A 72089-nucleotide genomic window follows, 5' to 3' on the forward strand; every position below is an offset into this window, starting at 1 on the left:
GTCGACAGAAACCCAAAATGAAGACATAAATATTCCCTTACCATGGCTGTTCTTGCTTCAGAAGACCTGGAAGGGTTAATACTCACCAAGTTAGCGTTCAGTTTTCAAGTCTGTGTCTTTCCGTTCTCAAACTAGACACTTTTCGGTCGAAATGTATGCAAATTTCAAGTGGATGCGCACCAAAACGTCGAAAGTATACATTATATTTCGAGTAAACTTGTCAAACTATGTTTATAATTAAGCCTTAACATGTTATAAAGGTCTACAGCAATCGTGAGGGCGAACAGAGAAGCACACATTGTTCAGTCCACCCTGAGGGAAAGAGAGAGAAATTTCCCAGCTCCCATTGGTGAAACTTTTTTTTTGCGTCACCGGGACGTTTGGGCACGCTGAACGTCTCGTGAGCGCGCGATTCTCACAGTTACACGCCTCATCGAAAGCAGGCTTCACGCTGAAGACGTAGAAACTGTTTCCATGGTTATAACTGCTTGGGAAGTGTGTATACGATGACGTCAAAGTGGTGGCAACTTTTCCCATTACAAGAGAGACTTTGGGAGAATGCATGCCCTGAGACTTCTGCTTTACATAGAGACAAAATTTAAACGGTTTTATAAGCTTTAGAGTGTTTCCTATTCGATAATAATTTTTATATGCATATATTAGCAACTTTTGACAAAAATTTATCATGGTTTATATGGGTGCCGAATTCCTCCAGAAGGGGCAGTATTCAGGGCTAGCCCCAACAGGATTTATAACAGAAATACTCATCATAAACTTTGACTAAAGATACATGTTCTACATATAATTAAAGATACACTGGTTCTTAATGCAACCGCTGTGTCCGATTTTTTTTAAACGTTACGGAAAAAGCCTAACATTGCAATAATCTGAGACAGCGCTCAGACGTAAAAGTATTTCTCCGCCATGTTGGAGTCAACAGAAATACGAAATTACAACATAAATATTCCCTTACCTTTGATGATCTTTCATCAGAATGTAATGCAAGGAGTCCTAGTTCCACAATAAATCGTTGTTTTGTTCCATAATGTCCAATACTAGTGTCCAATTAGCTGCATTTGCTATCACTTTCAGCTCACGTGCCCAAAAACTGACTGCTGGTCCAGGACAACTCGCATGAAAACTTCGAAAAGATATATTCCAGGTCGAATAAACTGGTCAAACTAAGTAGAGAATCAATCTTTAGGATGTTATTATCATATATATCCAATAACATTCAAACTGGATCATACGTTTTCAGCTGCAGCCAAATGGAACGGTGGTAGCACCGACAGAGAAATGAGCCACAGGAAAATGGCATTCTGTCGGGACACTTGACTATTTCCCCTCCCATTGGGTCAAAGTTCACAGCAAATGCTCCATTCCACTTTCTACTGAATGAGGACATCTAGTGGAAGGCGTAGGAAGTGCTACCAGATCCATATCTTGTTGGGAAAGGAGGGGGCGATGACGTCAATGTTGCCCCACATTCAGAATTTCACTTCTTGTTTGGAAGATTGCCTGCCCTATGAGTTCTGTTATACTCACATACATAATTCAAACAGTTTTAGAAACTTCAAAGTGTTTTCTATCCAATAGTAATAATAATATGCATATATTAGCAATCTAGGACAGAGTAGGATGCAGTTCACTATGGGCACGCAATTCATCCAAAGTGAAAATACTGCCCCCTATCCTCAACAAGTTTAAGCATATCCCAGTTTAGGTCACCTAACAGTATAAACTCTGAAGATAGATGGGGGACCAATTAATTCACATATGATGTCCAGGGCACAGCTGGGGGCTGAGATTGGTCTATAACAAGCGGCAACAGTGAGATACTTTTTTTCTGGAAAGGTGGATTTTTAAAAGTAGAAGCTCGAACTGTTTGGGCACGGACCTGGATAGCATGACAGAACTCTGCAGGCTATCTCTGCAGTAGATTGCAACTTCACCCACTTTGGCTGTTCTATCTTGTCTGAAAATGTTGGTGGAAATTTGGATGGAAATTTCAGAATTTTTGGTGGCCTTCCTAAGCCAGGATTCAGACATGGCTAGGACTTCAGGGTTGGTGGAGTGTGCTAAAGCAGTGAATAAAACAAACTTAGGGAGGAGGCTTCTGATGTTAACATGCATGAAACCAAGGCTTTTACGGATACAGAAATCAACAAATGATAACGCCTGCAGAAAAGGAGTGGAACTGGGGGCTACAGGGCCTGGGTTAACCTCTACATCACCAGAGGAACAGAGGAGGAGTAGGATAAGGGTACGGCTAAAGGCTATAAGAACTGGTCGTCTAGTGCGTTGGGGACAGAGAATAATGTGAAAGGTTATAGCTATGTGAACGGTTATAGACCTGCAGGTTCAATATTTCAGTTCCTATTCCATTTAACCCATCTGAACAGTACAGTTCCCTTTATGTGCCATATTTAAAGTCCCCATCTTGTGACTGTCAAATGTGTGTCTCACAATCATCACACATAACATACTGCTATCATCCTCTTTTAACACTTCACCAAATCTTTCCCAAAAATGAGTTAGACTACTGTTCTGGCCCTCCCTTCTATTTATTTTCAACTCTCCATTTCACAGCTTTTCTCTTATTTAATTAAACTCCCACATTGTCCTTTTTCCCTCAATGGATCGACTTGAACTTTTTCTGCCCAAGTTCCCAAAAGCATTTAGGGATTGGCATGTATTTGGCAAGCATACAGTTAGGCCCTAAAGCTTAGTCTTACACACTAATGCCAGATACAAATAATTAAAGTAAAACCTCAGTGTCACCTATAGATAGGAATTGCACAGGAATTATAGGCTACATTTATGGATTTTTTTATACATTGTTTTATCACGCCTACTCATGTTCCCTCCCTCCAGCGCTCAACATCTTCAGTCTACTAACCCCCGTTCCTGGCAACCCACATTGTGCACACCTGGCAACCATCATTGGTCAACACAATCAGGTCATAGCCAGTCCCAACTTCAGCACCATCGCCTCTCCTCTCACCTCTCGCCTCAAAGGTGGTGTGGAGTCCTGCAGCCGATGAGGCCTTCTGCCTACTGAAGGAGCGTTTCACCTCCGCCCCATTGCTGAAACACCCAGATCCTACGCTGCCCTTCGTGGTGGAAGTGAACGCCTCAGAAGTGGGTGTGGGGGCCGTTCTGTCACAACATCAAGGTAATCCACAACATTTTTATCCATGTTTTTACTACTCTGAAAACTGTCTCCTGCAGAAAGGAACTATGATGTCGGAAACTGGGAGCTACTAGCGGTGAATTTGGCACTAGAAGAGTGGCGACACACACTGGTTGGAGGGCACCAAGGACCCGTTTCTCATCCTCACCGACCATTAGAACCTGGAGTACATACGGACAGCGAGACGACTGAAGATTCAACTTCACCCTGTTATAACGCCCAGAGGTTCCTGTCCTGAGTGCGCCCATCATACTGCCCTCCCGAATCGTTGTCCCCATGCTTTGGGACGTAGACGTTGAAATCCGCCAGGCTTTGGAGAGGGAACCGATTGTATCCCTCTCTCTGGTCTCACTACCACTCTCCAGGTCGCTGAGGCACTGCTCTAGTAGGTCTTCCGGGCACTGTGCCTTTCGGAGGACATGGTCTCCGACCGTGGCCCCTAATTCACATCATGGGTATGGAGAGCCCTAATGGAGAAGCTGACGGTCAGCCTCACTTCTGGGTACCGGCCTCAGTCCAACAGGCAGGTGGAAAGAATGAACCAAGACCTGGGGAGGTTCCTTAGGAGTCACTGCCAGGACCGTCAGGGGGAATGGGCCCGGTTCCTTCCCTAGGCAGGGTACACCCAGAATTCACTGCATCACTCCTCCACCGGGCTGACCCGGTTTGTGGGGCCCTTCAAAGTCCTCCGGAGGGTCAATGAGGTAACCTAAAGATTACAACTCCCCACTAACTACTGAATCTAACCCCCATTTCAAGTTTCCCTCAGGTTGGTGGTTCCTGGTCCCCTGGATGATGCCGTCCCCCGCGACACCCCTTCGCCTCCCCTGGACATTGAGGATACCCCCACCTATGCTGTTAGGTCCCTCTTGGAATCCCAATGTTGTGTGGGTTGGCTCCAGTACCTGGTGGACTGGGAAGGGTACGGTCCTGAGGAGCGCACTTGGGTCCTGGTGGCGGATATCCTGGACCCTAACATCATCCGAGATTTCCATTTCCGCCATCCGGACCAGTCCGCTCCTCGCCCTCGAGGCTGTTCTCTTGGTTATCGTCGTCCTGCGGCTGGAGCCCTGCATCGGGGGGTACTGTCACGCCTAATCCTGTTCCCTCCCTCCAGCGCTCATCGTCTCCGGTCCACTAACCACCGGTCCTGGAAACCGACATTGCGCACACCTGCTCCCCTGAACTTCATCACCACCCTGATTACTCTCCTTTCATATAGCCCTCAGTAGCCTCAGTCATCAGGCAGTATTAGTTTTGGTCACATTTAGTAAGCTTCTCCTGTTTTGTGTTATCTTCATGTTTATTATTATTAAACTCACCTTCTGCACCTACTTCCTGGCTCGCTGCATATACGTTACATGCTTTCTCTTTATTTAATCAGGGGAATAAGGGGATGATGTTGATTCTCAGGCCCTAATGCTCTGGTTTGCTACTAGCTACCACCAGACCACTATGGCAGAAGCATGGTCCGCTACTAGCTATCACCGCACCACTATGGCAGATGGCCATTGTGGCTCCTTCCACCATAACACATTTATGTTCCTCTCCTCCTCTCTACCACTCTCTCTTTCTCTCTCTCTCCTGGTTACCAGTGAAAGAATAAAAACTACACTCCTGGTCATGGCTGGCACAATCTCATTATAATCTCTGTTTTTTATTCATGGGGCCCCTTGGGACGCTGTCTGCCCGCGACGTGGCTCCCAACCTCCGCAGAGATCATCTTTTGAAACAGCCAGGAGACCTAATGAAGTCGCAGAGTGGCACAATTATTTCCCCGAGAAGGAGCATTAATGTACTTGAGAATCCCCTCCGGAGGAACATGATGACAATTGGTTTGTACAGCTTTGATCGTCCAGGATAAACTGCAGGGTTGGCCCCCTGTGCCATGGGTTGGGTTTCTAGCAGATGTGTGTGCATCCCAAATGGCCTGCTATTCCATATATAATGCAATACTTTTGACCAGGGCTCTACGAAGAACCCAGAAATTGTTATGATAAAACAGCAGTCACACCAACCAAACATTCTAATCACAAAAGCTAAAAACAAAAGGTGAATGGCAGGTTATATAAAATCAGTGTATATTTCTTCTGTAGAGCCACAACTGTATAGACGAAGTCAGCAGGATTTGTTAGGGAGTGAGGGACCAATCATTAAAAAAAACACAAAACAAAAATTGGGGGAAAAATGTACTTGATGTACTTCAACAAGTTAAAATATATGAAGCAAATTAACAAGTAAAAAGGCCAATTCAAGTATTTTATTTCAGTATCTTATTTCAGCAAGTTTTTGCTATATTTACTACAGAAAGCTGAATGAATACATGGTATATAGAGCCTTCTTTCTTAATACATCCAACATGAGGTATGGATGTTAAACCAACCAGACCTTATTACAGTACATTCACATCTCTCAGACATCATCTAGTGCTGTCCAGATGAATAAAACATTAAGCTTATGTATTTTACTTAGCATAATATAATATATATCTGGAAGTTTAAGCGCCATGAAAATGTGATTTACATTGTAACTTGACTTAGATTAAAATGCTCCTAGTCCTTTTATTGGGCTGTAAAATCAATTTCGGAAGGGAAAGTTAAGTTCTCCATAATATTAGAAAGTAGTGCTTGGTGTTGTTGAATCATCAAAGAACGGTACAGAAGAATGTGCTTCATTAACTAGACCTAATAAATGCCTTAAAGCAATATTTCACCACTATCTCAGCCTTGCTTAATCTTTTGTCTTACATCTTAATGTTTTTTTGGAAGAGAGACTACCCACTGGGCACAAACTGGTTGAATCAATGTAATTCGTATTGTGACGTGGAATCAACGTTGAAAATTCATTTGAAGAATGTCATCATCCAGTACTGTTTTCATCTAATTTCAACCAGCGTCTTAACTTAAACATTGAAATTAGGGTAAAACTTCAACTTAAATACATTGACTTAACCTGACTAACAGGTTGTTACATCAATCTAATTTCAACATAATCATCAGAACTATGTAAATGTAAAAATTACGTTGAAAACATAAAACATATTTTGTTGAATTTCATATTTGATTAGACATTTTATTTGAACTGAATGGTAAAATGGTATGTTGGAATCAACGTCATTGTTTCAACGTCATGCTATCGACATAAATAAAGAGGTATATTGAAATAAAATGTGAAGCTACCGTCCAACAAGTCCTGCCTGAACATTGACTCCTACTGTTATATAAAGGGTAATGCAATTCAGTGAGAACAAAATACCTAACACTATGTACTCTGCTTAGCTTCCGAAACAAGATGTGTTCGATTCAGCTGAGCTATTATGTCAAGACAGTTACACATTGATTCCATACTAATTTGAGTAGACAACCTAGGCCCAAATAACTAAATAACTCCTCTAACTTTTCTCACACAAGCTGATTGTGAAAGTAAATTTGGAGTGAGGTAGGGTTTACGTAGGCTACATTAACATTTGATTTGCCCAAAGGACACCATAATTTCAACTTGAAGCTAGGTATACTATCATTCGTCCAAGGTTGATTGCATCTTTGGAAGTTTAGAAGTAGTTACCATTAGCCCTATAAATAGCATGCCAAATTCATGAAATTCCCGAGTGGTGCAGTGGTCTAAGGCACTGCATCTCAGTGTAAGAGGTGTCACTACAGTCCCTGGCTCAAATCCAGGCTGTATCACATCTGGTCGGGATTGGGAGTCCCATAGGGCGGTGCACAGTTGGCTGGGGTAGGCTGTCATTGTAAATAAGAATTTAACTGACTTGCCTAGTTAAATAAATAAATAAAAATATATTAATAATACATTTTTACCTTTGGATATTGTGTTTTATATACGTTATTCATAACATTACATTTGAGTAATTTAGCAGATGCTCTTATCCAGAGCAATTAGTGCATTCATTTTAAGATAGCTAAGTGGGACAACCACATACAGTATCACAGGAATAGTAAGTACACTTTTCCTCAATAAAGTAGCTATCAGCAAAATCAGATATAGAAAGGGGGAGGGGGGAGAGTCAAGTGCCAGTGTTGGTTCAGGGTGTGCAAGTGCTCCTTCAAATGTTGATAATTGATATTTGGTTGTGTTCACAATTCAATATCCAGTTTATCTTCAAATGACTTATTAATATGTTGGATTCACATCTCCATGTAAACCAAAAATCGGGGTAAAATGATAGCACTAAATCAAATCAAACTTTAAATGCACTTCAAATAAAGTTGAGTATTTTTCAACTTAGATTGGTTGACATGGAGACGTGAATCAATCATATTAATAACTTCTAGATTACATTTTAAATCAACCAATCATCCTTCATATACAAAACAATATCCAAAACAATATCCATAATACACTAAAAGTGTATTATTAATATCATAAATTTGGCATTCTATTTATAGGGCTAATGGTAACTACTTCTAAACTTCCAAAGATCCAATCAACCATGGATGAATGATAGTATACCTAGCTTCACATTGAAATTATGGTGTCCTTTGGGCAAATCAGATGGAGCCTACATAAACCCACCTCACTGTGAACTTACTTTCACATACTGCTTGTGAAGAGGAGTTACTTTCAAATATTCAATGTTATTTAGGTAGTCTACGCAAATGAGTTTGGAAGCTGATCAATGTCTAAATGTTTTGACATGGTAGCTCAGCTGAAACAAACACAGATTGTTTCCAAAACTAAGCGGGGTCCAAAGAGGTATGCATCTGGCAATGTAGATTATTTCTCACTGAAATGCATTACTCCTCATATACCAGTAGGCTACGATCCCTTATTGATGTCACTTGTTAAATGCACTTCAATCTGTGTAGATGAAGGGGAGGATATAGGTTAAAGAAGGATTTCTACGCCTTGAGACAATTGAGACATGGATTGTGCATGCGTGCCATTCAGAGGGTGAATGGGCAAGACAAAATATTTAAGTGCCTTTGAAGGTGCCAGGAGCACCAGTTTGTGTCAAGAACTGCAACACTTCTGCGTTTTTCACACTCAACAGTTTCCTGTGTGTATCAAGAATGGTCCACCACCCAAAGAACATCCAGCCAACTTGACACAACTGTGGGATGCATTGGAATCAACATGGGCCAGCATCCATGTGGAACGTTTTCGACACCTTGTTGAGTCCACCCCCCGACGAATTGAGGCTGTTCTGAGGGTAAATGGGGGAGTGCAAGTCAATATTAGGAAGGTGTTCCTAATGTTTGGTATACTCAGTGCATATTGAATATATGATGACATTTTTAAAAATACATTTCTATTACATTTTCAACACAATTTCAACGTATACATAGCTTTTATGATTATGTAGAAATGTCATTGGTGTAACAACCTGTTAATCAGGTTAAGTGAATGTATTTAGGTTGAAGTTTTACCCTAATTTCAATGTTTACAACACTGGTTGAAGTTAGATGAAAACACTACTGGTTTGTGACTTCTTTCAAATCCAAAGTATTTTCCACGTTGAGTCCACGTCACAATACGTTGACGAATTACATTTGAAACAACGTTGATTCAACCAGTGTGCGGCAGTAGGTAGCTTCAATCCACTGCTTCTGTATGCTTATTTGACGTTAGCAAATTAGCAAAGGTTCCTAGTTAAACTAATGAAGCAGTGGTTTGAAGCAAGTCCATTCCCATGAAACACTTCAGAGGTAAGATTGCATTGCATGATATTGATGGGCTACTCAGTTTACACTCTACACAAATCCAGTAACCCAACATTCAAACTTGTTTAGAATATTTCAGTAAATAAAATCTAATATTGATATTTGAGATCTTTGCTTGAATAACATAACATTAGAACATATCGTAATTACAGTTAGCCTACTGTTTAAGTCAGAACAAGCCAAATAGTAAATAATCAGCATAAACGTTGGAGAGAAAGCAGATATTGTGTCCATACATACAATAAGGACAGATTTAGCAATGCATATCATTTGTGATATGAATGATTGACCCTGTATTCTGATTGTGACTCCTATGGCTACAGTTAAAGGGTATATTCTCATTGATGAGAATTAAAGGGATAATTCGTGATTTTATCTACTTCCCCAGAGTTTGTGGATACCATTTGTATGTAGTATGAAGGAAGTTGCTAACTTACGCTAGAGCAATTGCTACAGTACATAGAGTTAACGCAATGGCTGGAAGTCTATGGGTAGATACCCATAAACTACAGTCATTGCTAGAAGATACCCATAGACTTCCAGCCATTGCGCTAATGCTAGTTAGCATTGAATTGCGAAACTACCTCTAACTTCATCTGACTGGGGAAATAGATAAGGGGCCATTGCCAAAATCCCGAAATATCCCTTTAAGGATCATATATATGTATCGATTCTTGAGACATAACTGTAATGTAAACTTGCTTATTTCTCACATCTCGAATGCTACCTCCGGAGCTCGCACATGACACTCGCCCGACAGTTTCCTCTGTCGGCTCTGAGCAGGGCAGTGTAAACAGAATTTTCTCGCTGAGCCCAACATTAAAAATACTAATAGCAGAACAATGTTTTTGAAACAGCTGAAATGTAAAGACATTTTCATTATATTTTAGACTTGTTTGATTGAGCTTTGACCTGAATTTGCAGTAACAGCCGGTTACGTTCTGAAATTGTCACCGTAGCTTTAAGAAAGGGAAGCTCAACTGCGTTTTCCTGCTTTGGCTGCTCAGTCACAATCCAGTCAAGAAACATGCAGCAAGAAGCTGATCAACTCACCAGGAAAAACGTTTTCATTCGCAATTTTGCATTTACCTCATATAATGACTTCCATGATACTGATAAGATGAAGCCTGGTTTGTTCTAAGGTAACTTTAATGTGCTGAAACTGTACTTTTATTTTCGAATGAGAGGGGGAATTGTTCATGTTTGATATGCTAACATGCTATCTGTGTCATTGTCTTTCAAGCTACATTTAATGCGTGTACGAACATAAATAAACCCCTTAATTGTCTATATACTTGTGAATCGTTGCATTATTCAAGTGTAACTAATATGTTTTAGAGGAAAAGTTGTTTGCATTGTCGAACAGTACGCAAGGTTACAAGGTCAGTGATAACTGTTACTGATTTTTACGGTGAAATAGGAGCTGCAGAGCCAGAAAGTGTATATACAGTACCAGTCAAAGGTTTGGACATACCTACTCATTCAAAGGTTTAATTTGTTTGTTTTTAAATACTATTTTCTACATTGTAGAATAATAGTGAAGATGTCAAAATTATGAAATACCACATATGGAATCAAAATATAATATTTGAGATTCTTCAAAGTAGCCACCCTTCGCCTTGATGTCACCTTTGCAGGTTCATGGCATTCTCTCAACCAGCTTCATGATGTAGTCACGTGGAATGCATTTCAATTAACAGGTGTGCCTTATTTAAAGTACATTTGTGGAATATCTTTCCTTCTTAATGTGTTTGAGCCAATCAGTTGTGTTGTGACAAGTTAGGGCATTTTTCTGTATACCACCCCTATTTGGTAAAAGACCAAGTCCATATTATGGCAAGAACAGCTCAAATAAGCAAAGAGAAATGACAGTCCATTGTTACTTTAAGACATGGTCAGTCAATGTGGAAAATTTCAAGAGCTTCAAAGGTTTTTTTCAAATGCAGTCGTAAAACCCATCAAGCGCTATGCTGAAACTGGCTCTCATGAGGACTGCCACAGGAAAGGAAGACCCAGAGGTACCTCTGCTGCAGAGGATAAGTTCATTAGAGTTAACTGCACCTCAGATAGCAGCCCAAATAAATGATTCACAGAGTTCAAGTAACAGTCACATCTCAACACTCACTGTTCAGACTGTGTGAATCAGGCCTTAATGGTTGAATTGCTGCAAAGAAACCACTACTAAAGGACACCAATAATAAGAAGAGACTTGCTTGGGCTGAGAAACATGAGCAGTGGACATTATAGACTGGTGGAAATCTGGCCTTTGGTCTGATGAGTCCAAATTTCAGATTTTTGGTTCCAACCATTGTGTCGTTGTGAGACGCAAAGTAGGTGAACGGATGATCTCCACACGGGTGCAAACTACCCACCCTCCAGGACACCTATGTCACAGGAAGGTCAAAAAGATAATCAAGGACATCAACCACCCAAGCCACTGCCTGTTCACCCCGCTATCATCCAGAAGGCAAGGTCAGTACAGGTGTTTCAAAGCTAGGACAGAGAGACTGAAAAACAGCTTTTATCTCAAGGCCATCAGACTGTTAAACAGCTATCACTAGAGCATTAGAGGCTGCTGCCTATAGGCATAGACTGGATCACTGGCCACTTTAAGGAATGGAACACCAGTCACTTTAATAATGTTTACATATCTGGAATTACTCATCTCATATGTACAGTTGAAGTCAGAAGTTTACATACACTTAGGTTGGAGTCATTAAAACTTGTTTTTCACCCACTCCACAAATGTCTTGTTAACAAACTATAGTTTTGGCAAGTCGGTTAGGACATCTACTTTGTGCATGACACAAGTAATTTTTCCAACAATTGTTGACAGATATTTTCACTTATAATTCACTGTATCACAATTCCAGTGGGTCAGAAGTTTACATACACTAAGTTGACTGTGCCTTTAAACATCTTGGAAAATTCCCGAAAATTATGTCATGGCTTTAGAAGCTTCTGATAAGCTAATTGACATAATTTGAGTCAATTGGAGGTGTACATGTGGATGTATTTCAAGGCCTACCTTCAAATTCAGTGCCTCATTGATTGACATCATGGGAAAATCAAAAGTCAGCCAAGACCTAAACATTTTTTTGTCGACCTCCACAAGTCTTGTTCATCTTTGGGAGCAATTTCCAAACAACTGAAGCTACCACGTTCATCTGTACAAACAATAGTACGCAAGCATAAACACCATGAGACCACGCATCCATCATACCACTCAGGAAGAAGAAGCGTTCTGTCTCCTAGAGATGAACGTACTTTGGTGCAATAAGTGCAAATCAATCCCAGAACAACAGCAAAGGACCTTGTGAAGATGCTGGAGGAAACAGTTACAAAATGATCTATATCCACAGTAAAACGAGTCCTATATCGACATAACCTAAAAGGCTGCTCAGCAAGGAAGAAGCCACTGCTCCAAAACCGCCATAAAAAAGCCAGACTACGGTTTGCAACTGCACATGGGGACAAAGATGGTACTTTTTGGAGAAATGTTCTCTGGTCTAATGAAACACAAATAGAACTGTTTGGCCATAATGACTATCGTTATGTTTGGAGCAAAAAGGGGGAGGCTTGCAAGCCAAAGAACACCAACCCAACCATGACGCACGGGGGTGGCAGCATCATGTTGTGGGGGTGCTTTGCTACAGGAGGGACTGGTGCACTTCACAAAATAGATGGCATCATGAGGGGAAATTATGTGGATATATTGAAGCAACATCTCAGACATCAGTCAGAAAGTTAAAGCTTGGTCGCAAATGGGTGTTCCAAATGGACAATGACCCCAAGCATACTTCCTAAGTTGTGGCAAAATGGCTTAAGGACAACAAAGTCAAGGTATTGGAGTGGCCATCATGAAGCCCTGACCTCAATCCTATCTTAATTCATTCCTACTTAGAAAATGTGTGGGCAGAACTTAAAAAGCGTGTGTGAGGAAGGAGGCCTACAAACCTGACTCAGTTACACCAGCTCTGTCAGGAGGAATGGGCCAAAATTCACCCAACTTATTGTGGGAAGCTTGTGGAAGGCTACTGAAATGTTTGACCCAAGTTAAACCATTTAAAGGAAATGCTACCAAATACTAATTGACTGTATGTAAACTTCTGAACCACTGGGAATGTGATGAAATAAATAAAAGCTGAAATAAATCACTCTCTACTATTATTCTGAAATTTCACATTCTTAAAATAAGGTGTATGTAAACATCCGACTTCAACCCGGAGTGATTGAAAAACAAGTTTTTACGACTCCAACCTTAGTGTATGTAAACTTCCAACTTCAACTGTATGTACTGTTTTCTATACTATTCTACGGTATCTCATTCAAACAAGTAATGTTTACATATCTTGCATTACTCATCTCATGTATATACTGTTTTCTATACTATTCTACTGTATCTTAGTCCATTCCACTCTGACATCGCTAGTCCATATGTATATACCGTAATTTCCGGACTATAAGCCGCTACTTTATTCCCACGCTTTGAACCTCGCGGTTTATACAATGACGCGGCTAATTTATGGATTTTTCCCGCTTTCACAAGATTCATGCCGCCAAAAAACTGAGCACCGTCACATAATGTGACGTAAATCGAGTGCGCTCAAGCTTCCCATCATTCTGATTACGGTAGTAATTTTGTCACCCTCATCATGGCAAAGACACGGAGAAATGCATATGATGCAGCTTTCAAGTTGAAGGCGATCGATCTGGCTGTTGGAAAAGGAAATAGAGCTGCTGCACGGGAGCTTGGCCTTAATGAGTCGATGATAAGACGTTGGAAAGCAGCGTGAGGAACTGACTCAGTGCAAAAAGACAACAACAGCTTTCAGAGGGAAGAAAAGCAGACATCAGTGTAAATCGTGCATTTAAGGTGGCGCTCCTTGTTCAGTGGGAGGCTTGGATGACAAGTGGGGAGAAATCCTTCACTAAAACGAGCCGCATGCGAAGAGCAACTTATGGTCAAGTCTGCCAGTGGGTCCTGACAGCGTGGAGCATTGTCAAAAAATCCACTATCATCAACGGGTTTCGAAAGGCTGGACTGCTGCGTGTTGAAGGGGCAGCATGAGCTCAGCGGGGTATTTGCCTCCGGATGAAAGTGACGAGAGCGACAATGAAAACGATCCAACATCGGATGAAACAATTCTGAGGCTATTCAACTCCGACACCGAAGGAGATGGCTTCAGTGGTTTCAGTGCACAGGAGGAGGAAGATAGTGACCAATGACTTTCTTGGTAGGCCACTGTTTAATTTGTTACAAGCCGTGTTTCGTTTAAAGGCTGTGTAAAGTTCATTTGTTTCAATGTACCGGTAGGTACCTGCGGCTTATAGACATGTGCGTCTTATTTATGTACAAAATACATATTTTTTAATAATTCAGTGGGTGCGGTTTATATTCAGGTGCGCTTAATAGTCCAGCAATTACGGTAGTCTTAATTCATTCCTACTTAGATTTGTGTGTATTGGGTATATGTTGTGTAATTTGTTAGATATTACTTGTTAGATAATACTGCACTGTTGGAGCTAGAAGCACAAGCATTTCGCTACACCCGCACCTGTATGTGCCCAATAAAATTTGATTTGAGTGGTTCCCACTGTGAAGCATGGAGGAGGTTTGATGGTGTGGGGGTGCTTTGCTGGTCACACTGTCAGTGATTAATTTAGAATTCAAGGCACACTTAACCAGCATGGCTACCACAGCATTCTGCAGCGATACGCCATCCCATCTGGTTTGCGCTTAGTGGGACTATCATTTGTTTTTCAACAGGACAATGACCCAACACACCTCCAGGCTGTGTAATGGCTATTTGACCAAGAAGGAGAGTGGTGGAGTGCTGCATCATATGACCTGGCCTCCACAATCACCCGACCTAAACCCAATTGAGATGGTTTAGGATAAGTTGGAATGAAGTGAAGGAAAATCAGCCAACGAGTGCTCAGCATATGTGGGAACTCCTTCAAGACTGTTGGAAAATAATTCCTGGTGAAAATGGTCGAGAGAATGCCAAGAGGGTGTAAGCTGTCATCAAGGCAAAGGGTGGCTACTTTGAAGAATCTCAAATATAAAATATATTTTGATTTGTTTAACACTCTTTTGGTTACTATGTGATTCCATTTGTGTTATTTCATAGTTTTGATGTCTTCACTATTATTCTACAATGTAGAAAATAGTACAAATAAAGAAAAACCCTTGAAGGAGTAGGTGTGTCCAAACTTTTGACTGGTACTGTACATATTGTGTAAATTTAAATCTTATCACGCTGTCTCCTTAAATGTTTGTCAATGAGAAAAGCCTCAAAGTAATGGGCAAAGCATTTACTATTATCAGAATGTTGAGGTGTGAGTTGTCTCTTTTGGTTTATTTTTATTTAACTAGGCAAGTCAGTTAAGAACAAATTCTTATTTACAATGACTGACTAGGAACATTGGGTTAACTGCCTTGTTCAGGGGCAGAACGACAGATTTTTACCTTGTCAGCTCAGGGATTCAATCTAGCAACCTTTCGGTTACTGGCCCAACGGTCCAACCACTAGGCTACCTGCCGCCCCATTGGTATTGGGTTCAAAGTTCTGACTGACTGCTAAACAGTGTAAAGAAGGAAACAAGAAGACACATTTAACATGCGTCCATGTTGCAATATGGCAAGATTATCTGTAAGTATAACTTCACTTAAATGTAGAAGAGGTAACTGCACTGCATACATTAGGTTTAAAAAAATGAGATACAAGGTTCTGAACTGACAGCTGTTCTAGCTTCAGCGAATGTTGTTGGCCTTTTTGCATCTCAAGTAGAGTTCTCTGTAACTGTACATTCTGTAACTTTTCTGTACGTCTAAGTAACAAGATTTATCATCTACAGTATAGTATAGATACCAGTCTTAAAAAATAGAGAGAAGGGCTAGTAGGTCCATGTGCATATTAAGAAAAACATATGTATAGCTTTAGAATATTTGTATTTATCTCTATATATTTCTATGTATCTATCCATATTTACATGTGCAGGATAAAGATCTAAAGTGAAAATGTTGTAAACAACCCTTTAGCTCAGGAAGCCACTGGAAGAAGCTCTGGAGGGGGCGTGGCCGTGTGCTGCTCCAGGCTGGGGTGCTCATTGGATGAGGGATATGCATAATGCAAGGGGTGCTCATCATGTGGCTCAGGGAGCTCGTGGGTTTCGGGGTGTTCCAAGCAGGGGTGCCCATGGTGCTCCAGTGGCTCGTGGGCTGTGGGGTGCAATTTGGACATTGGGTGCTCCAGACAGGGGTGTTGCTGGGGGGGGAAGGAGGACATCTCTTTGTGTAGTCCCAGGACCTCTACCATGCCAGCCCCTGTATGAGGGACACTGGTGTGCATGAGGTGTCTTTGTAAGTGCTTGATCCAATCCTCCTGGACGGACAGAGGACCCTGGAAGACCAGGTCACAGAATCTGCATGGGAGAGAGTGCTAGGTTAGGTTTGGTTAAGGAAGGATAGGCTAGGCTAGGCTAGGTTAGGTTTGGTTTGCAGACATGGATAGTATTTAGTAGGGGTGTAACAGTTCACCAAACCCACGGTTCGGTGCATATTGCGGTTTGGTTTTGGTACAGTGGTAAAATGAAATGGTATTCACATTGTTCAGCATTCACAATGTTACTTGCATTGTCTGTTGTGACCGGATTGTTATGTTGGGCCTCTCAAGTTCCACTCTGATGCTGCATTTGTAATCATGTAGGAAGTGGGAATCTACGAGTTGTGAAGTCATAAATACCAGTTGAATGCATTCAGAAATGCTGATTGGCTAATGGCCAACAAGCTGTGTCAACCATAAACTAAAATTACAGATATCATGCTTGTAAACAAATGATAGAGTTCAAAAACCACATTAATAGATTGCTTTTTATAAATGTTTTGTCGTTGCATATAACTGCTGAAAATGTTGTTATAGAAGCCATTTCCTTAGTAGGTGACATCAGAGGATACCATGTGGGAGAAGTGGGTGCTCGGGATGATAGACGAGTTTTCCACTAGTATATACCAGTTGGAGGGGCGTTAGAGTAAATTCTTTCCCCCAGTCGTATGTGGTAAATTCCCACTTCCCACTTGGTTCGAACGCACCATGCAACTGCCTCCTTCAGTACCAGATATGCACTTGTGAATCTTATAATGAGGCTGTGTCTGTAGCACGGTACATCTACCAATCCAGGGTAATGTGATAGGTGGTCAATGCGTGTAATTCATTGTACACTTAGGCTTTGGTTTGCTTATATAGAGCGGGTACTACATGTTTTCTGAAATGGGTGCAATGCAAGAGGGAAGTTCATAACGTGGTTCGAGCACTTTCACAAGGTACTGAAACGCTCTATTCTCAACCTCCGTGCATATGCGCAACTATAAATCAATGGCTGTAAAAAAATATAAACATAGCCTACCTATCACTCTTGTAATTTCTTTAGCCCGGTCAGAATCAGCTTTGGTCTGGTCAGAATCAGAATCAGCTTGAATGCAGAGGGGAGACGATGTTGAGTTATTGTTTATTTGCGTTTCCGTCTTGCTTCGGTAAACTGGGGTAATATCGGTGTAAATGTGTCAACATATATAAGGTGTTGGCAGCTGCATAGGCTATTCTCGTTGAGTGTGGAAACATACTGTTAACGTTGCATCCACAACTCTCTGTCCATTGCCATTGTAATCTACTGGGAAGCCAAAATGTTCCCAAACTGGAGATTTAAACGATATTGGAGGATACTCCAATTCGTACATAACTAATTCCTCACAAAAGGACAGTATGAAATGCGCAAATTAAGATTCAAATTTTTATTACAACATGTGCATAGGCTCTAGTTGTTTTAACGGAATAGCCTGAAATGTTTTTTGATTTACTCAAGAGGCAGAGGCCTATAGGCCTAGTGTTTTTATTGCGTAAATACAGTTTTTTAATGTTTTCATTATGGTTCACAGGGCAGACCGAACCGAGGTCCTGGTAGCGAACGGTTTGGTATGTACAGTTACACCCCTACAACTTAGTATCTGAGAAGGCAACACTATTCATACAACACAATATGTGGTCACAAGCTCATTAAACATCTCAATCCAGAATCATGGACATTTTAATATGGAGTTTTGGGGCCTCCCAAGTGGCACAGCGGACTAAGGCACTGCAGTGCTTGAGGCGTCACTACAGATCCGGGTTCGATCCCGGGTTGTGTCGCAGTCGGCTGCGACTGGGAGACCCATGAGGCGTCGCACAATTGGCCCAGCGTCGTCCAGGTTAGGGGAGGGTTTGGCCGGCCGGGATGTCCTTGTCCCTTCACGCTCTAGCGACTCCTGTGGTGGGCCAGGCGCATGCACATTGACACATTGGTGCCGTTGGCTTCTGTGCAGGCCAGTCAATTTCTTCCACACTGATCTCGACAAACCATTTATGTATGGACATCGCTTTCTGCATGGGGTATTGTCATGCTGAAACAGTTGCCCAAAATGTTGCCACAAAGTTGGAAGTACAGAATCTTCAAGAATGTCAATGTATGCTGTAGTGTTACGATTTCCCTTCACTGGAACTTAGGGGCCTAGCCCAAACCATGAATAACAGCCCCAGACCATTAATCCTCCTTCACCAAACAGGTAGCGTTATCCTGGCCAAACCCAGATTCTTCCTCGGACTGCCAGATGGTGAAGCATGATTCATCCCTCAAGAGTGGCGAGCTTTACACCACACCAGCCGTCGCTTGGCATTGCGCATGGTGATCTTAGGCTTGTGTGCGGCTGCTCGGCCTTGGAAACCGAATTCATGAAGCTCCCAAGCGAAGAGTTATTGTGCTGACGTTGCTTCCAGAGGCAGTTTGGAATTCGGTAGTGAGTGTTGCAACCGTGGACAGATGATTTGTACGTGCTACGTGCTTCAGCACTTGGGGGGTCACATTCTGTGAGCTTGTGTGGCCTACCACTACGCGGCTGAGCCATTGTTGATCCTAGACGTTTCCACTTGACAATAACAGCACTTACAGGTGACTGAGGAAGCTCTAGCAGGACAGACATTTGACAAACTGACTGACAAACTGACAGAAACTTTCTGTCCAAAAATTATGCAGAAAAATTAATCCATGCTTCTGTCACTTCTAGGTTAGACTACTGCAATGCTCTACTTTCCGGCTACCCGGATAAAGCACTAAATAAACTTCAGTTAGTACTAAACACGGCTGCTAGAATCTTGACTAGAACCCAAAAATGTGATCATATTACTCCAGTGCTAACCTCTCTACACTGGCTTCCTGTTAAGGCAAGGGCTGATTTCAAGGTTTTACTGCTAACCTACAAAGCATTACATGGGCTTGCTCCTACCTATCTTTCCAATTTGGTCCTGCCGTACATACCTACGCGTCCGTTATGGTCACAAGACGCAGGCCTCCTAACTGTCCCTAGAATTTCTAAGCAAACAGCTGGAGGCAGGGCTTTCTCCTATAGAGCTCCATTTTTATGGAATGGTCTGCCTAACCATGTGAGAGAGGCAGACTCGGCCTCAACCTTTAAGTCTTTATTGAAGAGTCATCTCTTCAGTAGGTCCTATGATTGAGTGTAGTCTGGCCCAGGAGTGTGAAGGTGAACGGAAAGCAACGAACTGCCCTTGCTGCCTCTGCCTGGCTGGTTCCCCTCTCCACTGGGATTCTCTGCCTCTAACCCTATTAAAGGGGCTGAGTCACTGGCTAACTGCCGTCCCTACGAGGGGTGCGTCACCTGAGTGGGTTGAGTCACTGACGTGATCTTCCTGTCTGGGTTGGCGCCCACCCTTGGGTTGTGCCGTGGCAGTAATCTTTGTGGGCTATACTCGGCCTTGTCTCAAAATGGTAAGTTGGTGGTTGAAGATATCCCTCTAGTGGTGTGGGGGCTGTGCTTTGGCAAGTGGGTGGGGTTATATCCTGCCTGTTTGGCCCTGTCCGGGGGTATCGTTGGATGGGGCCACAGTGTCTCCCAACCCCTCCTGTCTCAGCCTCCAGTATTTATGCCTTAGTTTATGTGTCCGGGGGCTTGGGCCTGTTATACCTGGAGTATTTCTCCTGTCTTATCCGGTGTCCTGTGTGAATTTAAGTATGCTCTCTCTAATTCTCTCTCTCTTTCTCGCTTTCTTTCTTTCTTTCCCTCTCTCGGAGGACCTGAGCCCTAGGACCATGCCTCAGGACTACCTGGCCTGATGACTCCTTGCTGTCCCCAGTCCACCTGGCCGTGCTGCTACTCCAGTTTCAACTGTTCTGCCTGCGGCAATGGAACCCTGACCTGTTCACCGGACGTGCTACCTGTCCCAGACCTGCTGTTTTCAACTCTCTAGAGACAGCAGGAACGGTCGAGATACTCTGATTGATCGGCTATGAAAAGCCAACTGACATTTACTCCTGAGGTGCTGATCTGTTGCACCCTCGACAACCACTGTGATTATTAATATTTGACCTTGCTGGTCATCTATGAACGTTTGAACATCTTGGCCATGTTCTGTTATAATCTCCACCCGGCACAGCCAGAAGTGGACTGGCCACCCCTCATAGCCTTGATCCTCTCTAGGTTTCATCCTATGTTCTGACCTTTCTAGGGAGTTTTTCCTAGCCACCGTGCTTCTACACCTGCATTGCTTGCTGTTTGGGGTTTTAGGTTGGGTTTCTGTACAGCACTTTGAGATATCAGCTGATGTAAGAAGGGCTTTATAAATATATTTGATTTGATTTGTTGGAAAGGTGGCATCCTATGACAGTGCCACTGAGCTCTCCAGTAAGGCCATTCTACTGCTACTGTTTGTAGATTGCATGGCTGTCAGCAACGGGTGTGGCTGAAATAGCTGAATCCACTCATTTGAAGGGGTGTCCACATACCTTTGGCCATGTAGTGTATATTTTAGAACCAATACATGACCATTTCACAGTATTAAAAGGGTAATCCAGGATATATTTGTGCCTTGTGGCCACAGGATGATACGCACAACAGATCAAGACGCCAACAAAACCCACAAGTGACAGAAGCTTGTTGTGGTCCTACATACCTGCAGGTGAGTCTGTACATCTCCTCAACAGCAGGTGGGAGAGCTGAGAATAGTTTCTTCTTTGGTCCAGCTCTCAACCTAGGCTTCTTCTGTATACAGGAATAGGCTGGAAAACACAGACCATCTCAGTACAGACCAACTTACTACAGACTTACTCCGTACAACTGATTGACACCAGGACAGAGAGTCACAGGTTGTGTTCCAAATGGCACCCTATTTCCTATATAGTGGACGACTTCTGACCAGAGCCCTACCTATATAGTGGACTACTTCTGACCAGAGCCCTACCTACATAATGGACTACTTTTGACCACTACAGTTGAAGTCGGAAGTTTACATACACTTTGCCAAAAACATTTAAACTCAGTTTTTCCACAATTACTGACATTTAATCCTAGTAAAAAGTCCCTGTCTTAGGTCAGTTACGATCACCACTTTATTTTTAAGAATGTGAAATGTCAGAATAATAATAGAGAGAATTATTTATTTCAGCTTTTATTTCTTTCATCACATTCCCAGTGGGTCAAAAGTTTACATACACTCAATTAGTAGTTGGTAGCATTGCCTTTAAATTGTTTTTAACTTGGGTCAAATGTTTCAGGAAGCCTTCCACAAGCTTCCCACAATAAGTTGGGTGAATTTTGGCCCATTCCTCCTGACAGATCTGGTGAAACTGAGTCAGGTTTGTAGGCCTCCTTGCTTGCACATGCTTTTACAGTACTGCCCACACATTTTCTATAGGATTGAGGTCAGGGCTTTGTGATGGCCACTCCAATACCTTGACTTTGTTGCCCTTAAACCATTTTGCCACAACGTAGGAAGTATGCTTGGGGTCATTTTCCATTTGGTAGACCCATTTGCGACCAAGCTTTAACGTCCTACTGAGATGTTGCTTCAATATATTCACATCATTTCCACCTCCTCATGATGCCATCTATTTTGTGAAGTGCACCAGTCCCTCCTGCAGGAAAGCACCCCCACAACATGATGCTGCCACCCCCGTGCGTCATGGTTGGGATGGTGTTCTTTGGCTTGCAAGCCTCCCCCTTTTTCCTCCAAACATAACAATGGTCATTATGGCCAAACAGTTCTATTTTTGTTTCATTAGACCAGAGGACATTTCTCCAAAAAGTACCATCTTTTTCCCCATGTGCAGTTGCAAACCGTAGTCTGGCTTTTTTTATGGTGGTTTCGGAGCAGTGTCTTCTTTCTTACTGAGCGGCCTTTCAGGTTATGTCGAACTGATTTTTATTTTTTATTTTCCCATGATGTAAAACAAAGAGGCACTGAGTTTGAAGGTAGGCCTTGAAATACATCCACAGGTACACCTCCAATTGACTCAAATTATGTCAATTAGCCTATCAGAAGCTTCTAAAGCCATGACATCATTTTCTGGAATTGTTCAAGCTCATTAAAGGCACAATCAACTTAGTGTATGTAAACTTCTGAGCCACTGGAATTATGATGCAGTGAATTATAAGTGAAACAATTGTTGGAAACATTACTTATGTCATGCACAAAGTAGATGTCCTAACAGACTTGCCAAAACTATAGTTTGTTAACAAGAAATTTGTGGAGTGGTTGAAAAACAAGTTTTAATGACGCCATCCTAAGTGTATGTAAACTTACGACTTCAACTGCATATAGTGGACTACCTCTGACCAGAGCCCTACCTACATAATGGACTATTTTTGACCAGAACACTACCTATGTATTGGACTACTTCTGACCAGAGCCCTACCTACATAATGGACTACTTTTGACCAGAGCACTACCTATATAGTGGACTACTTCTGACCAGAGCCCTACCTACATAATGGACTACTTTTGACCAGAACACTACCTATATAGTGGACTAATTTTGACCAGAGCACTATGGGGCTCTGGTCAAAAGTAGTCCACTATATAGAAAATAGGGCGCCATTTGGGACGCAATGTTGTGTACATTTTCTACAAGGAACATTCAATACTGTAATTTCAGAAATGTGCTTTTATTTTCTTGATTTCTCTGACCAGGCTCAGAGAACTTACTTGTTCCTTCCATCATGGCAATCCTCTTCCTGCGTGCGTAAGCGCGAAGATGATTGGACAAGCTAACAGCACTGGGGAAGGTTGTGTTACAGTGAATGCACATCTTCTTATTAGATTCATTTCTCTCTGGAAAAGTGAGACATGTGAAAGGGAAAGAGACATTTCAAAAGAAAGCAAAGCACACACAAGTTCAGTTCAAAATGTAAAATATGTTCAAAACACTCCTTAACAACACTTTTCTTGCAAGAGAATGCCTTTGAAATAGTGTCAAGAGTATAGCATTTTATTCAAATGCCACTAAGCCTCCGGATTACCTCGCTCCATTCGTTTTTTACTTCATTAACAGTTATCTTCCATTAGAGACATTTTGTTTGTTCAACTTCTACACACATTACATCTAAATAAATTGTTTGGTTTCAGGGTCTTTGATGAGCGTCTTTGACAAATATAATCTGGAGGTGAGTTGAGGTGACTGTAAGGAAAAATCTGAAGAAATATGGCTAAAAGTGACTACAGAGCACATAGAGATGAACATGAAGTAAACTGCTATTCCCTGAGTGCCATCACCTCTTCCTCCATCTGTTTTCATATTGGAAAGATCTGTTTTGCACTCTGCAGTTGGAGATGTATTGTTGAGAGTAATGTTTATCACAATCTAAGAACTCCAGGGTGCCTATTTTCACCTGGGTTTAGAATTGGATTTAGGCTATGATAAGAAATTCATACTGTGCTGATTGTGTCAATATTGCACATGAATTACAATAGTTTGGCATGTCACTACAGGCTACATCTAGAGCATGTTAAAATCATAAAAGCGTTTGATTAGGAAAGGTCTCTCAGTACACCCTTTAGAGCAGATTTGATTGGATGACAAGCCCACACCAAGTTTCTATGCAGGCTGTCCTGAAGCTACTGGCAGTGGTGTGAAAATTATAGAGACAGCTTCCCATTCATTTCACACCTAATAGGGGGGAAAACATCTGCTACGGAGGTGTTTTTTAACCATGACAAGCCACTAAAGGTTATTTAAATGACCTGCAAATCGTTTGCAACAATTGCATGTGCAAAATGAATCTCTTCTTGATTAATTAACTAATGCCCATAAAAAAGCTTAAGTATATATTATACAGTATTCTCCCCAGTGTATGTGTTAAATCTCCATTTAACATAACACTGATTACACCAAAATGGTGTAAAAGCCTTAGTTAGGTGATTAAATCTGAATGTCAGAGTCAGTCTATTCTCCCTTTTAAGGTTTCAGCTTTCAGCTATAATGTAAAAAGTTACTATGACATTCAACAATGTCAGCCACAGAACGGCTAATCATTAGAATTGAGATGGACATCTAAAAAAATTGATATATTTTTTTGTATTTTTTGTTGTTGTATTTTACCCCCTTTTCCCTCTCAATTTCAATTACGATCTAGTCTCATTGCTGCAACTCCCCAACAGGCTTGGGAGACACGAAGGTCGAGTTATGCGTCCTCCGAAACATGACCACCCAACCGCGCTCCTTAACACCCGCAACACCGTTCAACTGACGACCAAAGTCAGCCTGCAGGTGCCCGGCCCGCCACAAGGAGTTGATAGAGTGCAATAAGCCAACTACAGAGCCGCCCCCCCCGGCCAAACCCTCCACTAGCCCGGATGACGCTGGGCCAATTGTGCTGCGCACTATGGGACTCCCGGTTATAGCCAGTTGTGACACAGCCTGGGATCGAACCCGGGTCTGTAGTGATGCCTTAGACCGCTGTGCCACTCGGGAGGCTCCGATATCTGATTTAGACATCTTTATTAATCTTTCTGCAAAACGGACGGAAACTGTTATTTGGACAGAGATTAAACAAAGGTGTGTAAACACAGCTGATGTGCTCCCAGAACCACATCAAAAGGACGTGACAGGTTTTAATTTCAATTTCAAAGCCAATTTATTATTTTTGTGTGCGTTACAATAATAATGTTTCCTGGTGACTTCAAGGTTGCTGACAGAAGAGCAGACAGAGTACTGGGGTATTATGATGATGCTCACATACATATTTAATGAAGCTCAATTTGAATGACATTTTGTGATTTAACATGAGCGCCTGTCAATAATAAAACACACAAACAGCTGCGGAACAAGACAAGTTTGTGTTTCATTATGGCAAGCTGATCTACTGTAATTGGAGGGTAAACTACTATCTTAACTCTGTATCATTGCACTCAATAAAACTGTTCTAAAGATCACCTAAAATAATCATACCTATCTGCAAAGGACTAAACTGATCAAGCCTATGAATAATGATAGAACACTGTGAAAAGAACAGACTGGCGACCCAATTAAGCTAATAAAGCTGTCTGTCACTTCTATCCATCATCTATCTGGCTTAACTGGCTTTCTTGTCTTCTTTGATTCTACATCACTTGAAACAGACTGATCATATGTCATATATGTTTTGCTGTCACAGAGGGGCCTTGTTGCACTACAATAATCAGTACCATTAATAAAATATATTTGGCAGATAAAGTAACTCTGTAGTTTTTAACTGTATAGTGTTTCACTCTGTTACTTCGCAGAAAACAAATTATATTTTGGCTATGTAGGTCCTTTTATCCACTGTTCAAAATCGAATCACAAAAAAAAAAAAAAAAATTCTGGTTGCTAAAAAGACATGATATTCTGATTTGTATAGAAATTAGCTGTGAATCTGCTTACCTTGGGCCCAGTGTGGTTCCAGATTGCTGGCCTGTTGGTTCTGTCTCTCCTCAAACCTCTCTTTGGTCACAGTAAAGTGATTCCTATCTGCATCATACGATCTGCTGTTATCCCTCAGCTGCCCCTGCTCCTTGTCCAACTTCTTCTTCCTCAGCAGCTCTACTAAAGTGCCCTGGGAAGGTTCCCTGACCCCTCGTATCTGTAATAATAATAATAATACTATTAATAACAATAATACATTTTACTTGCGCCTTTCAAGATACCCAAGGACACTTACAGAATAAAAAAATATGTAATTATAAGCAACATAACTAAGAGTAAAAGTACAACACACAAAAGAACATAGCACCAAAAAACAACACAACAACTGTACCTCTATACTCTTCCTTTCAGAAAATAACTCCTCTCCCTTAACTTCCTCCTGCCTGGGTGTAGTTGCACTGGGCCCCCATGAAGTGGAATTGCCATCCTGGCCTGGCAGGCAGCCATGTTGGATCTTCACTGGGAACCCTGTGGGTGTCAGGAAGAGCCCATCACTCCCGATGAACTTCTGGGAGATGATTGGTCGAGAGAGGAACTGCTTCCTGTTCAGATTTCAAATGAAACACAACAATGATATACATGATATACACTAGTCACAACATATAGCCAGGGAGGTACATGAAAAAGTACAATGACATAAAAGTAGAAAAAATGAAAAATACATTAAAATGAAGACAAATTCAAAATAAATATATAGCTGATATAAGATAGAATATTCTATTACATCCCTAAAAGGTGTAAACAGTAACTTGTGGAGGAATTGTTTATAGTACCTGTTGAGGGTCTGGAGGATGTTCTGGTGTTCCTGCTCATCCTGTAGCAGCTCGTTAAGGATACACACTGGACTCTTACTGGTGCTGGTGGTGCTGGTCTTCCCTATCCGCTTTAGATGTCCCCTCACATGATTGGAGAGGCCTGTGTTGGTGTCGAACCAGCCACAGCACAAGGGACAGGTGTGCTCCGCCTGAGACTCCGGCTTCTCAGCTGTAACATGAAGATTTAAAAAAGGTTTTAACACAATATCTATATTTACATGAACATTTTAATAATTTAGCAGATGCTTTTACCCAAAGCGATCTAGGTAAATTACTATGAAACTTTGTGGTAACTTTGAATATTACACACTATCTATAAAAGAATAACATGACACACTTGACTATGAAAGAAGCAGTCACAAATATTGTTAGATGTGATTACAGATTACTTTTATTACAGATTAATTACCCTATTACAGTACAATAGGAAACAATAAGTAATTGAATAAAGACAGGGAAAATATAATAAGTTGCTCACCTTTTTTGATCCTCCGTGCCACAGAGGGGATCTTCCTGCGTATGCGTGGCTGTCGGTCCTGTGAAGCTACCTGCTCAGGTGACACCACGTGGCGAGCATCATAACTCAGCCCCACCCTGTGCAGGTGCCCTCGCACGTGATTGGACAAGCCCACCCCAGACTCAAACACAGCAGGACAATAGGGGCAGGACTTTCTTTCTGACCCACATGGAGGGGAGACGTCATACTCATAGGAGAGACTTTGGTTGTGTGTTTTGGTGGTGGTGGGTGACTCCGGAGAATCGTCACACACTGAGCTTTCTATACACTCCTCTTTGATGATAAGCTTCTGTATGTCATCGCTGTCATACTCCCCCTCCTTGACTTCAGTCTTTTCAAAATGGTGGTCAGCCTGAGTAGCGTTCTTTTCAAAATGTCCGACATCAGCGGCAGGTGCAGGATCTTCTTTAACAAAAGAACCCCTCTGTCTGCGTATGAAGTAGCTACGGGCATAGGGATTCCTCTCATTCTCACTACTATCCAGGAAATTGGCTGTAGCCTCGCTGGTGTAGGCACTAAAGTCATACGTGTCCTCATAATCATCATCTTCTGTGTCTTCAGGAGTGGTAGTCTCTCTTAACTTTGGGTTCAGTTTTGGAAAAACATTATCAACCACCTTGTCGACAGTGTTGCGGAATGGTGTGGACATTTTTCGTTTGGATGGAGACTTTCGGGTAACAGCTTGGGACTCTGACTTCCTGCAGGTCAAGTCGTTGCTATCTCCCTGACTCTTGTCAGAGTCATAGCTATGATTTAGCATCTGGCCTATTTTAGCCATCTTGGATGTAACCAACACATCAACATTTGAGGGATATTTTGTCCTTTCTGAGATTCCTGAAATGACATGGTCGTATTGTTGATTGTCTTCCTCAACATAAGGGAGACCTGTTGTCACGTCTATTTTCTCTGTTGGTTTGGGAGATAATTTGTTTGGCTTGTCGCTCCTCCACATAGATGGTGACAGCTTGTTTGTTGAGCTGCCAAGACTACATTTGAACTGTGAGGCATTAAGATCTTTATAATACTTCTGTGCGTCTGCTTTGTTTCTCGTGTAAAAGTCAGCTACACTACTAGACCAAAAAGGCAAATCTGCTCTTTTCCAGAAAGCAGGCTTTTTAATACAGAACTTTTGTTTCAGCTGTAGGAGTTTTAAATCTGCTTTTTTGGACGGGCCAGCTAGCCTATATTGATCTTGATGGTCAGATGCTTTGTTAAACGGTGGACTTTCACATTCATCTTCACAAAACTGGTGTATTAGGTCACAATGGCTCTTCAGGTCATTTTGATTCTGGGTGCTGAAAGGGCACACTTTACAGTGAAACACAACAGATCTTGATTCATTATCTTCATTGTTATTTGTAGGAAACTCTGACTCCTCATATTTGATCATGTTCTTGTACTTGTACTGCAGTGTGTCACAGTGCACCGCGTACAGGTGTGCTTCAAGCTCCCGTTCTGTCAGGGCCATGTGGTTGCACTCCTCGCAACAGTAATAATGTTTATCCTTCTCATGTGTCTTGGCGTGCTGGACGAACGTCTTGGAGCAGTTGGTCCCGAACACACACTGCGGGCACTGCAGCTTGGCGTTCCTGCCTTCGTCTCGGAGTTTGTTGAGTCCCTGTATCTCCTCCATAAGTTTCTCCCGTCTCTCCTGGTGGATAATCATGTGCTTGAGGAGGGAGTTGCGATCGCGGAACGAACGCCCACACTCCCTGCATATAAAAGGCCTTGGAATGTTCTCGTGGTGGCGTATTTGATGATTATGCCCATCTAAATGATACATCATATGTCTATGCAAATGCCTTTTCTCCTTGAAATTAACATTGCACTTTGTGCATGGGAAGAATGATGGTTCTTGTTCGGATTGCTCTGTCTTTAGCTGCTTGGGTTTTCTACTAAAGAGGGAGTCGGAGTGATTGTCTTCGTGGCAATCTGCTCTTATAATCAGTTTCTTGATGATTACAGGACTGTCACTGGGATGCTCTTGACATGAATTCACAGAAGATTGTACATCAGCATTTTTACAAGGGAAATCCTCATCATTTACGTTGGCGATGTCAAAATCCTCGTCATCATCTTCCTCCTCTTCAATATGCCACTTTTTGTAGGTGTGATTTGAGCTGCTGTTGTAAACTTTTTCAGGAGAGCCTGACGTACCCACCAGGTGTATTTTACGCTTCCTCTGTCTTTGGCTGGTAAGCTGAGGCATCACTCCCACTCCCGCAGTGTTTTCCTGTAAGCTGTTGTCAACGTTACGATTGTTCCACAACACCCGTATAAGCTCTTTCTGAGAATCCCAGTGTAGTGAGTCAGCCCCGTCAGAACCGTCCGACGAGCTCTCAGAGGACTCTGTGGTGTGTAAGTCCCATATAGATCTAGCTCTAGCCTTGACTCCCTCAGCCGTCCATATTTGGTTAATTGGCGTTTGGTGAGGCTGTGGACTGTGGTCTGACAAGGTGGTGTCACGGGCCTGGTAGGGAAGTTCAGCCTCACTCTCCCCAGAGTCAGATGGTGACGTGTTGTTGGCCTCTGGCTGCGTGGTGGCTAATGTTTTCAGAACAGGCCCTGGCCCTGCTGGGTTCTTCAGGGCGTCTGATTGAAGCTCACTGGGTGGCGGTAACACCTGAGGGCTTGTGTCCCTCCCTGCTTGCCATAGTTGGGTGTCCTGGGCCTCCACCAGGACATTGTTGGGCGTTGTGCTGTCTTTGTTCAGGCCACAGCTCTCCTCTGAGTTAGGGTGTGAAGCAGGTCCATTAACAAGTGCTACAAAAGGTAGTGAATAGGCTGCTTGGGCTGTGTGGGGAACAGCAGGGACACTGCTGGGTACAATTGGACTGGGCTGTGCTCCATTTAAAGGGTTTGGGAGTCTGTCAGAGGACAGCTGCTCTGACAACCTTGCAGCATTGTTCTTAAGGGAGGATGTGTGACGCTGTAATGGCTCCTGAGTGGCAACGGAGCAATTACACAATGGTTCCACCACATCTCCTTCTTTGTCCTCTTGTGCATTTGGCTTTATATCAGCCATCTCCCCAGTATGTTCTGAGAAGAGAGAAACAGAGAAAAAACACCAAATCAGCTTAAAACATACTCAATAATTTATATTGTGTTTTGAGGGCTAAAGGCGATGAAAAATGGATGATTAAAACAAGTCTAAATGTGGCAAAAGGAAATATATACAGCCCAACCCATAACACTTGTATTGGTTCAAAGTCAAAATGCAGGCTAATATTATGTTGAATAACAAACAATTATTATTCCTTATACACACAGAAAATCAGTCAGTGTTCAGTGTCAGCTCTGCCTACTTTCTCTCCAATTGTTCCACACAATGAGAGTTTCATCCACAGTACTCTTCTGATCGGCTCTCTGGTACTGCATTATGATTTTCCTAACACCCTAGTCCACCACTTCTCTTCACAACAAACCCTGCTGTTAGCCTCAGATACCCCGGTGAGGGCTCTTAATTACCATAGCACACCTCTGGGATACAACCTTCCTGTTCCTCCCCCGAACGCACCCAGACGCCTGCTAAAATTGACCAATTTCCATGTGAACAAAGTAGACTTCCAATGAGATCATACTCAGTCTTAGCACTCTGTGATGGTGCTAACACGGGTCCCAGCACGACACTGTTGTTGCTCCAATCCTGACAAATTGGCATGCGTCGGGCTACACAATCTGTCTGTCTCACATACACTCACACAAACACACGCATGGAAACACTCCCTCACACATACACATACACACACACACACACACACACACACACACACACACACACACACACACACACACACACACAGATATACACATACATAAAGAGATATAAACACACATACATCTATAAACACACACACACCCATGAACACACACACAAACACACACACACACACACACACACACACACACACACACACACACACACACACACAAACATTAGGGTTGGGAATTGCTAGGGACCTCACGATACGATATTATCACAATACTTAGGTGCTGATAAGGTATGCATTACTGTTCTCACGATTCTCATGATTCTATATGTATTGAGATTTGATGCTCCAAACATATTGCTCACTATAGGTTTATGAGAAAACAAGTTTTGATCAGTCAGAAAAATAAAATGCTGAAAACATGTTGGCAAACTATTTTGGAAGATGGACACCAAGCTATAGGATGCAAGAGTATTGCCACAGGTGCAGCCAACAAATCGATACTTTGAGTCAAATACCGATATAATGAAAAATAATATCACAATATGTTACTGTCTCGATTTTTCCCCCCCCATCACTAACAAACATATAAACAGCAATCAACATTTGACAGATTGCAAAATGTAATATAGACTCAACTGTTGAACATGTTAAACAAGCCACTTAAGAGAGTGAAAATACATTAATAAAATCTTCTAATATTTAACACTCTTCCCAGCCTTGTAATAGCCAAGCTGTGAGACTGAGGCGAGGTGATGTATTTTACAGCTTGGTACAATGTGAAGTGTCCAGGCAGGGTTGTTGTAGCCCAAGCTGATAGACATAGACTGCATCTCAAATGGCACCCTATTCCCTATTTACTGCACTACTTTTGACCAAGGCCGATAAGGGCTCTGGTCAAAAGTAGTGCACTTTATAGGGAAAAGGGTGCCATTTGCGATGGAACTATTGTGTAGTCTACAATGTATGCTCAGTGGATTTGACATGATCCAGTGTTGGCTGCTCTCTGCAGGAAGCTACGTCGCTAACAAAGTGGTAAATTCAGTGTTAATGAGTGGCTTCACTGTTACCACCTCTGAGGTAAAACCTTCCGAGCTCCCTATTCCCTCCGTCTGCTGTGGTGTTACTGTAGGGGCTTGGGTTAGCAGGGAGGGAGAGGCAGAACAGACGCTCTGCATTTAAAGCTAACTTCACTGCTACCCCCGAACAGCAGGGTGGCAAAGCCATCAGAATATGATTTCAGCTTTAAAGGCTCATTAGTGGGGCTACTAGCATGCGATATGACTCTCTCTCTCTCTCTCTGCTCCATATATAACAACCAAAAGCAAACATTCAGGGTTCAACAGGGATGCAATTGAAAACATATTTTTTGCTTCTATTTACTTCATTTAGTCAATGTTAAAAGGCTGACTTTGCCTTTCTGGAAGCTATTTGCAAGGATTATAATCTTAAATACATTTAAACCGTATGCATAGATCGATCTGTATCTTATCAATGAGATGTATTACCATTAATCCAGCTCTGCATCATTCCCTAAGACATCTTATATGAGAGAATGTTCAGTAATCATCATGTTCTAGAATTCTCTGAAATGGAACGGTTATGTTCAGCTAAATTCTACTGAAGGAATAACAAGAGCTCTTACTGAAACACCTCCCAGATATGTATAATATGTTACTTGGCTTTTTCTTTCTTTCTTTTAATATTTTTTTACGGGTCTATCAGCACTTTCAGGAACACTCGTATAGCACCTTATCTTGAGGTTACTACAGAAGAAAAAGGGAGGCGATAATTGCATATTATCATTATTATTCTGGATTCCCTGAAGATACATAAACCTTTCTGAGATATTTAATAACCAGCTTGTCTCAATGACCCATTATCTTTAAAAGCATTGTAGAAAAGCATTTAAAACTTTAAACGTCTTACTCTTGACCCTCACCAAAACCTGCAAAAAAATATGACATTTATTACATTTTTTTATTGCAATTTTGTGTTACAATTAGAAAAAGAACGAAAATATCTCTGTTGCTCCATTCATCACCATATTTATCATAATGTCCAGGAAATGGCTAAAATATCATGTGAACAGCCTGAAAACATCCCAAAACAAAGAGTGCCAGGCTAGCCAGTCTTAACATCAGTAGAGAATCAGTGCTAAAGGCTTTTGAGTTTGGGACTAGTGTCCAAAGGAATTCCCTCTTCCCAACTAGGACCAGTCAACCAGACCAGTTCAACCACTGGAGCTGTCTGGATGGATCAACAGACAGCCACCCATCCCCATGTAGTATGTCTCTGCCTCTGCCTTCAGTGGGAGAGAAAACACACATCTAAACAACAAGGGGGGGGCGGCGCTGCCCCTCAAGTACTGCAGCAGCTCCACAACTTCCTCAGCTAATGGGAACTATTGATTTATTTGACACATAGTGAATTTATGAAGCTGCCTCTCAAGTGTGAGTATCAAAACCCACGGATCAAAATAAACAGGCAGAGATTCAGTCTGACTCTTCAGCAGTCCCAATGAGAGGAGAGCACAGCACTGTTCTCCTCAATGCCACAGTGAATAGGAAAGGCTTGGTTCAGTTCATATGCTGCAGTGTGGTCTAAAGCCTACAGTTAACCAATAACCACATAGACCCAGCGACACCAGATATCTTTGCTTAGGATGGGGTAAGCTTTTGAGGCATTAACAAGTTATATACTTAAACAAATGATAGTTAATATCACAGACTGCACCTTTACCCAGACAGACCCATGCAGAGACACAAGAGAAACAGGCCCAAAAAGAATAGTGTAGCCTACAACTCTCATAATAACACAGTAATAATAACACAGCTATTCAGCAACTACTGTAAATTTTGAGCTCACAATTATGAATTTGCAATAAATTCAATGGTGCTTGTAAAGAGAATAAAGAGAATAAAGTGGGCAGTTTCATACATCAAATCAAATGTTATGTGTCACATGCTTGGTAAACAACAGGTATAGACAAACAGTGACATGCTTGCTTAAGGGCTCTTCCCAACAATGCAGAGAGAAAAATAGAAAATAATAGAAAGATAATATCACAAGGAATAAAAACACAATGAGTAACGCTAACTTGACTATACTGTATACACGGGGGACCAGTACAGAGTCGATGTGCAGGGGTACGAAGCAATTGAGGTAGATCTGTACATATACTGTAGGTAGGGGTAAAGTGACTAAGCAACAGGATAGATAATAAGCAGTAGCAGCAGTGTGATGAGTCAAAAGAGTTAGTGCAAAGGGGGGTCAACGCAGATAGTCCAGGTAGGTATTTGGTTAACTATTTAACTAGCTACAGTGCCTTGCGAAAGTATTCGGCCCCCTTGAACTTTGCGACCTTTTGCCACATTTCAGGCTTCAAACATAAAGATATAAAACTGTATTTTTTTGTGAAGAATCAACAACAAGTGGGACACAATCATGAAGTGGAACGACATTTATTGGATATTTCAAACTTTTTTAACAAATCAAAAACTGAAAAATTGGGCGTGCAAAATTATTCAGCCCCCTTAAGTTAATACTTTGTAGTGCCACCTTTTGCTGCGATTACAGCTGTAAGTCGCTTGGGGTATGTCTCTATCAGTTTTGCACATCGAGAGACTGACATTTTTTCCCATTCCTCCTTGCAAAACAGCTCGAGCTCAGTGAGGTTGGATGGAGAGCATTTGTGAACAGCAGTTTTCAGTTCTTTCCACAGATTCTCGATTGGATTCAGGTCTGGACTTTGACTTGGCCATTCTAACACCTGGATATGTTTATTTTTGAACCATTCCATTGTAGATTTTGCTTTATGTTTTGGATCATTGTCTTGTTGGAAGACAAATCTCCGTCCCAGTCTCAGGTCTTTTGCAGACTCCATCAGGTTTTCTTCCAGAATGGTCCTGTATTTGGCTCCATCCATCTTCCCATCAATTTTAACCATCTTCCCTGTCCCTGCTGAAGAAAAGCAGGCTCAAACCATGATGCTGCCACCACCATGTTTGACAGTGGGGATGGTGTGTTCAGGGTGATGAGCTGTGTTGCTTTTACGCCAAACATAACGTTTTGCATTGTTGCCAAAAAGTTCAATTTTGGTTTCATCTGACCAGAGCACCTTCTTCCATATGTTTGGTTTTGTCTCCCAGGTGGCTTGTGGCAAACTTTAAACGACACTTTTTATGGATATCTTTAAGAAATGGCTTTCTTCTTGCCACTCTTCCATAAAGGCCAGATTTGTGCAATATACGACTGATTGTTGTCCTATGGACAGTCTCCCACCTCAGCTGTAGATCTCTGCAGTTCATCCAGAGTGATCATGGGCCTCTTGGCTGCATCTCTGATCAGTCTTCTCCTTGTATGAGCTGAAAGTTTAGAGGGACGGCCAGGTCTTGGTAGATTTGCAGTGGTCTGATACTCCTTCCATTTCAATATTATCGCTTGCACAGTGCTCCTTGGGATGTTTAAAGCTTGGGAAATCTTTTTGTATCCAAATCCGGCTTTAACCTGTTAGGGATGACGCAGAATGTAATCCCAGTGCAGGAACATCAATCAGCGGAAATTTCAGAGCACCACCTATAGTTTTCAATAAAACTCAAACTTTCATTAAAACACACATGCAAGGTACTGAATTAAAGCTACACTCGTTGTGTAGCTTCTTCACAACAGTATCTCGGACCTGCCTGGTGTGTTCCTTGTTTTTCATGATGCTCTCTGCGCTTTTAACGGACCTCTGAGACTATCACAGTGCAGGTGCATTTATATGGAGACTTGATTACACACAGGTGGATTGTATTTATCATCATTAGTCATTTAGGTCAACATTGGATCATTCAGAGATCCTCACTGAACTTCTGGAGAGAGTTTGCTGCACTGAAAGTAAAGGGGCTGAGTAATTTTGCACGCCCAATTTTTCAGTTTTTGATTTGTTAAAAAAGTTTGAAATATCCAATAAATGTCGTTCCACTTCATGATTGTGTCCCACTTGTTGTTGATTCTTCACAAAAAAATACAGTTTTATATCTTTATGTTTGAAGCCTGGAATGTGGCAAAAGGTCGCAAAGTTCAAGGGGGCCGAATACTTTCGCAAGGCACTGTATTTATCAGTCTTATGGCTTGAGGGTAGAAGCTGTGCAGGGCCCTGTTGGTTCCAGACTTGCATGACGTTTGTACATGACATGACGTTTGGCTTGATTAAGTTCATTTTTATCATCCAGATAGCTTGTCAACAAAAGGTAATCTACATCATAATAGCATCCACTCTCTCTAGAGGGATTTTGGGGTATGATTATCTACGTCTGTATCCTGATTTGGGGTATGATTATGTATGCCTGTATTAGAGGTCGACCGATTATGATTTTTCAATGCCGCTACCGATTATTGGAGGACCAAAACAGGCAATACCGATTAATCGGCCAATTTTTTGTTTTATTTATTTGTAATAATGACAATTACAACAATACTGAATGAACACTTATTTTAACTTAATATAATACATCAATAAAATCAATTTAGCCTCAAGTAAATAATGAAACATGTTCAAGTTGGTTTAAATAATGCAAAAACAAAGTGTTGGAGAAGAAAGTAAAAGTGCAATATGTGCCATGTAAGAAAGCTAACGTTTAAGTTCCTTGCTCAGTACATGAGCACATATGAAAGCTGGTGGTTCCTTTTAACATGAGTCTTCAATATTCCCAGGTAAGAAGTTTTAGGTTGTAGTTATTATAGGAATTATAGGACTATTTCCCTCTATACCATTTGTATTTCATTAACCTTTGACTATTGGATGTTCTTATAGGCACTTTAGTCTTGCCAGTGTAACAGTATAGCTTCCGTCCCTCTCCTCGCTCCTCCCTGGGCTTGAACCAGCAACACAACGACAACAGCCACCATCAAAGCAGCGTTACCCATGCAGAGCAAGGGGAACAACTACTAGAAGGCTCAGAGCGAGTGACGTTTGAAACGCTATTAGCGCGCGCTAACTAGCTAGCCATTTCACTTCGGTTACACCAGCCTCATCTCGGGAGTTGATAGGCTTGAAGTCATAAACAGCGCAATTCTTTACGCACAACGAAGAGCTGCTGGCAAAACGCACAAACGTGCTGTTTGAATGAATGTTTACGCATCTGCTTCTGCCTACCAACGCTCAGTCAGATACTTAGATACTTGTATGCTTGTATGCTCAGTCAGATTATATGCAACGCAGGACATGCTAGATAATATCTGGTAATATCATCAACCATGTGTAGTTAACTTATAATTATGATTGATTGTTTTTTTATAAGATAAGTTTAATGCTAGCTAGCAACTTACCTTGGCTTACTGCATTTGCGTAACAGGCAGTCTCCTTGTGGAGTGCAATGAGAGAGAGGCAGGTCGTTGGATCCCCCGAGCTGACAAGGTAAAAATCTGTCGTTCTGCCCCTGAACAAGGCAGTTAACCCACCGTTCGTAGACCGTCAATGAAAATAAGAATGTGTTCTTAAATGACTTGCCTAGTTAAATAAAGGTAAAATATATATAATTATTTTTAAATCGTCAAATCGGCGCCCAAAATACCGATTTCTGATTGTTATGAAAACTTGAAATCGGCCCTAATTAATCATTCTGATTAATCGGTCAACCTCTAGCCTATATCCTGATTCGGGGTGTGATTATGTATGCCTGTATCCTGATTCGGGGTGTGATTACGTATGCCTGTATCCTGAGCAGGCGCACTGCACTCAGTCTTGTCAGCCTGAATCATGGTAATGTAATTACACAAAGCCTTTGATAACCAAACAATGTCATCCACTGCTAGAGTAAAAAGACATGTATTTGACTCAAACAGTTCTAATGAGAAGAAATGCATTAGTCACAAGTGCACTACTTTTGACCAGGGCTGACAGGGCTATGGTCAAAAGTAGTGTACTATATAGGGAATAGGGAACTATTTGGGACACAGACACTGTTATAGATTAAAATATATATATTAATAGCCTATGTTCTAAAATAGGTTGTGGTGTGTATATTTGGACTCAGTAAACAAAGGTTCGGAAGAATGTAAGAATAATAGAACATGCCTTGAGCTTTCTTTCTATTCTATGGAACAATAACAAAAACAGAGAGAAAAAAACGCTGATTACACACCATGAAGGCAATAGTGATGTAAAGTTGTGGCAATGTTGAGTGGACTCAAATTCAACTAGCCAGAAACATGCTCTGAAAGCAAGCCCCGAATTTCACTAAACAAAAGAATAATACATCCTGTCAGTAAAAACCAAGTGGGCTAGTTTCCTTTCTCAGAGTTAAGACTAAAGAGCATGTAAAAAACTACACCTCGCACCAAACCCCCAAACCTTTTCATGCCCTTTTCTCTAAAAAACAGAAAGAGAATAAATTAAATGGCTGTGATGGAAGAATTACTGATGAAAAAAAGGTGTAGAGAGAACATTGGGAGTGATAAAAGAGGACAGGGAGCGAGTGACAGTTGGGTTAAGACAGAAGTCATGTTCAATAGCAGGTAGCAACATCAAACGTTTGAGTTCACAGGGAACCTACGCAACCTTGTCTAGCACAAGGCTTTTCTGTTGTGTGGAGTAGATTATATCTGTTCAAACTGCTGACATGGCCTCATTTTCTGCCCGTAGTGTTAGAGAGGGGATTAAACTATATAAACTTTGAAGCTTTAAACAATACCTTTCAAAATTAAATGGATTAAGGGAGGGATGTCTGATGGGGATTTCCCTGGGCTTTGTTAGTTTTAAACTTCTCTCCTTTTTAAGGAGAAAAAAAAAAATCTTAGGTCTGAGGTTTTTTTCAAGCATTCATGTGACCGTTTTAGTGAGTTCTCTCTCTCTCACAATGAGGAGGAGACCAGGGACAGTGGCCACAGAGGAGCAGCTACTTTCCCTATGGGCTCTGGTCAAAGGCAGTGTTCTATATAGGGAGTAGGGTGCCATTTGGGACACAGTCACTGTGAATACTACAGCAGACAGATGGTTCATGAACATCATATCTGTTCTGTTTAGATACACACAAATACTGAGAAGAAAACAGTCACTGGCTAAGTCCCAAATGGCACTGTATTCTCTATATACAGTAGTGCACTACTTTTGACCAGAGCCCTATGGCTCTAAATGGGGAATAAGTTGCCATTTGGGACACACTCTAACTAAAGCATATCGCCGCCACACTCATCTACTCGGCTGGTTCTGGCAAGCTGTGCAGTGCTGTTCATGCCTGTTGAAAATGGCAGATTTCCATGTACTACTGTGTTTGTTGCATCCTTCATGACATGAGCTGTTGATTCATATCTTCTCATCTGTTTTGAATGTGTGATGTAGGCCTAGATGTAGAATGCATTGGTAGCTTTGCTATTTTTATTTATTTATTTATTTAACTTATTTATTAGTTGTATGGATTTTGGCTTTTAGTAAATGTGAGAGCTCACCATATATAAATACTTCGGGGCTATATGCATGATACAAGCAATTGCTATGATCATAATCGGGCATGCTCAGATTGCACCCTGTCTTTTTGTTGAGATGGAATTATATAAAATATAGGCCTATAAAACTTTGTCACTGACACTTTTCTGTAGTCACACACGTGACCAATCACATGAAAGAGATATCAGTGTCAAACTCCTCTCCAAACGGAGGACAGGCTCCTCTCTCTACCGAGTGAGCAGGCATCAGCACGCTTACATCTGGAGGAATGTCAAGCATCGCACATATCAGGATGAAAAACCTCTCATTACCTTTCTTTAAAAACATAACATGAATATCTGGCTCCGTCAGTCGTACAGAGTACATGGCAAGGATGGATCAGGCAGAAGGGGGTATAACAAGGACCTCTCACTAGCTAGCTACAGTACAAAGCAACCCAAACTCAATTGATTCGGCATTATTCATCATCAGTAGAACAGAGCATTGTCCCCCATTTAAAGTACTTTATACCTTTAAATCTGTGTGTTCTCCGATAATATTATTCCGTTTTAAAATACTTTCGGCAATTAGTGTATTCTCCAGGTAAAGAATGTGTAATCTAGCAGGCCGTTAGAGTGTTGTTAGATTGCTACACCTACTGTGTGGCAGCTGAGCTGAACTATATGGCTGGCCAGAAGTGGGGATGTGGTCCTTAGTCCTAGGCCCATAAACAAGAAGTAAATTATCTGCAAAGACTAACAATAATAATGACAACTGCCCATGAACTGTTCCTGGTTCGAAGGAAGGAAAATAACTTTCCCCTTCCAAGCAAACAATAAAATAATAAAAAACACATAGATATAGCTAGGGATACAAGTAAGTAAACACAAACCTTTCCAATCAAACATAATTGTATTTATTAACCTTTATAATCTAACCCACAATGCACTCTGGGTGATCAGAGACACTGAGCAACTTGAACGCACTGACCCTGACAGCAATGGGATTCCCTCTTGTCATTTCTCAAGGTCCACCTATCTAAGGTGTGCATACAGTACACACACATATACATCGAGATATACACACAGACCCCCCCCCCCCCCCACACACACACACACATAACATGATTATTCAGTGGTGCTTGTCAATTGCACCTTTCCAGCATGGATCAAAGAGTGGCTTGCACCAGGGGTTCTGCACCAGGACCAGTCATTAACATGGGCCTGCCACTCTACCAGCCCAGCCTCCAAATAAATCAAAGGGTCGGCCGGGGAAGAAAAGAGGCTAATATTTCCTCAATAACCCCAGAGAGGCTCCATGGAGAGATGCAAATTGCCTCCCAGGAGACCCCAGGGGGATGTGGAGGACAAGGGAAGCTGGCTGGGAGGCACCGCACTGGGGAATCTAATGAGTATAATGGTAAACGTATACAAGGAGAGGTGGAGTAGGAGGAGAAAGTGCTCTCTATTCATACCAATTAATATAATCTTATCAATGGAGGTACACCGTGGAGAGGTGGGGTGGGCTGGCGTCTACCGTCTAACCCTTAGCCACTGATCACAGGCGAGGGTTTGACACACACACACACACACACACACACACACACACACACACACACACACACACACACACACACACACACAGACACTCTCTACACACACACACACCCCATGTCCATCCTATGAGTATGTGTATTAATCAACAGAGACTAGGCCCCGGTCATTAACCCTATGGGAGGCTGGTCAGGCCTGGGGGAGTTTAAGGAGATTTTAAAAACCTCCCTCCCTCTCATTTCCAGATCAAAAGAAATCAGAAAAATCAAAGAGGTTCACAAATGTCCCTTTTTGACGACTGACTGACCCCCCCATTGTTCTGAGATATTTTATTTTATTGTAAGGATGTAGAAACATTACAACTGTACTAAATACCATTGGAAGTAGTCTTCTTCCACCTGCTATCTGTGATTTTAAATATAGATTCATGAATTATAGACAGAGCTTATGGCACCTATTGCTAATGCATGATATGACTATAACATGATATAACTTCATCTATTATGCTGCTGCGAGCGTGATTGCATCAGTTTGTGAGCGTTCAGAAAAAATATCCACAGAATACTGTTTTCGTGAAGGATGATTTAATCTTTCATTCCTTTTATTGAATTTGTAAGTTTGTTATTTTCTTCTCACTAACTTTCCGATGCTGTGGGATTCATTTCAAGTTGACTCTTCAAAGACTCTCAGTCAAATGTTCGCCAGGCAGTGCTTTCATCAGATTTACTCACATTGAAAACCTGATTTGGAAGCCCTAAAAATATTTTAATCTCTAACGATTCAGTTTATTACAGTTAAATACTATTAGTCACTATCAATCAGTCAAACTGTGAGTGAGAGTCTGAAACTATAACTTATAGCTCGTTCAAAATATTTGAATCTCTAACGATTCAGTTTAAGACTATCAATCCTTACTCTCAACCAGCTGAACATGTGTATCTGTAAGACACACTCCCTTAATCGCTTTCTGTTTAAATACGTATTTTTATATCTTTACATCAATAGAGCAAGATATGAGTAATAAAGTAGAGATTGACCAAATCCTCAATTACCCCTACAAGTTATCTATCAGATAACTGAGTACTGGTTTGAGCTAACATTAATCTATGATTGTCATAGTCACATGGGAGTACTTGTCAGATTTGTATCATGAGAGGTATATTACTGTAACCTGATCATGTGTATAACTGGACCTCTTCCAATACCAACAGTAACCAACAGATGGCCCTGCTGCAGCCTTCCGGTCCTGTACACACAGGTGGACTGGACACAACACTTCACAGGCAGAAACTCAACACACAACACAACACTAGAAGACTGAACTATGAAAGGCAAGATTCTGTGTACTTTATGATGTTATATATGAGCCACTTTATATGGATTTACTGTATTCTAGTCATGGCTCATCCTATATAACTACTGCTGTACACAACTTATCTATTCATATACTGTTCATACTGTCTATACACACCACTATATATATTTATTTATACACCGGACTCTGACATTGCTTGTTCTGATATTTCTCAATTTCATATTTTTTTATTATGTGAGTATTGTTTTTTTTGCTAGTTATTACTGCACTGTTGGAGCTAGAAACAAGCCTTTCGTTGCATCTGCGATAACATCTGCTAATCTGCGTACGTGAACAATAAACATTGATGTGATTAGAAGAATAACTGTACCAATGATAAAAAGATAGTGTTTTACTCCTATCTTCTTAATATCAAACACGTATTCCAAATGTCTGAGTAGGATACTGTAATTTACCAGGTAGCAGTCCTTCAATGCAATTTTTTAAAGATTTGTAATATAACCTCTGCAGTCAGAATAATGAGATTATGTTAAGTACAGTGGCATTAGTATGAACAGCTGACCATGCAGCGATCTTACCCCTCTTAAGAAGTGAATAATACTCAAATCAGAACAGGATTTAGTTTAAGGGAGCATTTGCACTGCCCTAAAAATGGCATACAAATCCTTCAAAAATATCATATGAAAAAATGTCCCTGATCTATCCTTTTGAAGGTCATTTATAAATCAAGCTGGCAGGAATGTGTCTAGAATGAGCTGATTAGATGAGGATTTGTCTCCCTGAGATGGTTGAGAGGAGAGAAAGGAAGGTTCATCACTATGTAACAACTAACCATAAGTATAACGGTAGGCTCAGAAAGCAGGGAGCACCAGTGACTAGATCAATTAAAAAGTGTTCAGATGAAACAGACGCTAAGCTACAGGACTGTTTTGCTAGCACAGACTGGAATATGTTGTGGGATTCCTCCAATGGCATTGAGGAGTACACCACATCAGTCATTGGCTTCATCAATAAGTGCATTGATGACATCGTCCCCACAGTGACCGTACGTACATACCCCAACCAGAAGTCATGGATTACAGGCAACATCCTCACTGAGCTAAAGGCTAGAGCTGACGTTTTCAAGGAGCCACCATAGCCTGTGCCCTGTGCCCAAAAACACTAAGGCAACCTGCCTAAATGACTACCAACCCGTAGCACTCACGTCTGTAGCCATGAAGTGCTTTGAAAGGCTGGTTATGGCTCACAACAACACCATTATCACAGAAACCCTAGACCCACTCCAATTTGCATACCACCCCAACAGATCCACAGATGGTACAATCTCTATTGCACTCCACACTGCCCTTTCCCACCTGGACAAAAGGAACACCTATGTGAGAATGCTATTCATTGACTACAGCTCAGCGTTCAACACCATAGTGCCGAAAAGCTCATCAATAAGCTGGGACTAAACACCTCCCTCTGCAACTGGATCCTGGACTTCCTGACGGGCCACTCCCAGGTGGTAAGGGTAGGTAACAACACATCCGCCACGATTATCCTCAACACAGGGGCCCCTCTGGGGTGCGTGCACAGTCCCCTCATGTACTCCCTGTTCACTCATGACTGCACGGCCAGGCACGACTCCAACACCATCATTAAGTTTGCCAATGATACAACAGTGGTAGGCCTGATCACCGACAACGACGAGACAGCCTTTATGGAGGAGGTTAGAGACCTGGCCATGTGGTGCCAGGACAACAACCTCTCCATCAACGTGATCCAGACAAAGGAGATGATTGTGGACTACAGGAAAAAGAGGACCGAGCACGCCCCCATTCTCATCGACGGGGCTACAGTGAAGCAGGTTGAGAGTTTCAAGTTCCTTGGTGTCCACATCACCAACAAACGAATATGTCCAAGCACACCAAGACAGTCGTGAAGAGGGCACGACAAAACCTATTCCCCGTCAGGAGACTGAAAAGATTTGGCATGGGTCCTCAGATTCTCAAAAGGTTCTACAGCTGCACCCCCGAGAGCATCCTGACTGGTTGGGCCCTAAAAATTGTCAAAGACTCCAACCACCCTAGTCATAGACTGTTCTCTATGCTACCACACGGCAAGCGGTACCAGAGCGCCAAGTCTAGCCTGTGTAGCCCTATGCTCAAATCTCAAAAATGTCACATCCAACTCTGAGAATAAATGGGAAATTTAATTAGGATGGCCACAACCTTGATAGATATCACAGAAAGGTCCAGCTGCCTTGTTACTAATTTAGTGGCAAACTTCTGCTGTTACCCTCTCAATCAATACAAACACAGGGCTTACACTTTTGGTTAATTGGCGCTCAATGAGTGAATAGCTTCCACATCAATAGAACATTCTTCCGGCCTTGGTTGTATTGATCCTGGAATCTGCACAAGAATTTTCAAACGTCTTTTCTGATTGGGCCTTCTTGTCTGTGGTCTAGCATGTGGTTAATTTGGATGACATTATGTGGTCACATTATGAAGATTATATTATTACTACAGAGCTACAGAATGGAAATACAAATACTTTCTATTTCTTTTAAATATCACTAAACGTACCTGTATTTATATGTGCATTCAACATACTGTAGACTTGGTGTAGACGTATCTATTCAGTCATAAGTAAATCTTGTATACAGTTAGCATCTTAGAAATGTAGTTTAATTTAGTATGGAACACAATGAAAATGTTTCAATCCTTTTTTCCTCTGAAATATTGCTTTTTTTTTGTGATTGTCGACCTTCACTGTTGTCAGACTCTACAAATACTCCTCTAAAAATTATAGACTGCAATGACAAATCAAAAATAGTAATTAATCACTGTAATGCTTGCCTATTGTTATGTGCCATTGTTCATCTAGACCTGTAACTCAACTCGTCTGAATGGGGGGGGGGGGTTAATTAAGGCATTAGTGATCATATTGTGCCCCTTAGTGGTGGGAACGCTCTGTAACCTGACAGACATGTTTGAGGAGAACAGACAGATTGGCTGACACTGTAGAGATACTTCAACAAGCCTGTGTTACTGGAGTGCCCAGTGAGTTTAGGGGTCAAAACCCCAGGAGACCTGCAAGGGGCTAGAACCCTCTCTCTACACATGATGCACTATATAGTCCAAGTAAGGGACCAACAGTGAATGTTGTGATTGTCCTGAGGACGTCCCCGGTTACCTTGGATATAGATCAAACGTACCATGAATGTATGTCATTCAAGAAAATAGAATATTAATTTCAATATTACAATATTACTAGATCACATAACACTTAAAATCACAGTCATTTTGTTTTGCGTCAATCTCTTCTTGGTCTATGTGTATGACTAGAGGTATAATCAGAGTAACAGGAAATAGACTTAACACTGCCTATGACCTGCCAAGCGTGGTGTAGTGTAGTGTATTGTTGGAGATGGCAGTGACAAATGGTGTGCGTCCCAAATGGTACTCTATTTCCTGTGGCTCTTGGTCAAAATTAGTGCACTATATACTGTAGGGAATAGGGTGCAATTTGGGATGCAGCGACGGAAGTGATATCTGAGATTTAATTTGACTCTGCTTAATCTAATCACACCTAGCTATAGTATCAGAGCAGTTCACAGCTCTGAGCTACAGTTTCAGGTGTTATGGCAGTATGTATGGAGAAACACAACTGCGTCTCACAATCATCACACCTCAACAACATACAGTCACATTATTGTGCGTTAAGATCCCTTTCCTTCAATATAACCTGAAAAAAATGATCAGTCATGCATGACATCTTCTTAAATTTTGAATTTAATATGCATTCATTGAAGTTACAAAGATAAGTAGCCCTTTCCTGCAGTCAAATGACTAGCGGCCTCATGGGTGGAATGTTGTTAATATTTTTATAATTTCATAATTAATAAACATATATTTTTTTAAACAGCTTAAAATATTGTGTTTCTTTGTCAAATGGTTTTGTTATATTTCAGTCATAAAGTGTAATATTGGGAAGAAAACTCAAAATTGAATACATTTCAACTCTATAGCTGACATATCTGACATGGTACAGGTGTATTTTTCTTAAGCCCATAACCATGTGTGTGAAGTGTATACTTTAGTTTCAAATTAGATTTGTTTAAGACTACCAAAACCCTGATTTAGCACACTACAGTAAAAGGTTATGGTTAATATGGTTCAGCACAAAATGCAATTGTAGACATGTTACTAATGCTTGTGGTTTACTAATAGATGATTCCAAAGCAGTCATTCCTTACCAATCTGTTCCAAACCATTGGTTCCACTCTACGGTCTTCTGAAAACCCACCTGTAATAAAGAAATAAAAATGGTCTTTATGTATCCACACAGTAATATAGCGTAGCATACAGTATCAAAACTTGAGTTTTAAAAGTGATACACAAATGTTCCCTTCAATGGCAATGGTACAATGGCAGTGTTGGCTACTGAAGTAGCTGCAATAGGACATTTCCTATAGATTCAATGGGTTATACTAAGAGGATATTATCAATGTATGCCACATCATCCAATCATTCTGCCCTTATTTCCTTTTGCTACTAAAAGATATGTGGTCCTTGGTACTATATCCTTCCTAAGGATTACTAAAATATCTCATCTCTCACTGCAGCTGCTCATCTGAGTTGATAATTCAGGGCAGTGTACTCCCGTTACAGTAGTCCCTGGCGTCTTCATTTATAGCAGTATGAGCGCGTCAAGACAGCAGACTCAAGTTGTGTTCCAAATGGCACCCTATTCCCTACATAGTGCACTACCTTTGACCAGAGCGGCCTATGGGGCCTGGCCAAGAGTAGTGCACTATGTAGGGAATAGGGTGCCATTTGGGATGCATTCCTGTACACATGATGTTTTGCTATGCCGTGCATTCTGCGTATTCTGGCGTCTTACATTTGACCTTGTCAAGTTACATATAATCAATGAGGATAACTTGCCTAGTCCATCTCATTTATTAAGTCAAACTGGGAAATCGGTTTACAAGGAGGAATTTGCTATGTGTGTGTGTGTGTGTGTGTGTGTGTGTGTGTGTGTGTGTGTGTGTGTGTGCTTGCGTGTGCGTGATGCCAGAGTGTACAGTTGAAGTCAGAAGTTAACATACACCTTAGCCAAATACATTTAAACTCTGTTTTTCACAATTCCTGACATTTAATCCTAGTAAAAGGTCTCTGTTTTAGGTCAGTTAGGATCACCACTTTATTTTAAGAATGTGAAATGTCAGAATAATAGTAGAGAGAATGATTTATTTAAACTTCTATTTCTTTCATCACATTCCCAGTGGGTCAGAAGTTTACATACACTACATTAGTATTTGGTAGCATTGCCTTTAAATTGTTTAACTTGGGTCAAACATTTTGGGTATCCTTCCACAAGCTTCCCACAATAAGTTGGGTGTATTTTGGCCCATTCCTCCTGACAGATATGGAGTAATGGAGTCAGATTTGTAGGCCTCCTTGCTTGCACACACGTTTTTAGTTCTGCCCACAAATTTTCTATGGGATGAGGTCAAGGCTTTGTGATGGCCACTCCAATACCTTGACTTTGCTGTCATTTTGTCACAACTTTGGAAGTATGCTTGGGGTCATTGTCCATGTGGAAGACCCAGTTGTGACCAAGCTTTAACTTCCTGACTGATGTCTGAGATGTTGCTTCAATATATCCACATCATTTCCCCCTCCTCATGATGCCATCTATTTTGTGAAGTGCCCATCTATTTGGGGAAGTGCACCAGTCCGTCCTGCAGCAAAGCACCCCCACAACACGATGCTGCCACCCCCGTGCTTCACGGTTGGGATGGTGTTCTTCGGCTTGCAAGCCTCCCCTTTCTCCTCCAAACATAACGATGGTCATTATTGCCAAACAGTTCTATTTTTGTTTCATCAGACCAGAGGACATTTCTCCAAAAAGTACTATCTTTGTCCCCATGTGCAGTTGCAAACCGTAGTCTGGCTTTTTAATTGCGGTTTTGGAGCAGTGGCTTCTTCCTTGCTGAGCGGCCTTTTAGGTTATGTCGATATAGGACTCGTTTTACTGTGGATATAGGACTTTTGTACCTGTTTCCTCCAGCATCTTCACAAGGTCCTATGCTGTTGTTCTGGGATTGATTTGCACTTTTCACTCCAAAGTACATTCATCTCTAGGAGACAGAATGCGTCTCTTTCCTGAGCGGTATGGTGGCCGCGTGGTCCCATGGTGTTTATACTTGCATACTATTGTTTGTACAGATGAACGTGGTACCTTCAGGCGTTTGGAAATTGCTCCCAAGGGCTGAATAAGACTTGTGGAGGTCTACCATTTTTTTATGAGGTCTTGTCTGATTTCTTTTGATTTTCCCATGATGTCAAGCAAAGAGACACCGAGTTTGAAGGTAGGCCTTGAAATATATCCACAGGTACACCTCCAATTGACTCAAATTATGTCAATTAGCCTATCAGAAGCTTCTAAAGCCATGACATAATTTTCTGGAATTTTCCAAGCTGTTTAAAGGCACAGTCAATTTAGCGTATGTAAACTTCTGACCCACTGGAATTGTGATACAGTGAATTATAAGTGAAATAATCTGTCTGTAAACAATTGTTGGAAAAACTTCTGACTTCAACTGTAGATCAACTTTCACATAAAGTCAATATTATTTGAGGTAGGTCATAATCATAGATTATCATAATATGTTATAAATGCTTCGGGGTTTGCATGAATTCCAGGTACAGTGTAACTGGGGTGAGTGACTCCCATAACTGAAAGGTGTTATTAATGTTCTATTAATGTGGGCATACTTAATTAGCAGTTGTTGTGGCAGATTACCTTCAAAGTGCAAAGATCCCATTGCCTTTAAAGTAGGCTACTGCAGGAATCTGTTTCTAGAACAATGGTTTACAGTTAACATTAGGGCATGCAGAGACATGATACCCATATAATGCATTTCACATATTGTTTTCATGTTTGAATGGAATGGACACAGTGATATTTATACATGCAAATAGCACTTGATTCTATGAGTATCTTTAGTATGGGAAAGGCATTCCATGACAGCAGAACCCCCCCAAAAAATGTGGGAATCGATTATAATAGTATTTAATACTTTGAAACAATCAGTCTAAGTTTCAAATAGGTTAAGTGCATGATTCGTGTAAGTATTCTAAAAAGTTGAGGAGGTAGCCTGGGGTAGTGGCTACAAATCTGACCTAATTAGTTGAGGAATGCATTGCTCCATGCTTGTTTGAATACTTGAAGTGTCAAATGACTAAAATATCAGACTGGCTGCAGATGTGACACGTCTAGCTCCCCCTTTAATTAAAAGGTATAGCCCTCTACGTTAAGTTATTGGGTACAGGTAGGCTACAGCCCCATTGCGTAGCTAAAGAAACAACAAAGAGTCTATTGAGTAGCTGAAAGCTAAGAACTTTTGGAACGGTGCTTAACTACAACATACAGGACAATGGAGTGCTTAGTGAGTATCGGGTAACTTGACAGTGCACAAATTGGTGAATGGAAGTCAAGTCCATCAGTCCATACTGACCATTATGCATGTCGAGCCAACGTCTTGCGTTATCTCATCTCTATGCCAGTATGGTGCCAGTGTGTCCGCTGTAATTCCGTGCTCAATAAAACCAGGGCTACCACGAACCTCTAAACATGTCAACACCAGATACCCCAAATAATAATATATTGTCTATAGACGCGTGTATCGAAGCATGAGACCTACCTTCCCAATGCAGGAAACAATAACAATTAGCAAGTTTGTCATTACACTTGACACTGTACGTTTTTCGTCCTCCATCCATTACAGTGTCGCCATTTTGCTTAAAATTCTGCAGGTTAAACTATAATTCTGAGAGGGATGTTTGCAGCGGAGGGAAATAAATGTTAACGTTAGCTGAATAGCACAGCGCATAGGACTTCTTCTCTTTCGCCGACACTGCAAAAGGCAATGAACATAATGTAATAGAATCGGTATTTTCCATTCATGTTCGATTTATGGCAATGGTCTTCACGACAAAAAATAGCGGTCCCCTATTCAAAATATGGACCATCCCAGACCCACTGTAGAAAAGTCGTTGGGTTAAATGGAGCTTGGAAGATGGCAATAACTGTAGGGGTAGAGTGATAATGTTGTCTAAAACACACGATGAAATGTTTGTTAGACAGTGGAATGTTACATTGTAGCCAGGCACCATCAAATGTTAAATTAATTGTGCTGGACATGGATTTCACTCAACATTTTATTGGAAGGGTGGGGAAAATGACATTACTGTATACACACACCATTAGCTTCCTGATTGTACCCCTTCTCCTCTCAAATTGAAATGTGACATCATACTATATTGTTTTATTGTAGTAGCATATTTTTACTTTGAACACTACCATTTCTTTATGCAGTACTTTACAAGTGACTGGGGCGGCAGGTAGCCTAGTGATTAAGAGTGTTAGGCCAGTAACCAAAAGGTTGCTTCTTTGAATCGCAGAGCCAACTGTGCCCTTGAGCAAGGCACTTAGCCCTAGTTGCTCCTGTAAGCCTCTCTGGATAAGTATCTGCTAAAATGTTCTGAAATCTATTCTATTCTAGGTATCCATTCCTGAGTGACTATATAAATCAGGAAAATACATTAAGCTCTTTATAGAGTCATTGGTAACAAGGCTAGTGTAGATATATTTTCAAACCAATGTATTTGTGAATTGCCACAACCTTTATTGCAGTGGCATACAAGATTCAGCAGGGTCTGCAATTTATCAGGCTAATCCTCGACAAAGCACAGGTAGGCCTATTCTAGCCTATCTTGACTTATCTATTAAGTTCAAGGGGATCTAAAAGACAGTAAAGTTAGCTGCCAGCCAGCACAGCATTATAGTGTATAAAATCATCTTGTATGGGATTACAAGGCTGATGACTTTGATATGTATGTCGTTATATCCCCTGATTATGACTATGCTGTCGAAGCCGGCTGTTGCAGGGGTTCCCAAAATTTTTCACTCAGGGTCCTCCTTCCAGAATTGGGGAACATCCTGTGCCCCCACTGCATGCGCTCGCACGTGCCATGTCTATTTCTATGGGCACAAGCACTGTTCATGATACAAACAGTTCACACCCTTCTTGCTGGTGGAGAGAATTTTGCAGGTTTAAAGCTTATTTCTTGCAATTCTATACATTTTGCCATGTCTAATGTGTATTCATATGATATTTGAGTGACAAAAAATGTACAGCAATATCTATGGGGTAAAAAAACATAAATAAAAAACGTTAGCTGACACTGGCTAGTTGATCTGGACATTTCTGACAAGTTGTAAATAGCTCTTTAATGTATGCAATGACTTAGATGACAAGAGGAACTGATAATGCACTGCCCAATTTCAAAATTGCACCTTGTGCATTCTACTATTACTATTACAGTAATTTTATAGCCGGACTGAGTTCCTGAAATATATATATATATATATATATATATATATATATATATATATATATATATATATATATATATATATAAACGTGGGAACCCGAGCACCCCCTGCCGACCCCTCTGGGGGCGTGCCCCAAAGTTCGGGAACCACTGGGCTGTTGGATAGAATGGGGAATACAGCACCTTTGCCTAATGAGATAATCATTCTAGAATATAAGTGAATTCTAGAATATTCCATATTAAATATTTTACTGGTGAAAATGTGCTACTATTATATTTGTAATGCTTCGCTGCTCTCACACAAGTAAACCAGTCAGCTTTAACCCTCATTTATATTGTATAATGATGATAACAGACTGAGTGTACATTATTGATGTGATTACATTATTTATTTGACCGAGCACATGACCCCAACCATCCATCCCGTTACCGTTGCTGTTATGTTATGTATAAGTAAACACCATATCAAATGCTTCCACAATAAAGCTTTTCAATATGTTTCAATCCTCTTGTGTCAGATAGGCAGTGTGTTTTCAACAGGCTAGTTAGATTTACACTGAACCAATGGTGGACAATCTTTGATATCAATATTATTACTGTTGATCATCTGCAACGTTATGGTGTATCTCTGCTCAAATTATATTAGGGACAAAGTTGCAGAGTAAATGTGTAGACTGCTACTATATGGTTCAAGTTGGGTATTTCAAGCTACACATGAGAGTCATAATATACCATTTTACTACATACTGTACAGCATGGATACCACATCTTCCAATTGGCACCTTTGTACAGTCCTCCATATGGTTATTTTTCTTATCCTGCAATCTGGATCGTTTTAATTTCCTGTTAAATTGTTTATCTTTAGGGTCTTGTTTACTCCAGCATGAGACTTCATTTATATTTCATCACGAGATAAATTCCACTATCAGGGACAAGCTGGCGATAAATGGTTTCATTTTAAAGACCTTTGTTGAATTTTTTTTCCAAATGATATTGCTGACAGAGCCTCAATTACAGTTAAACAGTACCTTCTGGATAATAGCCTCTGCCATGAGCAATTATAGCAGTAATACCTGGGAAATTGCTTGTTCCTCTTTTCCACCTTCTCTCAGGTCAGACTTGATTTAGCCAATCCCTGTCCTTCTTTCTAGTCTAATCTAATAATACTAGTCATTTAAATGTATATCAAGGAATGGCTAACTGTGCAATGGTAACAATAGTGAACATTTTGTATCGATGAATCAGGGGCTTGTTCTTCAGTAGTAATTATGTTTTTATCCCTAAAGGTTTTATGTCTGTCCTGTCGCACTACCAATGTGAATCTAATACTGGATCTTGCATGCCCCATTTCAAAAAACTAATTTCACCATCTGATGAAAGCAAGGTAAATCTTAGAATACACTACTGTATATCACATGACCTAGGTTACCTTTGACATAAAAATATGTAATTGTCATCTATCATATTGTCAACCTTGATAGATGATACCTTGATTTAAAAAAGTAATTCCAAAATATGGAAATATCTCAAGCTTTGTACACCCTTTTTACCCCTAGGTGGGTACAACAAGCTCCCCAAAACTCTCGCATTTGTTACATTATGAAATATTCAATCAATGAAGCAAATGTTTAGAGCAAAGTCTTTGTACTGTATGTAAAGTATGGAGATAATTATATTGGGAGCAACAGCCATTATCTACAAGAAACAGTGTGTGGACACAGCTTCTGAAATGTCTGAAGTATTTGGCATATTGAATATTAATAGGAAGTGCAAAATATTTTGATTAAATTATTAAATGTGTGGATCATTAATCATTAATGCTGAAAATTAGGAATACTTGCAATGCAATACCAATTTATTTTTTAGGCATAGTTCTTTATTTAAGGGATGGATGGAGTTCAGAGATTCATCATACCGTATGTATTTAAAGATACATTCACATAAGATGAGAGTTTTTTTTTACTCAGTCTCTCTATAACCCATATACAATAATAATTAGGTGGGTCATGTCAAATTTTACACATGTACAAGTGTGTATTGGGAATGTGTGTTTTGCATATCCCAACTCCCGCTGTGATACCCTCAGAGAGTGGGGTCATGGCCAGGGTCTGAAATGATCAATGCTGACCCTGGAGCAATTAGGGTTAAGTACCTTGCTCAACAGGTTTTTCACCTTGAGGATTTAAACTAGGGACCTTTCGGTTACGGGCCAAACGCTCTAACTGCTAGGTTACCTGCCACCCATAATGTATCATTGTATGTACTCAGATGGAAGCGATAGCACAATGGTACTGTAGTAATCCCTCCCAAAGAGTGTTGTCTCTTTGTGAGAGATATCAGAATTGACACAAGGCCTCTGTTCTCAGAACATGAAATCATTCTTTTAATGGCCTGCCAAGTGTACGCACATTCCCAAAGTTTGATTTTGGTCTGCAAAACGAGTAGCTCAAAAACCTCAGACAATTTATTATGCTGTTTGTGCCTCACGCTACTAGTTATCCTCTGCAATTTATTCCCTACCTTGGGGTACTGTGAGCCATTTTCTCAATTTTTCAGTGGCTCACTTTTTTTTGTGATCCTGGGTGCTGCAGACTCCTGCCTCCAGCCATGGTGTCAGAACATCACAGAAAACTACACCATTATACTGAAGCCAGTTAACAAAGAGAGAGGCAGAGAACCAGTCTAAAACATGGGGCAAGCGATAGAATACATAAGATTACAGAGTTCACCATTTCACTGGAGGATGGGAGGGAAGCAGGGAGGGAGGCAGGATGAGAGGGAGGGAGGGAGGACGAGAGGGAGGGAGGCAGGACAAGAGGGAGGAAGGCAGGACGAGAGGCAGGACGAGAGGGAGGGATGCAGGACTGGAGGAAGGTAGGACGAGAGGGGGGGGGGGGGCAGGACAAGAGTGAGTGAGGAAGGACGAGAGGGAGGGAGGGAGGACGAGAGGGAGGACGAGTGGGAGAACGAGAGGGAGGAGATTTGCCTCTAACATGGAGCATGGAGAGGAGGCTCTTGCCTGTGTTTCATCCCCTGTGCTGAAGGGTTGCATCCCAAATGGCACCATATTCCCTATATACTGCACTACTTTTGACTAGGGCCTATAGTAGTGTACTAAATAGGGAAATGGGTGGCATATGGGTCACACCCTATCTTTCCTGCTGCACAGGGATTCTGAGTCACTAATGAAAGCTGTTTCAGGCCTCAACACACGCATCAACCATAAACTCAAGGTCACCTGTGTGTTCAGCCACCTGTCTTAAAGACTGTTGCTCAAAATGTAGAATCTATTTGACGAATCCCTCTGGTATCACCATGTTTTCCTGTGTTTTTGTCCATGTTTTATTCAGAAAGGTTGGCTATAGCAGCTTCAGTCAGGCTGGAGTCCTCTAGCCGTTTTAGCATGTTAATTGGACAGTGACCTTGGTGTGTTATAGAGGTGTTAGCCTGAATCTCTCTGGCCTAATGAAATCACCTTTACTGTCCCGTTTTAGCATTTCTATACTTCCCTCTGACACTGCCAAAGGGGGAAACAGTAGACTTTTATTGTCATGATAGACATTTTAACAATAAAAAGAAGGTTGTGGATGCGAAGGTAACCACCCCGTTCTGCACCTGTCACACCCCCCTGGAAGTCTCTTCTCCGGAGCTGTAGATCCAGGTCACATTCTGCACAGGCGTTTCTTTACCTCTACTTTACACAAAAAAATATTGTGGTCACCCTCCCTTCACATTTCTTACTGTCAATCGTGAATGATAATTCCTCAAGGTTTACCGGTGAAACTTTTTGACAACAATTTTATCTCAATCAGTTTCATGAGAATATCTTGAGTTATGAAGTGTTGTTTTAATTGACATACTGTGAGAGAATTTTCGAGCAGATGGTGTTAACAAGCTGTACACTCTTAGAAAAAAGGGTTCTTTGGTGTTCTATATTTAAGCAATAAGGTATGAGGGGGTGCGGTATATGGCCAACATATCAGGACCAAGGGCTGTTCTTCCACACGATACAACAAGGAGTGCCTGGATACAGCCGTTAACTGTGGTATATTGGCCGTACACCACAAACCCCAAGGTGCCTTATTGCTATTATGAACTGGTTACCAACGTAATTAGAACAGTAAAAATATTTTGGGGATCATAACTGTGGTATACGGTCTGATATACCACAGCTTTCAGCCAATCAGCATTGAGGGCTCAAACCACCCAGTTTGGACGAGATTAAAGAGCCCTACTTAAAAAGGTTCTATATATACAGTGGGGCAAAAAAGTATTTAGTCAGCCACCAATTGTGCAAGTTCTCCCACTTAAAAAGATGAGAGAGGCCTGTAATTTTCATCATAGGTACAGTTCAACTATGACAGACAAAATTCGAATTTTTAATGAATTAATTTGCAAATTATGGTGGAAAATAAGTATTTGGTCACCTACAAACAAGCAAGATTTCTGGCTCTCACAGACCTGTAACTTCTTCTTTAAGAGGCTCCTCTGTCCTCCACTCGTTACCTGTATTAATGGCACCTGTTTGAACTTGTTATCAGTATAAAAGACACCTGTCCACAACCTCAAACAGTCACACTCCAAACTCCACTATGGCCACGACCAAAGAGCTGTCAAAGGAACCAGAAACAAAATTGTAGACCTGCACCAGGCTGGGAAGACTGAATCTGCAATAGGTAAGCAGCTTGGTTTGAAGAAATCAACTGTGGGAGCAATTATTAGGAAATGGATGACATACAAGACCACTGATAATCTCCCTCGATCTGGGGCTCCACGCAAGATCTCACCCCGTGGGGTCAAAATGATCACAAGAACGATGAGCAAAAATCCCAGAACCACACGGGGGGACCTAGTGAATGACCTGCAGAGAGCTGGGACCAAAGTAACAAAGCCTACCATCAGTTACACACTACGCCGCCAGGGACTCAAATCCTGCAGTGCCAGACGTGTCCCCCTGCTTAAGCCAGTACATGTCCAGGCCCGTCTGAAGTTTGCTAGAGAGCATTTGGATGATCCAGAAGAAGATTGGGAGAATGTCATATGGTCAGATGAAACCAAAATATAACGTTTTGGTAAAAACTCAACTCGTCGTGTTTGGAGGACAAAGAATGCTGAGTTGCATCCAAAGAACACCATACCTACTGTGAAGCATGGGGGTGGAAACATCATGCTTTGGGGCTGTTTTTCTGCAAAGGGACCAGGACGACTGATCCGTGTAAAGGAAAGAATGAATGGGGCCATGTATCGTGAGATTTTGAGTGAAAACCTCCTTCCATCAGCAAGGGCATTGAAGATGAAACGTGGCTGGGTCTTTCAGCATGACAATGATCCCAAACACATCGCCCGGGCAATGAAGGAGTGGCTTCGTAAAGAAGCATTTCAAGGTCCTGGAGTGGCCTAGCCAGTCTCCAGATCTCAACCCCATAGAAAATCTTTGGAGGGAGTTGAAAGTCTGTGTTGCCCAGCAACAGCCCCAAAACATCACTGCTCTAGAGGAGATCTGCATGGAGGAATGGGCCAAAATACCAGCAACAGTGTGTGAAAACCTTGTGAAGACTTACAGAAAACGTTTGACCTCTGTCTTTGCCAAAAAAAAGGGTATATAACAAAGTATTGAGATAAACTTTTGTTATTGACCAAATACTTATTTTCCACCATAATTTGCAAATAAATTCATAAAAAATCCTACAATGTGATTTTCTGGATTTTATTCCTAATTTTGTCTGTCATAGTTGTAGTGTACCTATGATGAAAATTACAGGCCTCTCTCATCTTTTTAAGTGGGAGAACTTGCACAATTGGTGGCTGACTAAATACTTTTTTGCCCACTGTATATACAGTGAGGGAAAAAAGTATTTGATCCCCTGCTGATTTTGTACGTTTGCCCACTGACAAAGAAATGATCAGTCTATAATTGTAATGGTAGGTTTATTTGAACAGTGAGAGACAGAATAACAACAACAAAATCCAGAAAAACGCATGTCAAAAATGTTATAAATTGATTTGCATTCTAATGAGGGAAATAAGTATTTGACCCCTCTGCAAAACATGACTTAGTACTTGGTGGCAAAACCCTTGTTGGCAATCACAGAGGTCAGACGTTTCTTGTTGTTGTCCACCAGGTTTGCACACATCTCAGGAGGGATTTTGTCCCACTCCTCTTTGCAGATCTTCTCCAAGTCATTAAGGTTTCGAGGCTAACGTTTGGCAACTCAAACCTTCAGCTCCCTCCACAGATTTTCTATGGGATTAAGGTCTGGAGACTGGCTAGGGCACTCCAGGACCTTAATGTGCTTACTCTTGAGCCACTCTTTTGTTGTCTTGGCCGTGTGTTTTGGGTCATTGTCATGCTGGAATACCCATCCACAACCCATTTTCAATGCCCTGGTTGAGGGCAGGAGGTTCTCACCCAAGATTTGGCGGTACATGGCCCCGTCCATCGTCCCTTTGATGCGGTGAAGTTGTCCTGTCCCCTTAGCAGAAAAACACCCCCAAAGCATAATGTTTCCACCTCCATGTTTGACGGTGGGGATGGTGTTCTTGGGGTCATATGCAGCATTCCTCCTCTTCCAAACACGGCGAGTTGAGTTGATGCCAAAAAGCTCCACTTTGGTCTCATCTGACCACAACACTTTCACCCAGTTGTCCTTTGAGTCATTCAGATGTTCATTGGCAAACTTCAGACGGGCATGTATATGTGCTTTCCTGAGCAGGGGAACCTTGCGGGCGCTGCAGGATTTCAGTCCTTCAAGGTGTAGTGTGTTACCAATTGTTTTCTTGGTGACTATGGTCCCAGCTGTCTTGAGATCATTGACAAGATCCTCCCGTGTAGTTCTGGGCTGATTCCTCACCATTCTCATGATCATTGCAACTCCACGAGGTGAGATATTGCATGGAGCCCCAGGCCGGGGGAGATTGACAGTTCTTTTGTGTTTCTTCCATTTGCGAATAATCGCACCAACTGTTGTCACCTTCTCACCAAGCTGCTTGGCGATGGTCTTGTAGCCCATTCCAGCCTTGTGTAGGTCTACAATCTTGTCCCTGACATCCTTGGAGAGCTCTTTGGTCTTGGCCATGGTGGAGAGTTTGGAATCTGATTGATTGATTGCTTCTGTGGACAGGTGTCTTTTATACAGGTAACAAACTGAGATTAGGAGCACTCCCTTTAAGAGTGTGCTCCTAATCTCAGCTCGTTACCTGTATAAAAGACACCTGGGAGCCAGAAATCTTTCAGATTGAGAGGGGGTCAAATAATTATTATTTCCCTCATTAAAATGCAAATCAATTTATAACATTTTTAAAGCGTTTTTCTGGATTTTTTTGTTGTTATTCTGTCTCTCACTGTTCAAATAAACCTACCATTAAAATTATAGACTGAACATTTCTTTGTCAGTGGGCAAACGTACAAAATTAGCAGGGGTTCAAATACTTTTTTCCCTCACTGTATACCCAGTGAAGGCAAAGAACCTTGATTGTTCTATCCCTACCCCAGTGTAATGGAGATTTCAGAAAACAACAGCTAACAAAAGCTTACTCAGTCACATTAAACTCTGAAATGACAGCTAACATTCCCTTTTAATTTGTTTAAACTGTTTTGCAATCATGCTGCTGTATGATTTCACCAGGGCAGAAAAATGGCTAGCTGACATCCAACACATTAGCTCTCTATGGCAGGGGGAAGACCGAATTCATATTTTGCAACATTTTTGCCAAGGTCTGAGTGGCAAATGGCAAGGTTCATATAAATCTGTGCTGTTGGAAACTAAATGCTAGCTCGAAGCAAGAGGAAATAATCTGTTTAATAAAAGCATGCACTCAAAAAAAGGGTTCTATGTAGAACCTTTTGGTCTATTCATAATGTAACTGCCATTCCAATTTTAAAAAACAACTGACATTCCAGCATGGCCACGCAAGACAGACAGAAGATGGTGGTTGAACCAACTTGCAAGTATCCTACCAATATGCACGTTATTTTTCCATGTATAAAGGTTAGCAGAGTTTATTATTTCATTTGAATGTATGAAGCCAAAGTCATATGATCAACTACAAGCTATCATTTTTTATTTTTTTATTTAACTAGGCAAGTCAGTTAAAACCTCTTGGGGCTAGGGGGCAGAATTTTCACTTTTGGATAATTAGCGTGCCCAGTTTCAACTTCCTGCTACTCATGCCAAGAATATAAGATATGCATATTATTCATAGATCTGGATAGAAAACACTCAGAAGTTTCTAAAACTGTTTGAATCATGTCTGTGAGTATAACAGAACTTATGTAGCAGGCAAAACCCAGAGGACTAACTGTTCAGAATTTTCTTTTTCCTCTCTCTGTTCCCTGGGTTGTCATTGCCAAGGGATATTTCTTAGGAACCTGTTTTGAGGTCCTACCGCTTCCACTGGATGTCACCAGTCTTTGGAATTTTGTTGAGGTTATTCCTTTGTGCAATGAAGAAGTAGGCCAACTAGGAACTGGGTAACACTTTTGTGAGTTGCGCAAGACGTGAAATGTAGCGCTGGTTTGTTTTCATTCCTGTATTGAACACAGATTGCCCAGTCTACAATTTGATTGATTATTAACGTTTAAAAATACCTAAAGTTGTATTACAAAAGTAGTTTGAAATATTTTGGCAAAGTTTATAGGCAACTTTTGAAATATTTTGTAGTGACGTTCCTTTTTTTGTAAGCTGTTTTTTTCTTGATCAAACGCGCTTTATAAATGGACATTTTGGATATATATGGACAGAATTAATCGAACAAAAGGACCAATTGTGATGTTTATGGGACATATTGGAGTGCCAACAAAAGAAGCTCATCAAAGGTAATGCATGTTTTATATTTTATTTCAGCATTTTGTGTAGCGCCTACAGGGTTGAAATATGTTAAGAACAAAATTTTATTTAGAATGACAGCCTAGGAACAGTGGGTTAACTGCCCTGTTCAGGGGCAGAAAGACAGATTTTCAGCTCGGGGATTCGATCTAGCAACCTTGTTGAAATGGTATTCGAATTTGAGCACATTTGTAAGCTAGCTAGACTACTAGGAAACATCTAGGCTACTTTAATTCACCACTTCAGAAACTAGCCAGCTAACTCTTTCAAATAAACATAATTGATTATGGTATGTGCCAAATAGAGCTACAGACCCAGCCTGATATTGGCAATTAGCTAATTGTTACTTATATTTCAGTGGTGTCAATTGAGGGGACTATGTTTCATGAAGCCATTAGAAGACTGTTGCTGACTGAGAGGAGATAGTTGTTCTTCTACATCATAATAATTATATGTCTGCATAACATTTTGTCTTCATTTTGGAAGATTAGCTCATGCTTATTTCTGAAGATCAACTCATGTTTTTGCTCCTTTTTTCTTCTTCTCTGGAACCAGTCAGGCAACAACCCATACTGTTCTGGCGCTAGGTAGCCCAGTGGCTAGGGAGTTGGACTTGTGGTAACCCATACTGTTCTGGCACTAGGTAGCCCAGCGGCTAGGGAGTTGGACTTGTGGTAACCCATACTGTTCTGGCACTAGGTAGCCCAGCGGCTAGGGAGTTGGACTTGTGGTAAACCATACTGTTCTGGCGCTAGGTAGCCCAGCGGCTAGGGAGTTGGACTTGTGGTAACCCATACTGTTCTGGCGCTAGGTAGCCCAGCGGCTAGGGAGTTGGACTTGTGGTAACCCATACTGTTCTGGCGCTAGGTAGCCCAGTGGCTAGGGAGTTGGACTTGTGGTAACCCATACTGTTCTGGCGCTAGGTAGCCCAGTGGCTAGGGAGGTGGACCCGTGGCCAAAAGGTTGACGGTTTGAATCCTGGGCCAGGCGCTGGAAAAAAACAAGCGGAATTGTTCTGACAACTAGAGGGCCGCTGGGTTCACATCCTCAAAACATTCCCCTACTGTTGGGCCCTTGAGTAAGGCCCTTAACCCCACAGCATGTTCTTCATCCAGGGGCGCTGCACTGCAGCTTGAACCTGTGCTAATCTCAACTGTACGTTTGTGGGTGTTGAGAAGACATATTTTTGTTGTTCGGACAACGTTGCATTGTATTGTATTGTAAAGAAGTCAGACGATTATTTAATTGTTTATTAAATTATATTCCTAGCTAAGAAATATTACTTTTTAATAGTAGTAGCCATAATTAATAAATGGCACCATGCAGGGTTCTATATGGAACCATTTAGGTTCAGTGAGGAACCTTCTAGGGTTCTGATCAAAGAACCCTAGAAAAGTGTTCTACAGTATATAGAACGTTTAGGGATACCATATATGAAGCAAGCGATAGAACCCTTTTTGTTTTTATAAGGAACCTTTTTTCTAAGAGTAGCATACCTGTTTCAATCAAAGCACATATTTTGCCAAGTGACGCGTGCTGTTGAGTTTTGGCATGAGAGAAAAATGTGACCATTTGTGCAATTAGGTGCTGTTTTCGCTCTTGCAGTAAAGTAATACTATGATATTATATTCAGTTGTGTTATGTAGAATTCTATCATCATGTGATCTTGCATTCATTCAGCTTTGATCTGATTTTATTAAACGAGCACTGCACCATTCTCCATTCATCACTGAAATTCGCCAGAGTAGTCTGTTCTCTGGACAGCCGAACAAGTAGAACAGAGAAGCTTCATATTTCTAGCTGTTAGGAGGAGGGTTCCAGAGAATTCGGATCCACAGCCACTCACTAAAAACTATTAGGAGATAGTTCATTCTCAAATCAGCTGAGCTGACCCTCTTTTGTTCATTATATACTTGAATATCTAGCTCTCTTCTTCTCCTTTTGATTCATTGCCAATTGTTTGTATCGTGAGGGCATCATGTGTGAAATTACAATATATTAAATAGTCAGATAATGTTTCTACATATTTTATAGAAACTTTTCCTCTCTGTGCAGCGGAGGAATATCGGCACAAGGTGGTATATGATCTCTTCCTGTAGCACTTTGAATTGTGCCGTCTCAATTTAGACCTATTAAACACTATTACATCAGCAATATGAAAATCATATTTTAATATGTAAAACGATTTTTTAAATACATATTATATGCTGTTTTAATTCCTAATATCAGTAAATATGGTACATTAGAGTCTTTAATACTCTTCAGAGATTAACCACCAGCCACTCGTTGCCTGTGTGCTTATGCAGGGATTCAGCTTTATCAAATATTAATTCTTCTAAACTTGCTCTTTTAAGAAGATTTCTTTGATGTTGCTTAATTTCGCACAGCCTAGGCAAAACTCTGCGTCTGGTGCTGGTATCCATTGGAAAGTAGACCAAGGGGCATGATTCATTGATGAGTAGTGTAGAACCATAGACTCACATCTGTATTTTATATGCTTTAAAACTGTCATTAATACAATTCAGTTATAGAAATCAGAAAACAATTTGTTATTTTGCTCACTATCTCTGCTCCTATTTCTTCCTGTCTCAGAGTTCTAAGGTATGGATGTCTGGGATCGTTCCAGGGACAACTGTCTTCCAAACATTTGTGTAAACGTTTGTGTGCAGATAAACTCGTAAACAATATCTGTTGTATCACAGCTGTGTCAAATGGGTTGTATATCAGTTGTACAACCTGAGCGTGTTCTAGGCTTTTGTTGAGGTGAGCAGATACTGTACAGACTGAGCCGTACTGAAAGTTGATATACATCGCATTTGGCAAGTCATTCTCACATTTAATGACACCCACTAACAAATAGGCTGCAGTATCACAGTATAATGCCAATTAACCAGTTCAAATGTGGGTACATTTTGGTTTCACAATGAAAAGGTCATATCAGTTACAGTATTTCTCAAATGTTACAGTTTTTCTCAATTGCGAAAGCAACACACAAAGTGCTGTTGTCTTTTTTTGTCTCCATGGTATGTGTCTTGAATTTAACAGTCAATTTGAAATTTAGAAAGTTCTGCAAACATTGAGAGATATAGAATTGGCAATTAACTATATTTTGCTACTTCTTTTGGCCCTGCCCAAGCAAGAGCACACAGATTCAGTTTGGATCTTCCCTGCATTGTTTGGGGAGATATATTAAAGAGGCAAAACATAAAGTTTAAGGTTATCACCCAATTAAATTATTCATCATGGACAAGATAGTGATGTTGGCCCATGGAGTTTGGGAATTTATCTTTCTGTAAACAAGTTTAAGCAAGCAGGATTGAAGTAAATTGCAAAGACGAAGGAGCTCTCTTTAGAGCTGCTGTGCTCTCTCCCTTTCATGTTGCCTGACTTGGGGGGCTGAACAATGTTAATCACATTGGGAAGACCTTGGGCAGGCAACACAGCAGCCTGATTAGTTTCACTCACTTCAGACAAGGGCCGCTTTGGAAGTCTGCAATAATATTGTTTTCTTCTTCAGTGGATATCTGAGGAAGAGAAATAAACAGAATACTTTAAATATCACCGATGTGTTTGTTCTCTTCAAAAGCGAGAAACATCTTGTGATTCTGTTTTGTGTTTTTTAGAGTGGGTGTCAGATGTTGGATGTATGCACTCATTATTTCAATAAGCCCATTTGGGCCTCTCAGTCTCATGCATTGCTTTCTATAAAGAGAATTGTGGATGACCCACCATATTCTCCAGTTAATGCAGCATTATAAAAGAATACTAGATGGCTGTGGATAGATAGGACTGAGGCTACGGTGGGACCAGGGACCCACAGTCCCCAGTCAGTCTGAATTGCAAACAAGACTATTGCCCCAATTCCTGATGAAATGCTGTGGTTAAGTCCAAATAAATTGAGTCCTCTGGTAGATGGTGGAGCTGAGGGGGTTGAAGTAATTATACCGTTGGTATTTTTGTTTTGATATACAAGTATGTTTTTGGGGCATCTTAAAAAATATCCTTGAAAATATTTGTCGAAAAGGATGATTGATTGATAATCATAGAACAAGTTTGGTCAACTTTAGTGCAGTCAGATTGTGCTATTGTGCCTGTTAAGAGCATTTGTTTTAATTGAAAAGGATTGGGGAATCAGTAGAACATCACCATGGGTGAAGCCTGATGCAATGGCGATGAGAAGTTAGACAACTGTCTCCAACGGTATGCCTCCTCACAATACTGATGTGACCCCGTTAAATAACAAAGTGCAGACAATATACAAAATATGGTATATACAAAAGTATCTGGACATCCCTTCAAATGAGTGGATTTGGGAATTTCAGTCCCAACCATTGCTGACAGGTGTATAACATCAAGCACACAGCCATGCAATCTCCATAGACAAACATTGGCAGTAGAATGGCCTTACTGACATTCAACGTGGCACCATCATAGAATTCCACATTTCCAACAAGTCAGTTCGTAAATGTCTGCCTTGCTAGAGCTTCCCCGGTCAACTGTAAGTGCTGGTATTGTGAAGTGGAAATGTCTAGGAGCAACAACGTCTCACCCGCAACGTGGTAGGCCACACAATCTCACAAAACAGGGCAGCCGAGTGCTGAAGCGAGTAGTGCGTCAAAATGGTCTGTCCTCGGTTGCAACATTTCCTACCGAGTTCCAAACTGCCTCTGGAAGCAATGTCAGCTTTGAAACTGTTTGTCGGGAGCTTTATGAAATTAGTTTCCATGGCCGAGCAGCCGCACACAAGCCTACGATCACCATGCTCGATGCCAAGCGTCGGCTGGAGTGGTGTAAAGCTCGCCGCAATTGGACTCCGAAGCAGTGGAAACACGTTCTCTGGAGTGATGAATCACGCTTCACCATCTGGCAATCCAACGGACGAATCTGGGTTTGGCAGAGGCCAGGAGAACACTATCTGCCCCAATGCATAGTGCCAACTGTAAAGTTTGGTTGAGGAGGAATAATGGTCTGGGGCTGTTTTTCATGGTTGGGGTTTGGCCCCTTAGTTCCTGTGAAGGGAAATGTTAATGTTACAGCATACAATGACATTCTAAACTTTGTGGCAACAGTTTGGGGAAGGCCCTTTACTGTTTCAGCATGACAATGCCCCTGTGCACAAAACAAGGTCCATGCAGAAATTATTTGTTGAAATCAGTGTGGAAGAACTTGACTGGCCTGCACAGTGCCATGACCTCAACCTCATCGAACACCTTTGGGATGGATTGGAACATCGACTGCGAGCCAGGCCTAATTGCCCAACATCAGTGCCCAACCTCACTAATGCTCTTGCGGCTGAATGGAAGCAAGTCCCTGCAGCAATGTTCCAAAATCTAGTGGAAAGCCTTCCCAGAAGAGTGGCTGTTATAGCAGCAAAGGGGGGACAACTCCATATGAATGCCCATGATTTTGGAATGTGATGTTCGACAAGCAGGTGTCCACTTTTGGTCATGTAGTGAAGTATTTGTGTGCTTGTTTGATTGTTTGGTGTGGTTGTCTCTGCCCAAAACTAGTGATGATAAGTATCCTTTCCTTGTGGAATGCAGGATAAGCAGGTTTGAACCTCGGTCGTAGCTTACATATGCAGGGCTGAGTGGAAGAGAGGCCTAGAGTCGCAGAGCCATCTTGAGGACACCTTACAACATTGATGGATGAAGTGACATCACCAGGTAAAACTGAATTATAAATCACTGTGTGGAATAAGGTGGCCCACACACAGACCTGTACTTAGGAAAAATGTATTTCCCAGAGGTTACGGTCCACTAAGTGCAACGGTACTTCTATCCTAACAGTCTCCTCTCCGATTGCGAATAAATAGGACACACAAAACCATATGAGCCATTTGAACTGAATTGAACCCCACAGACGCAGACTACACAACTGTTGAGTGAAGGGCGCGTGTGGGGGAGTCCAGACGACTGCAGACTTCATCCATGGGCCAAAGTCTGCATTCCTATGCATATTCCATAGCAGCACACTACAGACCTGAGTAGGAGAGCACACTTACTGCTGCAGCTGGTTGTTCAGGAAGTTGCTTGGCCAAGTGTCTGTGTGGACCATGCCAGAGTAGTGGATGGGACTGGGAGGGCTCTCAGCCAGTGGAAGATAGAGTATGCTGACACACTCTTACAAAACTCTTATGCAAGAGACATTTACGCCACCACACCAGACTTCTCAAGAGCTGTTTGGTTTATGAAGAGAATAGATCCAACAGTAGTAAATTCTAGCTGACCACCATATAGAATCGATTTTTTCCAAAAAAGGAAAAAAATATTTAAAAAGACCAAAACTGTTAAACAGATGCTTAATTTGCCTCGGTTACATGCTAAGATAAATGTAAACAGATACGTGTATAACTTCTGGTACATACAGGTCCCTTTTACTTAGTACAGTGCTTGAGTGCACTCTGAATTCTGAAGACAACAACAGAAATGTGTTCCTGTTTTTGTCTGGTGATGCAAGTCAAAAATAACAGAGCCACCAAGATTCTGATGAGAGAGAGAAAGATCAATCTTGATAAACTCCCATATGAACTAGGTGAAGTATCACAGTGCGCCACCATAGCAACAAGCTTGGTACCTAATGCCACAAGAAAAGGTCAACCAGTGGAGCACAAACACCATTGTAAATAAAAGCTATATTTATCTGTTTATTTATTTTCCCTTTCATACTTCAACCATTTGCACATTGTTACAACACTGTACATAGCTAATAATATAGCAATTGAAATGGTTGGTATTGTAAACATATGTTTCCCATGCCAATAAAGCCAATTGAATTGAGAGACAAAGGGAAAGAGGGATACCTAGTCAGTTGTACAACTGAATGATTTCAACTGAAATGTGTCATCCACATTTAGAGAGAGAGAGCGAGAGAGAGAAAGAGAGAGACAAGAAGGGGCTTTACACCATCAAAAGGAACATAAAATTCAACATACCAATTAGGATCTGGCGAAAAATACATGAATCAGCCCTTTATGGTTCTGTGGTCTGGGGTCAGCTCACCAACCAAGAATTCACAAAATGGGGCAAACCCCAAATTGAGACTCTGCATGCAAAATTGTGCAAAAATATCCTCTGTGTACAACATAAAACACAATATAATGCATGCAGAGCAGAATTAGGCCGATACCAGCTAATTATCAAATTACAGAAAAGAGACATTAACTTCTATAACCACCTAAAAGGAAGCGATTCCCAAACCTCCGATAACAAAGCCATCACCTACAGAGAGATGAACCTGGAGAAGAGTCCCCTAAGCAAGCTCGTCCTGGGGCTCTGTTCACAAACACAAACAGACCCCACAGAGCCCCAGGACAGCAACACAATTAGACCCAATCAAATCATGAGAAAACAAAAAGATAATTACTTGACAAATTGCAAAGAATAAACAAAAAGTCTGAGTAAACTAGAATGCTATTTGGCCCTAAACACAGAATACCTGACTGCTGTGACTGACCCAAAATGAAGGAAAGCTTTGACTATGTACAGACTCAGTGAGCATAGCCTTGCTATTGAGAGAGGCCTCCGTAGGAAGACATGGCTCTCAAGAGAAGACAGGCTATGTGCACACTGCCCACAAAATGAGCTGGAAACTGAGCTGCATATTAGAGACACATATTTCAATCAGATTACAAAGACCCACAAATAATTCGAAAACAAATCAAATTTGGATAAACTCCCATGTCTATTTGGTAAAATACCACAGTATGCAATCACAGCAGCAATATTTGTGACCTGTTGCCACAATAAAAGGGCAACCAGTGAAGAGCAAACACCATTGTAAATACAACCCATATTTATGAGATCTTGGTCGCTCTTGAAAGACTAAACACAGCGAGGTTTTGCATCATGCTGACCATGGAATTCTTAAGGATAACAGAAAACATATTCATTCCGTATGATACAGCATGGGAAGTGATTCATCTATGGCAGGAGAGATCACTCTCTCAACCAAAATACTATCAAGCACCTAATGACAGAATGATAATTAATCTTAGGAACAACCTTTTTCCTTTCTTTCTTACTTTCTCTTATAGATATTGTAGTGAAGTGTACATGAAATCATATATGTTTTTTTTCTTGTAATTGTGGCATTTTGTCACCTATATCACCACATGAGGGCGCTGTAGATGGACAAATCTTCTGGAATGGATTCTCTCTGTCCATTTTTCTACCAAGTCTGCAGTAGAGGGGGTCCAAGAGTTGCACGGTTAGTTACCTGGGCATATGATGAGTGATGGACACATGCCATATCAACAGTTACTTATTTATATCCTATATGACATGTTATATGTGTTCATGTCAGCTCATTGGTGATCCTGAGTAGCTCAGCGGTCTAAAGTGCTGCCTCTCAGTGCAAGAGGTATCATCTATTATATGTTCTCTTTAGGCCTACAGTAGAGTTGTGACTGATTCTCAGTACAGTGCTGTTTTGAGGGAAGGACGTCTCAAGCGATTTTTTGAAAAAAAATGAAGTTACCAAAATACATGTGTGTGTGTTTTTGGGCTTCTTCTGTGTGTGTGTGTGTGTGTGTTATATCAGTCTCAACAGCTCAATTCCAGAGAGAGATGTAAGAAGAGAGGGTGGCTTGTATTATCTCCCATCCCAATGGGTCCTGACAGGGCTGAAAATGAGCTCAGAGCTGAAACCTTACACACACATACACACGCACGTGCACACACACACAATCACACTCACACAGACCCCAAACCATTTCCCTAGATGCCAGACTGATAAAAGGAGAAATTCGACAATAGAAACACATCCATTAAACACATTACATTCACTGTCCATCATAACAAAAACCAGGGAAAGATCCTATAAATAAACAAGTTTTTAGGAAGGGAAGACTTACTGGAAATTGTTTGCTGGGCAGTTGAAGAGGTCTCTGAAGTCTCTGTTTGTGTTCCAAATGGTACTCTATTCCCCATGGGTCCTGGTCAAAAGTAGTGCACTACAGAGGGAGTGGGGTTCAATTTGGGCCTCTATTTGGGCATTAAGGGAGTCTGTCTAGGTTTGGAGGCTTATCATGACCAACCGTGATCTCAGTTCAACTCAGTTAAACTTCAAATTAGGGGAGTATTTAGACTAGCTTTCGCCCAGAGACCTCTCTTTCCCTCTGAGACCTCTCTTTCTCTCTGAGACCCCTCTTTCCCACTGAGACCTCTCTTTCCGTCTGAGACCTCTCTTTCTTTCTGAGACCCATCTTTCCCAATGAGACCTCTCTTTCCCTCTGAGACCTCTCTTTCTCTCTGAGACCCCTCTTTCTCACTGAGACCCCTCTTTCCCTCTGAGACCCCTCTGAGACCTCTCTTTCTCTCTGAGACCCCTCTGAGACCTCTCTTTCTCCCTGAGACCCCTCTTTCCCTCGGAGACCTCTCTTTCTCTCTGAGACCCCTCTAAGACCTCTCTTTCTCTCTGAGACCCCTCTGAGACCTCTCTTTCTCTCTGAGACCCCTCTTTCTCACTGAGACCCCTCTTTCCCTCTGAGACCCCTCTGAGACCTCTCTTTCTCTCTGAGACCCCTCTGAGACCCCTCTTTCTCACTGAGACCCCTCTTTCCCTCTGAGACCCCTCTGATACCTCTCTTTCTCTCTGAGACCCCTCTGGGACCTCTCTTTCTCCCTGAGACCCCTCTTTCCCTCTGAGACCTCTCTTTCTCTCTGAGACCCCTCTGAGACCCCTCTTTCCCTCTGAGACCCCTCTAAGACCTCTCTTTCTCTCTGAGACCCCTCTGAGACCTCTCTTTCTCCCTGAGACCCCTCTTTCCCTCTGAGACCTCTCTTTCTCTCTGAGACCCCTCTGAGACCTCTCTTTCTCTCTGAGACCCCTCTGAGACCTCTCTTTCTCTCTGAGACCCCTCTTTCCCTCTGAGTCCTCTCTTTCTCTCTGAGACCCCTCTGAGACCCCTCTTTCTCTCTGAGACCCCTCTTTCCCTCTGAGTCCTCTCTTTCTCTCTGAGACCCCTCTTTCTCTCTGAGACCTCTCTTTCTCTGAGACCCCCCTTTCTCTCTGAGACCTCTCTTTCTCTCTGAGACCTCTCTGAGACCCCTCTTTCTCTCTGAGACCCCTCTGAGACCCCTCTTTCTCTCTGAGACCCCTCTTTCTCTCTGAGACCCCTCTGAGACCCCTCTTTCTCTCTGAGACCCCTCTGAGACCCCTCTTTCTCTCTGAGACCCCTCTTTCCTTCTGAGACCTCTCTTTCTCTCTGAGACCCCTCTGAGACCCCTCTTTCTCTCTGAGACCTCTCTTTCCCTGTGAGACCTCTTTCCTACTGAGACCCCTCTTTCCTTCTGAGACCTCTCTTTCCCTCTGGACTGTCTTCTTCTTAGACAGGGTCTAGTGGTCTGGCTAAAACACCCCGATCCACACACACACGCACATACACATTCCATATTTAACACAGAGGTGAGCTCAGATTTAGGGTTGCGCAACCCTGAGTTGGCACAAGTCCATGACAAACCTCTCCCTCCACAGAGTGTGACCATGACCCTGCTCCGTGCCAATCAACACATCTCAGTCTGGCGGCAGTGGAGAGACCATATAGTATAGTGCCAACTGAAATCACGGGACAGTTTCCGAAGAGGAATGAGGTCTGGCCCGGAGATGAGCCCTCCTCAGTTCATTGAGCTTTTTCACCGCAAATGGCATGGGTTCCCTGCATGTGTTGTACTTGTAGGAAAGAAGAATGGTCCTTGCTAGCATTTTTAACTTGTCAGTTATACATTAAATAGATTGGTTGGAATCATGACCTACGTGAGGGAGATTTGATTGTCCACATCAGACATCAGTTCTGTAAGACTGAAATATAAAATACATCAGTAAACACATATATTACCAACTCAGTGGCCTTGTGGTTAGAGTGTCCTCCCTGTGATTTGAAGGTTAGGAGTTCGTTCCCTGGTCAAGTCATACCAAAGACTGTAAAAATGGGACTCAATGTTTCTCTGCTTGACCCTCAGCCTTAAGGAGATAGATTGGGAGTAAGGCCCTGTAAGAGACTAGTGTCCTGTGTAGGGACTTTACATCAGGCTACCTTATGCTATAGAAGGAGAAGATAGGCTCCTGCTTCCATGAGCCAATCTGGCTTGCCAAATCTCATGCAAGGCGACTAACACATATGGTTTGAGACAGTGACCATAACTGTCGATCCAGTGTCTCTCTGCTAAGACATATGGTCTCATCCCAGGATATTAAACTCTTGTTCACAAAGACCATGCACACTGGACCTCTATCTGAAGACCAGACGAAACATAGGAGGAACCTACAATGTCCACACGTGTCCATGTGAGGTTGAATTATCCCCCTCTGTCCTAAGGAGACATCGCTGAGGCACCAGTGGTGTGTGTGTTCCAGCCCCCTCCAGGAGTTACATTTTCCCCTGGGGGCCTCTTCTTCCCTCTCTACACAAGGAACGTTCCGTCATGTCCTATGCAGAGCGAGCCGACCGTTTGTCAATGAACCTTCATTTATTTTTATTTTCAAGTTAATGTCCCCTGCATTACTTCTCTGTGCAGCATCTGTGTCTCTGTCTCTCCCGTCCCTCCCTTCCATCTATCTCTCCTTCCATCTCTCTCTCTCTCTCTCTCCCCTCTGTCTGTCTGTCTGTCTGTCTGTCTGTCTGTCTGTCTGTCTGTCTGTCTGTCTGTCTGTCTGTCTGTCTGTCTGTCTGTCTGTCTGTCTGTCTGTCTGTCTGTCTTTCTTTATTATTATTTTTTTTCAACTTTATTTAACCAGGTAAGCTAGTTGAGAACAAGTTCTCATTTGCAACTGCGACCTGGCCAAGATAAAGCGTAGCAATTCGACACATACAACAACACAGAGTTACACATGGAATAAACAAAACATACAGTCAATGATACAGTAGAACAAAAGAAAACAAAAAGTCTATATACAGTGAGTGCAAATG

At 41.6% G+C, this 72089-nt stretch overlaps 1 protein-coding gene across 2 annotated transcripts; it reads right to left on the reverse strand.

Annotated features, from left to right (window-relative positions):
- Positions 1-15221: 15221 nt before the first annotated feature.
- LOC115108568 (zinc finger protein 644-like) lies at positions 15222-49766 on the reverse strand. Of its 2 annotated transcripts, XR_003860360.2 has the most exons (10): positions 49664-49766; positions 46208-46257; positions 26938-30015; positions 26418-26628; positions 25976-26186; positions 25603-25801; positions 22908-23033; positions 20877-20982; positions 17284-17349; positions 16215-16302 (listed from the first exon to the last, which is right to left on the reverse strand). XR_003860360.2 is itself a non-coding variant. In XM_029633070.2 (9 exons), the coding sequence occupies exons 3-9, from the start codon at positions 29999-30001 to the stop codon at positions 15921-15923; spliced, it is 4299 nt and encodes a 1432-aa protein (XP_029488930.2). In that variant the 5' UTR covers positions 30002-30015; positions 46208-46257; positions 49664-49766; the 3' UTR covers positions 15222-15920. The 2 variants fall into 2 exon arrangements, 1 of the variants encoding a protein (XP_029488930.2); XM_029633070.2 differs by lacking the exon at positions 17284-17349 and having other exon boundaries at positions 15222-16302.
- Positions 49767-72089: the final 22323 nt, after the last annotated feature.

Source organism: Oncorhynchus nerka, linkage group LG24, assembly GCF_034236695.1.
Source record: "Oncorhynchus nerka isolate Pitt River linkage group LG24, Oner_Uvic_2.0, whole genome shotgun sequence".
NCBI classification, from domain to species: Eukaryota; Metazoa; Chordata; class Actinopteri; order Salmoniformes; family Salmonidae; genus Oncorhynchus; species Oncorhynchus nerka.

Excerpts from the sequence above, each read along its gene's own strand:
- LOC115108568 (XM_029633070.2), bottom strand. The coding sequence starts at position 30,001 with ATGGCTGATATAAAGCCAAATGCACAAGAGGACAAAGAAGGAGATGTG. Across the intron at positions 26,629-26,937 it reads GGCACGGAGGATCAAAAAAG|CTGAGAAGCCGGAGTCTCAG; the intron begins GTGAGCAACTTA and ends TTCATGTTACAG. Across the intron at positions 16,303-20,876 it reads ATGTACAGACTCACCTGCAG|ATTCTGTGACCTGGTCTTCC; the intron begins GTATGTAGGACC and ends TCTCCCATGCAG.